The following is a 72,089-nucleotide window of genomic DNA, read 5'->3' on the forward strand; positions in this document are numbered from 1 at the left end:
TCTATTCTGCTTCCACTTAGGAGTCTGGCAAATGAAGGACAAAAAAAAAAAAAAAAAAAAAAAAGGAGAAAAAAAGTTGGTGCCTAAATTTAAGAATCAAATCCACGTCTAAGCACTTAAGTACTTAAATATGTGGTCTGATTTTCAAAAAAAATTGGAATCAAAAAAGTGCCAGCAAGGCCAAATGGGAGCCGATGACTTGGAGAATTCCATCCCTTATTTTGTTGCCTAAATAGCAATCCAGCAGTAGGTCCCAGGAGCTCATTTTAAACAAAATATTTGTATGTATGCTGGCTAGAGCTGGAGGGAATAAATCGGATCATTGATCCCCTCTGAACTGGCAAAACACTGGAATTTTTAAAAAAGCACTATTCATATTATACAGGCATTCAGAAGATGGAATATGACAGCTGGGCATTGAAAGGACACGAGAAAGGTTGTTCTTGCCCTAAAGATAAGATGTTAGAGCTGAGTAACAGGCCCTGCCGCCTTGGCAGAGAAGGCCCAGGTGCTCTCAACCTGGAGCCCACGAAAGACACTGCTCCTTGCGCTAACCTCGGCCACCCACCAGCCTGTTAGGCTCCTACCCCTAAAAATTGACTTTCTGTTATGTAGTTAGACAGCTGAAACACAGATATCAGCCAACCTAAATGAACTTTCTTCACAGAGGGCTTTTTCTTCAGCAAACTTTACATTAAAAAAAGGGCCTAAGGAAAACCAGACATAAATCTCTTGCTAGGCCTCTTCATCCAATTCCCTCCCAAAGTGATCGTATCATGTATCGATTTGCTCTCAAAGTTTGCTGCCAAATGAGCGCCTCTACATCTCTGCTTTACCAAAAAGATAGTTTGTACGTGGAAAAGCCTTGGTGTTCCTTGAAACTACTCAGATAATAGGCGTAGCTGTTTCTTTCATACCGCTAATCAGGCTCAAAATTACCTGAATATGGGAGCTTCCCAAAAGGAGTAAATTATCTGTATTAGCAAAGGCTCCTTTCTCGGTCTGGGCGGTGCCTACACTTAACTAAATCAAAGTTTACTTAAAAGCTTATTAGAGCTTTTGGCTCCAGACAGACATCACATTTCTGGGAATTTTTCATCAAAAAGCTTGGCATGGCTACAATTACAATATTGTTACATGTCACTAAATGTTATTGATATGTTTAAAACGGAAATTCTGTGTTCATTTTTATATACAATTTATCTCAATTGCAGTCAGAAAGACCAAGATATTTATAGGTTTTCAGAATTTTCATCCTCCCTTTGATTCTTTCAAACGTATTTCCAGCTTACAATAAAGCCTGCTAATAATGCCCAAGCAGTCCATACAATAATCATTCAATTAAAAAACCTAAAGGAATAACAAAGTTGATTACAGAATTAAAAGGACACAGCAGCTATTGACTTTTAATAGACCTATTAATAATTTTTCATGGTTTTCATTCTGGATTCTAACTTAAACAGAACAAACTGCAACAGCTGTCCAGGGAAAGAGATACTGGTTTACTGGGTAGTTTTCTTACGCTGCTGCCCACATCGTGGTCCATCCACATTTACATGATTTCCAAAGTCTACACTGAAACAAATATTCTCCGACAGCCAGTGACAGCTTTGAGTGTCATATCTGTATTTAATGGAATAAAAAACACAAACCAACTTGTCAGACACACCACTGTGTCAAGCTCAATTACCGAAATAAACAGAAGTAATGGTTAATTTTACTCGCTGCTCACTTTTTTGAAACTGCCTCAGTGTTGATTTTTGCAGCCTCTTCCCAGGAGAATTACATCTGCCTGGTTTAAAGTTTCACTTCCAAACACCATATCCAAAACCTAAAAGCTTGCTACAGAAAAACTGTATGAATTTGCGAAAAGATCCTTCACTCTTTAGGGAAAATTAGTCTTGACCCTAAGAGGAATCTTATTGAAGCAGGCACCATCTGTGGGACAAGTAGTGCTTCTATTGCCAATGCAAATAGGTCATGACGTGCCATGATGGAAGCCCATCAGGAACCTTTCCCATGTGAGCAGTCACTCCAAAGGTGTCTTTCTCCACTGGTAGCCCTGAGGCAGATGCCTACCTGCTAGCCAAACCGCATGAGGAACCCTAACATCAACAAGGTCACACTGAAAACAGTTAAAATACACAGGGATGAGGAGAAAAATATTTTTGCACTGCAATTTCAGATTTTTTTTAAACACAGCCTTACACCTCTCATTATTTACACAATGCAAAATACAGCATATTTTATCATCCTCTACAGTGAAGAGAACTACCGGACCTATGCGGACTCAGGCAAGCTGAAAAGGTGGCTCTTCCTCCCTCCAGCCATCCCTTTAACCTTGGATAAAGGACCTCCCATCTGGAAGTGTTTTCCTAAGTTATTTACTCCGTGCTCTTTCTCACACACACACACACACAAAAAGGCCCAGTGACTGAGAGAACTAAACTGCAGTCACCATGACACCACAAGTAACAGAACTTTACATACATTTGCATGTTGTTCAGCATGGATAAAATCCACCCTCTTACATCCTTTGTCAAGAACCCACAAATGAGCTAAGCAGATTGCAGATGTTTAACAGGACAGGTCTGTTGTCTGATGTCCTTTCAGTCCAAGGAAAAGGCTTATACGCTGACCTTCAGGTGTGCACTGGTAATGAGTGCACTGAAGCTAAGAATGTGCCAAACCTCCACAGATCCAGGATCAATCCAGCAAACTGATCCACCTGTACCCTCACCTCCGTGCCTAGCCCCAGTGAAACTGGTAGGGTACCACACTGGCACGAATCTTCTGCAAGATTCCTGCTGTGCAGAGGCCACGGGGAGAAAAGTAAAATACAGAGGACTGTCCCTAGTAGGGGCAAACACCTGCAGGCAGGTTCATGTTGCCGTGCAGCCCTACCAATGGCTGGGTGGAGACTCATGCGCTGTGTTGGGTCTCTCAGAACACGCACCTGAGCACCAGTCTTATTTAGCCCTTTTCAGTTGCAATGGTGCCTGCTCACCACAAATGCTCGCCTCTGGGATCCTAAGTGCAGATGAATGGCATTTTCTTTGCGACTTGCCATAGGAAGTCCTACTATGGTATATGGGTTGAACAGGCCTCTGTGCTGCTCTCCAGCCTTTCTTCCTTCTAGACAAGCATTAAAAGGATTGCACTGCTTTATACAGGGGATTTCCTCATCACAGAACAGAATAAATTTACCTATGAAGTGTGCTGACAAAGGTTTTCCATTTCACATCCAACAGCTGAAAAACAACTTTCTCTACTAGAGGTGGTTTTTGGGGGGGTTGGTTTTTATTTTTTTTGGTTGGGGTTTTTTGTGGGGTGGTGCCTGGGGTAGGTTTTTTTGTTGTTGATTTTTTGTTTTGTTTTGTTTGGGGGTTTGTTGTGGGTTTTTTTTTGTTTGGTTGGGTTTTTTTAAGAGACAGGTAGATTAATGACCATTTATTTCTGAAAACTAGTCTCTGGGTTGAATCCAACTTCCAGCTGGTGCCTATCAAGAGGATACAGATCTGTAGGGGTGCAGAGTCATTCCAGATAAGCCCAATGACTAATTTCAAGTACTTTATTCTCCATGTAGACTCAAGTATCTGTACTTAAGCAACAGTTAGTCCTAAAATTCTGTTCATGCACTGAGCAAGGCAAGTAATAAGCAATATTTCGAGACACATTAAGCAGTATTCATTTTCTAGACAAAACCACATTAAAGAACTGTTCTAACGCTCCTCCACTCCGGTATCAACTTGCACGAGGGTGGGAGTACTGTCCTTTCCTGGCATACCAGGGTATGTGCACATTGCATAGCGCTGTTTCACTGGAATCTGTATGGTTTAGATTTTAATGGAGTGTTGGTTTTAGAGCTGAATATATGGAAGCTCTTGAGTTACAAGAAGAAGAATTATTATTGCAAACCTGACTACAGCTACAGTTGGTGTTCTTGGAAGATGAGGGTGCAAGTAACAAGAAGCTAACAAATTCATGCCAGCAAGTCAAGTTTAATTTGCTTTCCTTTTCCCCTCCCTTTTAAAGCTGGCTGAAATACAAGTTCCACTGTAAATGCAGTGACTAGCAAACATGGATGCCATCACAAATACAACGCTGCCAAGAGGAAGTCCTCCGTTGACTAGTAACAGTGTTTCCAATAGCAACTGCAAGATATTCTGGGCACTGAACTGAAGAGATTTAGGGATATATTCTAAACAAGATGTGCTTTTTGCAGCTACAGAATATGAATTGTATAACATTTGGACAAAAGGTTTTTAAGAAGTCAACAGTAACTTGTATTACAAAGGCAGAATCAGAGGTTTCGCTGGCTCTTCAATGACCTTTACTTCAACAGATAACACTAAGCTCTCCCTATCAAGCCTATTATCAAAGTATTGCTGCACAAAAGACAGACACAAGTCATCGCTACACGGTTTGGCATTGCAAAGGTCTCAAGTTTTTGCTGTCAACTGAAACAATATGAAAACATAGCCTTTTACATTGGAAAGGGGAGACTGCATGCTTGATAATAATATTTTTGTGTAGCATTTGTCACTGTCAGAGACCAATACAAAACATAGTCAGGTTCATTTGTTAACTAAATAACCCATTCTTTGAAAAACCTATTCTTTAATGCAAGATAGTGTCAGTGACCTATTACGAAATCATTTACTAGAACTGGAAAATTACTTTTATAAAGATCACATTATATGACAGCTTCTCTTCTGCACCCTTTGCTTGCTCAGATTGCAGGGTGTTTCACACAGTTACTTTTCACACACTTACTTCCCCTGCAGACACAGGATTTTAATTTTTTTTTTTTCTTCATTTGAATACGGAAAAAACCCTGAATTTCCATTGCTGCAATTCAATAGTTCTATCAAGGACTGCCCATGCATTTTTATAAGAGTAATTTATTTTATCTTTGAAGTAAATACAAATTTGTCAAAAAATATTTGCTAGGATAATTTGTAAGCTCTACCATGTGGGAATTATGCCAAAATACAAGCACAAATCAGAGTGCTAAATAGTAATTTCAAAAAGATGCTAAGCAGTAGAGAAAACTAGAAGGTTCCAGGCAGCCAAATGAGATGAAATTTGTCATCAAATCACTGAAAACAATAAACAGAACAAACTTCCTTACAGAGAAACTGATATACTATATGCCCAAGTTTGACAGTGTTATGTTAGAAGTTGCCTCTGAATAAAACATTATATACGACACTTTCCAGCAGCACAGATGCCTGCTGCACAAGAATACTGCACTGCTGTTTTTTAATACTTTGGAGGTAAAATGTTATGCGCTGCTAAGTAATTTTAGTCTACAGTACAGCTTCCCACCATTTTTTATTTTAGAATGCAACCAAGTTATTTGAGATGTAGGTAAAATAAAAAAAGACTAATGAGGTTTTAAAACTCTAGATGGCACACTCATACAGTAAAAGACTATAAATCTGAACAGAAATACATAGGTTCACCTATGGTATTTTCTTGGTTTTCCACCTGAAACATATATAATCTATCTGCAAATACTGTTCTGAGGCCAGTTTGTGAATTACTATTATAAAAGGATCTGCACTATTTCCCCAAGTCAGAAATGGGTGATTTAATATAATACTATGCAGTATTAGCATTTTTATATTTCAACAGTACTGAACTAAGTTAATTTAAGATTCCACATACAATTAAGTCTCATGGCATAGCACCCATCCTGTCACACCATCATACTCCAACCTACTTCATGAATAATGGGAATGAGATCTTACATGTTTCTTAAAGGCACAGTCTCATGCAACAACCAGTTCAGTTCTACACATTTTCAAGCTTTGAACTCACAGGGGAAGTTTTTGTTGCTGCTTTGTTTTTAAGCAGGAGCTCAGCTTTGTTTTATTACATCAAGTCCAGGGTCATAAAAAGGACATTTTAATACATAGCCTTTAACCTACCCGTCTATATAGAGTAGGCAGTATAAAATCTGAAACTCAAATCAGCTTGAATGGTGGTAACAGTCATGAAAATGACACCGCAATATTTTTATTATAATTTGTCAAGGGTATGTTGCTACTGTTATGCCATCTTACTGAAGCCATAATAAATGAAATGATAGCTGTGCAACTGAATTGCCACAGTACACATCTGAACAACATCCAGAATGATCAGAACTGCAAAATTAATGCATTAGGGTGTTTGACTAATTATCTGAGTAAATAAACAAGTGCCTAAAAGACAAATACAAATAAATTTACAGTGCACTAGATGCTTCATGCTAACGGTGTAAAAACACTTTTATCCTCCGGTTAAGTACAAGGCAGTCAAACAAGCTATCTCATCCTTACAGTGCAGTAACACTTGGTTATGGTGGAAAAGCTAATATACCACAGCTTACACCACAGTGAAGGGGTACCCATACCATAGGTACAAAATTAGTAGAGACCAGCATGCAGCCCTGCATTCAGATGGTTTTGAAATTCACGGTGTGGAACATATGTACAACAAAGGACACACAGAAGGAATAAAAAACAGTGCATATGCATATACTGATTGGAGAACTACATAGACATGGAAGCATTTGCCCACAAAGCCACAGAGAAGAATGTCTTTGGCCTTAAGCCAGTACAAGAGCCCCTCTGAAGCAAAGTACACGGGTAAGTTGTCTCCATTTCTGCAGTACTGGATATCAACCCATTAATAAAACCATTAATATCAACTTTTTTCTCTAATAAAGTGTATTCATAATCAGTCTTCCCTGTGTGATATTTACCAGAAAGTGTACATCTGTAGCATGCTTTTACTCTTAAATATGCAAATAAGATAAAAATTTCTAACATGTTATTTGTCTACATATATAAATTCGTAATTTTCACTTGCAAGTTGAATAAATCACTGTCATTTTTTTTAATCATTTAACAAGTTTATTTCTACAAATTATGGCTTAAAAGCAGGTACTGTAGATACAAAAATCTAAGACTGATGTGCAGCACATGTCATTTCTTTATGTTGTCTTTGTGGATAAGTTACTCATTTCAGTGGGTATTCATCACATTTCTCATAGCAGCAATAAATAGGCATTTTACTTTTCATAAAACATTATTTTAGATAGCACGTTAATCAATACAAAAATCAACTTTTAACAGCACTAGAGTAACATAACCCATAGGTCATTACAGGTTGATCACGGAATTGGAAAATTTAATATTAGATCTCTATGCCAACCTAAGATTGAGTGATTTGCAGGGTCTCCAACATGTCTTCCACTGCCTTCAAAGAGTATTTAGTTTCTTTCTTACTGCGACCTGCAAACTAACCAACAACAAAAAAGGACTGTTACTTGTCATATATCAGAAATTCTGTGCATAAATCCTGTACAAATAACAGTTCTAAACATTAAGTACCAAAAAATTTACTCTAATTACTACAAACCTAAAAGCACAGCCTACTTTACTGTTTCACTAAAACTCAGCATTTTTACTAGAATACAAGCTATATCACCCTTCCTCTAATAAGTAATGAAAAATACAAGAGAACTCCTTAATTTCACTCATTTGCTCCAAATTTGAATATTCAGCACTAATAAATATTCCACTTTGAAATTTAACACTTATCTGAATAGAGATCTTCCTGTGGTTTTGTTTGCTCTGTAAACTTTAACATAATTTTTATTTCAGACTTGAATTTCTTTATGTGATCCAAATTAGATTATATTCCTAATTTAAATAGTAGCAAGACTTGGACCTGTTACTGAAGCTCATCTATTTTCTATTTTTGTTATAGTGAGACAGAGAAAGTTCTACTTATCAAAATCTACTATAAAATAATCCAGTCATCATATAATTATATTTTATGGTTCAAAGTAACTGTGAGTAATGACCTTGTATTGGATTGTAACCTACTATTACAACAGCAATTTTAGAGAGCATTTTAAATGAAGTTTGTCTTGATAACAAAGGAAGATACAGCTTAATAAATACTACTTATGGCTTTAGATTCCCTAAGACACACGCCGCCAAGTTTAGGAAAGGAAGGGGTAGAAGGGTAGGAGATGTTCATCACCCCACGCTGACCTCAAAAGGGTTTTTCTAACTGTACTGATGATTCCCATCACTAATCAGCCATATCTAACACAGTGGATTTATTGACTAGGTTGGTCTTCAGTCAAATGAAACTCTCAACCATTTTTAATACACCTGCATTAAAAAGTTTTGCATTTGGGGTTGGGAGGGGTGGTAAAAGAAATTACAGAAGCAGTAACTATAACTTGCTGCTAGTAAAATAGCCTATTCTTTACCTAAATGTTAACATCTGAACACTCAATAAATTTTCAATTTAATGTTTTTTATTTCAAATACCACTGGTGTCTTGCATAGTTAGTCCTTGATTTATAATGTGTCCCTTCTCTCTTGTAATTAACTTAATTTAGCAAACTCTTCGTGACCTGTTAAGAAAGATTAAGTCATCAAACCCAGGTAATATCACACCAGCAACAAGCTGCAGGACCTGTTAACCTGCTTTTGACCCCCAGGCTACAATCTAACATTGGGATTCCCAATCAGTAGCGAGTTCTTAAAAAAAATAGTTTTGGCACAGTAAATGAAATGCTATTTCAAATTAAATAGTTAGGAGAATGAAATGTTGCTATTGTGACAACACTTTATAGTTATGAGACATACTGAAAACACTGTATTTTCACATTTCCTATTTCCAGATGATGAACTCGTGCCATGTTTTGACTCTAGTAGTATGTATAAACCTATTCTTCAGGTCGTGCAGTTTCCATAGTGATCTGCAATAATCAACTTCAGAGGAAAATCAAAGATTTCTTAACACTCTCCCAGGTGAGAGAAGTAACTTTTGCTTGGATCTGACTTAATACAATATTCTCTTTTTGTTCACACTAAACAAGAATAGTTCCAAGCAGATACCTGGGGAGTCCAAATCCTTTCATAAAAACAAGCAAATTAAGAAAACAGAACTCAAAACCCTTGACTGAAAAATTGTTTCAATTCAAAGCATTCAGAGATTTCAATAAAAAGCACAGAAGCCTGAATATATTGTGGTCAAAAAGCACGTTTGGCAAGACACACAGAAAGCACACAGAGGAAAGCTTCAAAATAAGAAGAATTTTACTTCTCTTCAGGGACACTGAAAGCAAAACTGACATAAGACATTACTTTAAAAAACGTTACTTGCTAATTTCAAGAGTGGTTACCTTCATGATACTGACATGTACTTTAAGCTGAACAAATAAAACCAAACTCTGCGTCATAACAAACAGAAGTATACTTGGAAATGTAATCACTTCAAATTTGCCCTGACGAACAATTATTTTGTCTATTCTGCCATTACACAGCAATTTGACTGATTGAGCCGGAATCTATTTCTTAAAATCATGATTTAATTTTCTGTTTCCCAAATGGTTTGTAACAAAATCACCTCTCCAACCATAAATAACACACAGATTGCTAACACAGAAGAATTTAGCAATGCACCCAAGAAGCATGTATCTGGAAAATTACTACGAGTAGGATCACATTAAAGATTTTTGTGAGCATTAATCAAACTTGCCTGCCTCTGCTGAAATGCTTCTACCCGAGGACATGCTAAACCAATTGCCTAATTGAAGAGCACTACGTAGCCGTATTTTGTTTTGATGTTAAAGTAACTGTGACTCATGTCCTCAGTCAGAACAGATACACGTTCTTCACAGAGTCTGCACAGAAAGAATAATCCAGTTTCCCAGTGATAAGGCAAAACTAAGCTTATAATAAACTTACAATAATTCTTGAATAATGAGTACTTCTCTAACATCTGAAATAAAAGATTAAAATTAAATTTTATTTGATTTTTTTTCACTCAGTCAATTAAATTTAAGTGGCCTAGAGAATAATGACCTTTTTTTTCAGAGCGTGTGTTAGCAGCCAGGAATTCCAGCTCCATGCAGCAGCCCTAGCTACAAAACCTTTCTGTCTTCTTTTGAAAGTTTACATTTCTCCTAGATTAGGCACAGATGAGAAGTACTAATCAGCATGGCGGGTTACATATTTAACATCAAAATAAGTATAGTAACCAGATGGAGCATCAAATATCTGTGCTTTTCAGAAAGTTATTTAATTCAACTATTCTTTATCACCATATTTTCCTGTAAAGAAAATGTCGTACAGTCTAACCACCATTGGTGAAAGTAAGGTTTTCTTTTTACACCCAAAGATTGTTTTCTTTAAATGACAATAAACTAAAGAGTTCCTCTGATTTCATACAGGAATGCACAGGAAAAGTAAAAATCAAGTGCCAAAGCAAACTGCCTGGATGAGAGAATAAATCGAAAGAAGGGACCAGTAAAAATATTTCAAGTAAATTGCATATAAAATAAAAAAATGCAACTATAGCCAGTGCTGAATTTGAAAAAATAAAGGCAGTTTTCCAAAACTACTGAGAAAACTGCTGGTAATTCAAGTTCAAATCCAGACTGAAAATGGGGAAAGTTCTCACTGCAAGACAACTGCTCAAAAGTAACTTCTTGAATTAATAACTTCACATATTAAAGTCACAAACTCATATAATTTGTCTAGGCACCCAAGTCAGGATTCTAAATGCATCTTATTCTCTAGAACATGACTACAGGAAAAATTACGTTTAACAGTGTAAAAAGGTCCAACTAATAAAACAACTCAATGCCAAACTCAACAAGCTCTTAAGGCTCTTATTACACTTTACAAAGCACTTTGGATAATGCAAGGAAAGTGGGGAGGATTTATAGAGATAATATAAGTATCTAGCTTAAAACTTGGCTAGACAATCCTCCGCTAATGGAGGAATGCTGTAAGGGCTTCCACTGGCACAAGCAACCAAGGTTTCATCCTTAGGTCCAAAAGATGATAATTTCCAACCGCTCAACACGCTAAGGGAGCAACAAATCAATACTGACTCATAGGGGAAACTACCACCTACTACATCACCAAACACCATTTATTGTAGCAGTTGAATGTTGTAAGCCTCTGACATACACACCGGACTGGCCAAACCCTTCTGCAGTCATGTAACAAGCTCACTAGGGTTGGGTTGGGGCAGTCCTGTCCAGCTGTAGTCACTAGAGCTTCTTGTGGTACTTCTGTGAAGAGGAAGGGGGTGTTCACACCATTTGCTCGCCAAATCCTAGCTTGAACACTTACATTTTCTGTATAGCTAAATTCCCGCTATGATTCCAGTGAGATACGGTGTTCGTCACTTTATGTCCCAAACAGCTAAAAAGAGCAGCTGAAGTATGCAACGTATCACAAAAGTATGAAGTCACAAAGAGGTTATGACATGTGTTTCAAATATACGTTAGTTGTGTCAACATGATCTGTTCTGGTAAGTTTCAACCAAAAGTGCTTAACATAGGATACAAAAGAGCTTCAGAGAAACAGTGGAATTGTACTTTCCAGTATGTATTGGGTTTGCGTGGCAAGGTTTTGGTACTGGAGAGGCTATAGGGGGGGCTTCTGTGAGAAGCTGCTAGAAGCTTCACCTATGGCCGACAGAGCCAATGCCAGTCGGCTCCAACACGGACCCGCCACTGGCCAAGGCCGAGCCAATCGGTGACGGTGGTAGCACCTCTGTGATAACATACTTAAGAAGGGGAAAAAACCCTGCACAACTGCAGCCGGACAGAGGAGTGAGAATATGTGAGAGAAACAACTCTGCAGACACCGAGGTCAGTGAAGAAGGAGGGGGAGGAGGTGCTCCAGGTGCTGGAGCAGAGATTCCCCTGCAGCCCGTGGGGAAGACCATGGTGAGGCAGGCTGTCCTCCTGCAGCCCATGGAGGTGAACGGTGGAGCAGATATCCACCTGCAGCCCGTGGAGAACCCCACACCGGGGCAGGTGGATGTGCCTGAAGGAGGCTGCGACCTCGTTGGGAAGCCTGGGCTGGAGCAGGCTCCTGGCAGGACCTGTGGACCCACAGAGAGAGGAGCCCACGCTGGAGCAGGTTTCCTGGCAGGACTTGTGACCCCGTGGGGGACCCATGCTGGAGAAATCTGTTCCTGAAGGACTGCACCCTGTGGCAGGGACCCACGCTGCAGCAGTTCGTGAAGAACTTCAGCCCGTGGGAAGGACCCACATCGGAGAAGTTTGTGGAGGACTGGATCCCGTGGGAGGGACCCCATGCTGGAGCAGGGGAAGAGTGTGAGGAGTCCTCCCCCTGAGGAGGAAGGAGCGGCGGAGACAACATGTGAGGAACTGACTGCAACCCCCATTCTGTGTCCCCCTGTGCCGCTGGTGGGGAGGAGGTAGAGAAAATCGGGAGTGAAGTTGAGCCTGGGAAGAAGGGAGGGGCGGGGGGAAGGTGTTTTAAGATTTGGTTTTTGTTTCTCATTATCCTACTCTGATTTGATTCGTAATAAATTAATTTTCCCCAAGTTGAGTCTGCTTTGCCCGTGACAGTAATTGCTGAATGATCTCTCCCTGTCCTTAACTCAACCCACGAGCCTTTCATTGTATTTTCTCTCCCCTGTGCAGCTGAGGAGGGGGAGCGATAGAGTGGCTTTGGTGGGCACCTGGTGTCCAGCCAAGGTCAATCCACCACACAGTAAAAACAAACCAAAACCAACCAAAACCTAACCACCAACCACCCCCACCCCCCCCCGCCCTGCCCCCGAACCCCCACCCCCCCACACTCCCAATACAAGTCATATTTTGTTAGAGATACTGTGATGTTAACAGAAAGCCATGCGGAGAGACAAAAAAACAAACAAACAAACAAAAGGTAAGCTTATCTGGCTGTGTGTCAAGTAACTACAAATTGTCATAATTAAACTTTCATTATATTTAGAACCAGGAGATGCCTATTTCTAGGTCTTAATCTTGGTATGCCACCATTCCACAGCCAACACTGGTTTTACATTTCCATCCTGATGCACCCTGAAAAGGGCTGTTTCCCAGAAGTGCTAACAGGTCTCTACTGGTGCTTTGAGCTGGAAACTTCAGTCGTAATGTTCACTTAAAACATGTGTTCAAACCCCCTCTAATATAAGCAGTTCATTTTATGAAGATGTAAAACATGGAATAATGGTTTTCACTCAAAATTCACACATCTTTTAAAAACCTGTTTTGTTCTATCAATGGTGAATCCACTGTGTATTCTGTTCTTCAAGGGTTTTTTTGGTTTTGTTTTTTTTTAAATCCTGCAATACTTGGATTTTCTATCAATGTTGTGATTACAGGAATGTCAGACATACTGAAGTCAAAAGAAGTCCTGCTTATTTATGGGAAATCAGACAAAGCTGGTAATTCATACACAGCTTATTATCATGAGCACATAAACGGTTTATTAATGAAAAGCAGGGAGTCATTTAAACAGCAAAACAGAGTAAGAAACTTTAGGCACACAAGTATAAAATGCTTAATTATGTCCTCAGGGATACAATATTCTTCACTGTAAAGTACAGTCAGAAGTTACAGGGCCAATCAGGGGAAACGGAAAATACTTCGAAGTTGTAATACATCAAAAACACATCAGCCCCAAGAAGCTGCACTCTTGGCAATGAACTGAAATACAGTGTATTAAGAAAACTGCATTGGCCGTAAAAGAAAATCCTAATTTAATTCCATAATAGATGGAGCTGGTCAAAAGGCCATTTGGTAGTATTAACTGTGAAACACCAGCAGCAAGAGAAAAATTAAATATTGGGTTCTGACACTGAAATATTACAGAAAGAAAGGAGTGTTACATGTATATGAAGTCTTTGCATTTAATACCAACATTTTTGCTCAGAAAAAGTTCTGGGGAGAACTGGACAGTATGATGTTGATGTTCAGGATTACTTACCCATAAACTCTGATTGGTAAATCATTAAGAATAGCTATAAGGGAGTCAAATAGACATACTATGTTTGGGATGCACGGATTGCAGAACTTACGAGCTAAAACCTGTTTTCATTCATAGTTATAGAAAAAATATAGAGGCTTATAATACAAAAGCAAATATAGGTTTTTATGCATAACTTTTCAAATAGCTGAAAAGACTCCTAATGACTTCAGTAAGCTTTCACTGTGGCCTACAAAGTCTACATTTTCACAATTCAACAGGCATTTTTCTATAAAACTACGCAAAACCAACTTCAGTCACAATTACTAAGGTAATTATTAGGAATACCGTTAAATATGATTTTGAAAGGTCAGAATAAACTGAAGGAAAATAAAATTCTAGAATTTTCATTTGTTTTCTAGTAAAATAGAAGCAGATGACCAAGTCACTCTAAGAATTAAGACATACCAAGTTTTATTAAAATACTTAGCTGTAGAACTGAGCCTTGGAGGTCAGCATTACATGAGCATACATTCAGTTAATGTTAGTAGAAGAAAATCTGTTTAAAGCTAATAAGTAAATAATAGTAATTAATAACTGTAAAATATCAACCTTATATTAATTAAGGCTTCCAGGAAATAAAACAGAAGTAGAACGCAAAAAATACAAGCAAATTATGCTGATTACACGTTGTATCTAACCTCTTGAACAGCAGTTGATAAAAGTGCAGAAAAGAACTACAGAGCCTGTTAAAAGTATCAGAAAACAATGATGTACTAACCTGGTATGCTCTGTTTATTTGGTTAGCTGCCCAGCTGGCATATTTCATATTATCTTTTTTCATTTTTGCACTTGCTTTTGGATTGGAAGCAATATGGCTGGCAGACTGGGAATAAAAAAAATAAAAACAGTGTAACTGTAAAATATACGTGCATGAAAAACTGAGAGCATTCAGCACCTTTGCATTCAGAGCCCCACAGTGATAGCAGAAAAAGAGAAAAAATAAGAACAGTTACTGGTGAACAGCATCCAATTAAGAATTAGCTAAACTTTTTAAACAATTGTTTGTTCTAATTAAAGCTAAAGCAGACTTCAGTTCAGTTGTGTACCGAGTTAGGAACCAAACCTGGACATGATCAGTTGATCCAATTTGCTTTTCTCTAAAGTGAGAGTTATGAGTTAGTTTTTCCCATTCAATTTGTTACCAGAGACAATATAAAATACATCACTTGTATGTCCAAACTGTCATTAAAAACATGGCATTTTTCCCTGTGGCATCAGAAAACAAATTTTAAATGCAGGTAAGACTCTGTACATAAACTATGCCCATCTTCATCTGAAAAAAATGAAAAAGATTACTTAAGAACTGAACTAATCTCAGAGACTTTTCCACTTATACAAATAAATCCACTTTGCAAGGAATCATTGCTACTCCCTCCCAGAACATCTTTCTGAGTGCAAAGGTACTTGAATGCAAAGAACCACAGAACCCTACTCTCACCCATCAATGAAGAACCTCCAGAGAAGATTTTAAAAAGGAGCAGGGAAGCAAATGTCTACATGAATACTACATTTCAAACTCAAAGAACGTTCCCTTACAGCTACTTCCCTGAAACTACCTCCAGAAATGGGAGAGGAGTGGGACTGCCAAAGAAGCAGTCTCCACAAACTCAGGAACACATTCTCCGAAGCCATGCCCACATGAATTGAATTTGTGATCTAGTACAGGGTCACAGTCCTAAGACGAGGCATCATTCTCTCCGGTTTCCTGAATTCAATGAAGTACTGACCAGTTTCCTCAGCAGATACAGCTGAAAGCCTTTGTAGAGAATTTACCAGGGGTATGGACATTCTTTGGGGACTACAAACACTGGGCACGTCTGTCAATTACAAAAGCAGCAACCACAGCAAAACCAGATCCTAAAGCCTGGAAACAGCATTACAAAGAAATTAGGAGCCAAAGGGTAGATACAGAAGCAGTGATGGCAAGCTGTTCTTGCAAAAACTGCCTAGTGCAATGTGACAGCAGCCAGCCAAGCAAAACTGAAGAACTGAAACAGCGTACACAAATTTTTTGCAGTAATGAACTTGCATTATGCAAATCAGGGCTTATGCGCATGACTTTCAGGCACTGCCAAAACAAAAAGTTTCTCAAATGCTTGGGTCATATTAGCTCAAGGTTGCCCATCAGATAACAGGCTCTAAATCCACTTTACAGACTGAAAATAACAGGCAGTATGCAAGATCTGACAGAGGACAAGCCAAGATTGGCCATAATAAACCCCCAGGCCTGTTCTAGAATCAATGCAGAAGTCTATACGTATACACACCTTAAAAATCATTTAGGCCAATAAACAGATTTGCTACAAAACTTACTCCTAAAAAGCTGAATGACCTAAGGAACAGCAAGGAGCCAGCTTTTCTCCTTGAACATACACTCACCAACCCAAGAATCTCTGCAGATGGGCTAAGGCGATTAGGTCCAAGCTGCTTTGAGTCTTAAAGGTGATGCCTAACAAGTCCTTGAAAGGAAGTTCCTATTGCCTGGTATTTATAGGAAGCCTCAAAGCTATCTGCCTGATGCGTCTCTGTAAACTGCCCCCCTCCCAAGAGACAAACGGGTGGCCTAGAATTAAAAAAAAAAAAAAAAAAAAAGGAAGGAACCTTTCTGGTTTTGTCCCTAAAAAGATCTTTTAAAAGATCTAAGATCTAAAGGAAGATCTTCAATAGAGGCCTCAGTATCTTTGGAGAAACTGAAAAACTGGTGCCAGTACATGCTACTCGTAGTTACTGTAGCCATGGCCACACTCAAGCCAACAAAGCTGTGCAAGCTAAAGACTCATTTTGAAATTGAAAGTAGAGTGTTGTATTTAGAAAACAGAGTGAGAAAAAACAAAGGGGAAAAAAAAAGAAAAAAGCAGCCATCGTTCTGTGCTGGTACTCTTCAGCAGTTCCCCATCCTGTAGAGAGGAGTATGTCTTTAAATCCTTTTTCAAGAAGTTACCTTCATGTGCCAATAATTATAATTCTTTGGAAAACATGGGCAAGACTCAACAGTTAAGAGCACTTCAAGTAAGGAGTACTTACTGGCATAAAATTGTCCATATTCAGTATTTAAAAACAGTCTTAATAATCTGAGCTATTAAGTTGAACCAAAAGAAAAAAAAACAAACAGCAAATGGTAAAGGATAATATACATGCATAAAAACATATTCAAAATGGTAACATGGAAAATATACAATCCTGCTTACCATGTACAGTCCAAACAAAGCTCTCATATTTCTGTTGTTCAGCTTCAGTGCTTGCGCAAAATACTTTCTTGATAGCTCAAGGTTTTCAAGCCCCCCTTGAGTGTATTTAACCTGTAAAAATTATAAGCTCCTGAAACTTGCACATGTCATTGATACCTCAGGCATTCACTCTTGAAGCAGACATAATATGAAATTTCACTTGAGGGTTGTTTCACATGATATTTCAAATCAGGTGTCCTACCAAAGGCCAAACACTGGCTTGGGAGAAACCTGAGCTCTTTTCAATACACAAATTTTAAAATATTTAACTATAGGAGAAAAAAAGCCAGCATTAATTTAATTAATTTATTGCTACAAGAATAAAAAGTGATTATTTTGCACATATACATACTTACAACCTTGGGATAGTCTCTTATGAAAAGTAACACAAACTTTAAATCTAAAGCTAAATTCTGACTGCTATAAATCCATACTAGCTCTGTATTCCTTCAGCACAGCATTACACCAGTACACAAAACACCACAATGCCTTTCATTATCTATTCAACTGCAAAATAGCGCACAAAGTTTAGAAGATTACTCCACTGTCTATTCATTTTGCCTGTTATTAGATCAACAAAAAGAGGGATAAATACTAGAAGACATGCTTCACAGTCTTTCTACCAGAAAGCTATTTAGACTTTCAAGTTTTAATGTTAACCCAATTTAACAAAACAAATTAAATCCATTTGAAGCAGTTAACAGCATAATTTAGGAAAAAAATAATATACAGCTGAAAAAATGAGTGCAAATGGCTAAAAACCTTGAGCTAAAGTGAAGGGTCCTCTCTCCCCCCAGCGCTCTTTCAGGCAAAATTTCCTACAAGATCTGGCTCCACAATACCAGGCAATAGATCATAACCTCCTAGGAAGCATTGTTGAGGAAAAGTTTAACTTCTCATACACTTAATTTGAAAAGTGCATAAACACTTCAACAAGTATAGCTCATTTAAAACGAATTTTTATCTTCAATAATTCCTGCCCTTACTCTTATATTTAGCTTAGTCACACTGAGTAAGAAAACACAGTTTTCTTAACATGTTAAGTTCTATGAGATGTTAACATTCTCTGTGCACTCTATTGGGAAAAAATAAAGAAACCATTTTTATTCCATTTTCACCACCTCAGTAACATAAAAACAGAATATGTATTCAAACATAATTGATTTTTCTGAAAATACTTACTTCAGCATATTGCTGACAGTACAAGTGGTTGTGTGGATTAGTCATCATAAGCTCCTCTAAGCAGAAGGCTGCCTTTGCATAGCTGAGGAATATAAAACAGTGACAAAATGAAACAGAGTATACAGTTCTTTGTTTCAGTTTCTTTACAGCAGAATAAAAGAGGTCTTACTTTTCCCCCCTATAACTTCACGTGATTCACAATTAAGAAAAATTTTATTTTTAAATGATGTTTGAAACCTCGAGTTACTATTTTTACATCATATCAGTGAAGAATATACAAAATCTAATAGTCTAAGTATATATGGAACAGCTCATGGAAAGCATTTAATATACTCATTTTTTATTAATAAGTGCCATTTCTGATCAACAAGAGTGATGAGTAGAAACAGGCGTTAGGTACTCTAAGACACTGGGACTCAGACTACTAAACAGTTCATTTTTTTCTACAAGAAAATTCAGCTACCTGAGGATTCACAAACCAGGCTACAGACCAGAGCACTTACACTGTCAGTTAACTTTACCTGCTCACAGTCAACCACAGAAGTGAGATTGAAAAACCATACTAAGAACAGTTCTAAAAATCAAACAGTTCAAATCTATATATGAAAATAGCATCATACCAGACAAATGGGTAACAACTTATCATTGCAAAAGAAAAGGCTAGTACTTGTTCTTTAAATAAAAGCTTTCAGAAAGAATTAAGTAGTCAAGCTCAAAATGTAGGTTTATTTAATTATAAAAATCTTAGCTTCATAATCTTTCAACTAATAGTTTCCTGCAGAATTTGCATCTTCTACAGATATGTGATAGCACTGTTGTACAGAGTTTACATGCTAGGATTCCAAAATTCAGAGACGCAATGTTTATAATGACAGTGTGGGTACATATTTAATATCACAGTAAAAGCAATTTAGCAATTATGAGACAATACTAAACCATATAATCTGTAAAATCTTATTTCTTAAAATGAACATATTGTGGTTTTCTCCTGTGCACGTTATGATAGTCGCATATGTATTTCAAATATTAATTTGGAGGTAAAAGGATAGCCACCTCATTCTCCAAAAGCAGAAGCCACAGTCCTCATAACAGAACACAGCGTAGAATTGAGGACTATATAAACCTTGTACATCTAAGTGTGTTTATGAACAATGGTAACAGCATGGTGATTTCACAAGCAAGACTAAATTTGTGACACTGATAAAACAATTAAGCTGATTAATTGTTTCCTTTTTTTAAAATTAACTTTTAGTTGCTTTTTAGCCAGGATCCCAAATTTTTCCGCATTTAATCATCAAAATAACAATGATACTCATAAAAGTACAGTGAGCACAGTCAATTTTTTCAATGAACTGGAGAAAGTTCTACATATCATTTTTTACTGGAATTACAGACCAAGACAAATACAAGCAAAAGCAATTTCTTTCTCAGGTTTTATTACACAATTTTGTAATACGGATTATAGCAAAAAAAATAAAAACAACCAACAGTAGTGGAACACAGATGTTTGCACCACCCTATCATTCACTTTTGTACTGACAGATCTGACAAGCTTAAACATCTTTCTAACCATTTTGGAAAAAAAAAAAAAAGCTATTTTCTTGGAAAAGTGGCTGGTGAATTTCCCAAAACAAATGGAAATCTGGATATCAAAATTCTAGATTATTCCTCAAGTCAGCATTTGAAAGAGTTTAATAATTATTTTCTTTGAGAATGGAGTGGAAGGAGGCGTGATGGGGAACAATTTTTTCATCACAGTGAGAATGGCTATTTCTTCCTTGAGAATTTGATTCTTTTACTACTCTCTAGAAAGGAAGGAAGGAAACAATGTGATATAATTCAGGCTGGGCTAAAGAACTAAAGAAGGGGGGAAAAAAAAGATACGCCTTTGGGTGGAGGTTAGAATTAATGCTGTGATATTAGAAAACTTGCACTAAAGCTTTGAGCTAATCCTCTCACACTGGGATTTCCTCCTGTCACTACAGCAATAAAAAAAAGCTAACAAAAACATTAAATAACCAATAAGCAAGTTACTACAACATTCAGCATTCTTGATTGCATTGGGTTTGTACCCAGGCGACCAGATGCTTCTAACTCTGGATCCATGTTTTGCTTTGCCTTTTTTTTTTTTAAAGGTTACTAAAAGTTCTTGCAGAGGTAGGCTAAAAGAAAATCAGATTATCATTTGCCGTGATCAACTGATTTTAGAAGTAAAGAATTTAAAATCTGTAACTAGTAAAAAACATCACTTGAATGAAAAATTATGGGAAATAAGTGCTGTTCCCTGCTACACTCAAACCACTTATTTTAAAATATCGGATTTAAAAAAATGACTGAAACATACAGATAATTAAGTAAACTGATTCTGTTTTAAAATCAAATGCCTTCTTAAAGCATTTGGTAGTCAAATAAGGTTGGTAATTACTTCCTGTTGATGCTTGTTATATTGGAAATGAGACAGCATACTTTCTAACACTAGTCTTTCAAAAAAAATTGCTGAGGTCTTTGACTTACACAGAGTAGGTTTCAATTTAACAGTTTTTATGTGGACTTAGCAAAACAACTTACTCATGTTCATTGATGTAAAGTTCTGCAAGTTCATGCCAAGCTTCTTGGTCTCCAACAAATCTGTATAGAGAAGACAAGAGAGGAAAAAAGGAAAAAAAGAAAGAATGTGCAAGGGATTCTGTAAATGACCAGCATGGAAGCAAAAGCGTAAATCAAATGCAAATTCCATTTTAATTAAAAAGATTTATCAGAATAGCAAAACACAATCCGTATTCTTGTAAGACACTCACTGTTCCAGATACTCATTCAGCTCTCGGATGGCCTCAAGATTTTTCCCCTGGGCTTTTCGAATGGCAATCTTACGCTTTCTTGCTGCCTATGGGTTGACATTAATAAAGGATTAGGGTCTCATAATTCCCTGGGTTTTTGTAAAGAAAGCAATTTGACTGTGCAAATTATTATCTCAATACCAGTGGAATTCCACTGCAGAGCAACTGCTAGGTTGAAGTTTATAAACATACCCTATGACATCCCACTGAGAGATTGAAAACCTCTTCTTACAATCACATTATGTATGCTTTTCTTAGCAGGCACAAACTGTATGCATTATTTCATTCAAATAAATGACTGTCCAGATTCTGATAATTACAAAACAGCAGGGGATGCTAATCTTCAGCCATTCCAAAGACCCCCACCTCATCATTCACAAGATCCATGACTATAGAGGAGAGATGGTGACTGAGTCTTAGAGAATCTCACAGATGCATCTTGGTTGCCAATGCGTAATATGGCTTTCAGCCATTTTTAAAGACTCTTGTTGGAGTGCTGAATGCCATCTTTAATTAATGTTGAATACACACTAATTTCATAAACAAGTTTCTCATCATTCTTGGAGCACAATGTAGGCTCTTCAATGTAAAGGGAATACAAAATAGCCATTTCAATGGCAAAACTGAGCAGTACGTTGATATGTAGGTGGAAAATGTATTTCAACATAAACAATATAAAAACGAGTTATAAGAATTATAATGTATTTAAATTTTGAACTCCATAAAAGTTGTTACAGACCACCAGGAGAAAAGATACACAGAATTTTAATAGTTGATTATTCTGTACTTCAATCCAGTATTCCAGTTTCTGAAGTATGTTGGTTACAGTTCTCTAAAAGCTGTTTTCAGACCTCTAGGAGTTGTGAATCAAGATACACTTGAGGTGTAATTCAAAACAATGGACATCTTCCCAGCAGCCTGACAGACTTTGGAGCAAACAGCACTACACCTCAGCCAGCCTGAAAGTCATCAGATCAGGAATCTGACAGAATGAAAGTAAAACCAAATTCCAGCATAACATGCCTCAAAGAACAAACGCCATCAGCCTTCTCCCTTGCCTATAACCCCTGTTCTCCTGGGTGATCACAACCGCTGTAGTCAAGACACGAGAAGACAGACGGTCTGGTGTGCGTGATGTGTCTGTGTGTACACACACACACTTATATGCCATTTCTCCATGAGACAGTATTAATGAAAAAAATTAAAAAAGCACATTTTTCCACTAACAAAGTCCCACTGCTTATTCCCCTCATAGCTCTCATCCCATTTCATATCTTATAAAGAGGTTATACAGTTGGGTATCACCTTACGGAAGCCTTGACAGCACGGGAACAGACAACTCTTCAACAAAACCTTAAACCATTTTAATCTTTAAATTTCATATAGCTCTGAAATTAAGTTTCTTCATGATATACCTTCCTAAGATCACAGTCACATATACCCCAAAAGAGTTCTTGTATTTTTACAGTATTTTAAACATAACTATTCTCTTAAGTAATTTCTTATCCTTTGATCATCATTTGAACAAATTTATTGCTTCCAGAAGAAGAGGAGAGTGTAGCATTTAAGTAAACTAGTTCAAGCTACCAAAACAGTATAGCTAGAAAGGCTTTTAACACTAACTGTAGGTTTATTCTTTCCTTTGAGTTCATCCCCTTCACCTCCCACACAAACATATAACCGATGAAAATTCAATGAAAATTACTCAAGTGAGGAAAAAATATTTCACTGTTCTGTTCAAACGCAAGGCCCAGGCAGAAGGAAAATTCATCAGAACGATTAAGAGACAAATTAGGACACAGGCAGCATGGTGGGTTTACCCACAGTCATTTTGTTTTCCACTGCTTGTCAAACTGCAACCTGTGAAGTTACATTCATCATTCTACTTTTACTGGGAGACATTTGGCTAAAAGCCATAACTGACTCTGGAAATTTTAACTGCTGACCACATTTATCACTATAACAATAATACACTGTTTATTTTATTTTTGAGTTTTTAAAATAAAGATAACAGTGTAATTAAAATTATTTGTTTAAATCTAAAAAGAATAATCCCACATGCTTATCATATTGCTACTATTACGAAACAAAAAAAACAAAACAAAACAACCAAAAACCACTGCTCTCTATCACATTTTATGAAGAGGTCTCAAGGCGTTTTGTAAAGCAGGTCACTACCCTTGCAATGGTGGGAACGCCAGGGCAGTGTTAAACTCACTACCCAAGGCTGATATTATACACAGCCCAGTGACCTGCCCACTGAGCCCGAAACATGAAAGAAGGGAAAGTGGGGATAACAGCGTGCACAGCCATGTGTATCATGCAATTACAGCTTACGAAAACAGAAGCTTTTTTGCAGGTGACAGACTATCTGCTTTAAAACGTAGCTTTTGGATTAAAAATTCAGCTGTTATTTTCAAAATTTAAAGAAAAAACAATCAAGAGACTGAACAGATAAAAACTAAACTGCTTGAGAACTGAAATAATCTGTTTAATATATAAAATCAAGCAATGCATCTGACAACTTAATTTGCAATGGCAAACAGGAACAGTCCACATAAGTCACCCTCCTTTTTCATTTCTAATGCAACTCCTTCAATCGCATGCAACTAAGTCCTCCAAAAGAATCTGGAAACACATTTTCTCCACAGTTGCTTTATGTCTTAACCATTCCCAAATAATGTAAATCACTGTAACCTCAAGACATGAATTTATTAAAAGCTACAACTATTTCTAGTCACAAATATAAACTGATGTTTACCTATAACAAGCACATCATCTAATGCAATCAAATAACGAGGATAAACGGATTAAACATAATTAACATGTTCTCATGGTAGCACTTAGGAGTAAAATGAATTACATATACATTTGACAAGATTCATTTGCTTCTAAACTGCACCAAATCCCACAATATTTCTTTAAAATTACACTTTTTGTTTCTTATTTGAGAAAAGTAGAATTTAAAACTTCCTTTTTTATCCACCTTCCTTATCATCAAAAATGAAGCAGCATCTGGGCTTGAAATCTGCACTTTCTTCACCCTCAAATAAACCTTCAAAAATGCCAGGATAAGTCAGTTTATTTACAGAGGAACTCTTAGTTTACAAAAAAGAGGCTCAAACACTCAAAACAGTGCTGACATTCAAAGAATGAACAAAATGTTGTATAGTAGCATAGAATTTTTGAAAGTCTCTTTAAAACCGCTGGGAAGAAGACAATGAGGATGGGGGGGGGGGGGTGGCGCTAAGTAATTACTAACATTTTCCAATCACATAAATAAAATTATAACACACATATTCTGAATGCATTGTCAAGAGACATACACATAGGTGTTCAGTAGATCTGAAGTATTCAGATCTGTGATTCCTAGGAGTAGTAAGACAGACTGAAAAATAAAGACATTAAAACAAACCACTATTGCTTTTATCTGTATTCACAGACTACTCGCTCATCTGACTTTCTAGCTTTTCTTTGAATCATGAAAACTATCAGTTAGGTTGTTCGTTTTTTTTTTTTTTAAATAAAAACTGAAATTCAGTATGACTCCAGTAGTCAATGCTTTAAGAAAAACATATATGAAAAAGCTTGCACTAAAACCAGGACATGGACCATTTTGTGTGCTGTAAACTTCTAATTCTTATTCTGATTTATATTGTCCCTGAGCCCCTATCTAGCTCCCTGCATGCATCAGCTTCCTCCTCAGTGAGCTGGGGCTCACGCTCAGTATGCTTACTGAGCATCCTGAGGAAAGCGGCATAACTAATGACAACTTACACACACAGCATCAATTTTTCTTTATTTCCATCAAATTAAACAAAATGTTTGACTGCACAGAACCACTGCCAACACTAACAACCACTTAACCAGACAAAACCTACTTATTTTATAAGGAAAGGCAGACTCCCACCAATTCTACAGAAGCTTTACCTAGCATTTATTTCATACATCCGATTTGCTACCTTAGTATCAGCCGATATAAGAAAACCAGGCCACTTCATATGTTTTATTATGTTTCAGGGCTTTGTATAGTAAAAATCTCACATTTCAAAATACAAGCTCATTTATAAGGGACCTACTGCAAGACACTAAAAAAACTGCAGAATGCAGAGTACAAATCTGTTCAATCATTAATTTTAAGTCCACTAAGAATAGTCATGAGAAACCTATTTCTAATTACAAGATTTGAGATTATTTTGAAATCTATGAAGCATACTAAAATAGTTGTCATAATTTTGTTAACAAAGATAGAAAAATAACGTGCAAGAGTTACATTTCGGTTCTTTGCATGACAACAGTAAAATTTTTAAGAACAAGCCTGATACAAAAGTGAACTCAATCTCCTTTCTCCTTCCACCTTAAAACAAAAGGAAAAGACAAAAATTTCAGTGCTGCAACAAGATCTGCAGTGTTTGACCATACAGAACCTATGACATGGAATTTCCCCTATCAGTTTTCCAGAGTTTAAAACAAAATGCTGGAATGGTTATTGGCAGATTCTGTAAATCCAGCACTCTTAATGGAAAGATGTATGCCATCTTAAAGAAACACTTATACTGTAATCAGTATCATATGGACTAAGGTACTTCAGTATGTCACATATTTATTAAACAGTGAACCTTTCCAAGCTCTTTCTTTTAAAGACTAATAATCCCCAATCTGGCACAAGAACTAATCCTCCATTTGTCATGATTCTTTTTAATTAGCATTAAGTAGACTCAAAGTGAAGTGAGGATTTGAACATTTATCAACTACTGCATTTGATTAGTCAAACATACCAAGAAACAGTCTAAGATTGTTCTAAATTTCATGGCTACAATTAAAGTATTAGTAGTAGAATTTTCAGGGACTGACACCTCTAAGAAAGGAACAATTTCCTATCTGTATAATTGCTGCCGCATTAAACAAATTGTATTTTGCATCTTAAAAAGAAATTCTTCAATTTTTTAAATTTGTTTTTATCAAGGACTTAACATTTTAGAAAATGTGCATTTGGTCTAAGAGTTTGACACATTAAAATAGTTTCCTTCAAATTGCAATATGCAAATCAAAACAGAAGTGTAAACAACTACAACAAAGATAAAAGGAAGGGATTACACAGACGTCAAAAAATACCACAATCTGAATACAACCGCAATAATGAATGTACTCTTACCAGGCTTAAGAGTTTTTTCATAGTTAACATGGAAGACAGTTAAATCAGGCCAAATCTTGCAAATTAATCTATACAGGCACAGAGCTGCTGAGCTGAAGCAGCTCCTTTACGGGTAACGTCAAAGCATAAGTAGCAATGGTGAACACAACTTTTTACAATGTTCTAGAGGGAATCCAATAAAAATAGCCCATAAAATCTAACACCAGCACACAGCAAATTGGTAGAAGCTATAAAGGCTAAAAAAGCTAAAGCCTACAATCGGAAAACATGAAAACTGCTATATACCAAAGAAGAGTAAGAACAGTTTACGCAGAGGCAAGTAAGGCTTCCCAGATCTACTGGAGTTCGAAGGAGTCACTAGGAGTGTGGATGAATAAAGACCCATTTAAAAGTCAACTTTGACTTCAAAAATAATTTCAACAAGATCTCTCACTCTGAAGCCGAAAGCTCTGAAGGAAACTATGCTACCACAGGGTAAGAGGGAAAGGTCTTCACATGGATAAATAAATCAGCTGAAAGATATAAAATAGAGGAGAAAAGAGTTCTTGTCCACCAGTGAGTTCTCTGCACTGAATCCCAGAGTCGCCTGTACTAAAAACTACTGCTCAGCGTCTTCATAAGTGATCTAATAAGGGAATTAACAGTGATGTGCTAAAGTTAATTGATGATAATGAGTTATTTAAGTGTAAAGAACAAAAGTCAACTGCAAACTACAGCATTCACAACAGTGAATGTCAGCATGATAAAACAGCCCCTGAAATTTAATCCAGATAAAGGGTTGCATATAGGGTAAAACAATACTAATTTAATGTACACAGCAAAGCGCTCTGAATTTGCCCAGCTAGGAAGGAGAGGCTGGAGTTGCAATAAACAGTTCTATAAAATGTCAGTTCAATATTCAGAAGAGGTCTTAAACAAACCAAAACCCACAACACTGTGATGCTGGAATTATCAGAAAAAAATACAGAACAGAACACATCAGTAGCATCACTCTGACATTGTATAATTCCATAATGCTCTTGCATTTTTAATACTGACTGCAGTTCTGTCCTCTCCTTCCTCATCCAAATATAGAAAAAAAAAAAAACAGAAAGGATATTCAGAACAGCAGCAGGCACAGGGCACAGAATGGCAACAAGAACTGCTGGACAGATTAGGACTTGCCAGCTTAGAGGGAAGAAAAATGCAGAAGATCCCTAAAATCATAAGCATGAATAAAGTGAACAGAAAACAACTGTTGACAGTAACAGATGAATTAGAGGTATCAAACAAAATTGTTAGACAGAAGGATTGGGGGGGGAAGATTTGCCCAATACATGAATAAAAGATGAAATTTCATTTCTGTACGATGTTGTAGACACACGCAACCAAATTTATACAGTTCAAAAAGCAGTAAAAAAAACCCCAAAACAATTCAGAAATTTCATTAAGAGCTATTAAAAACAGTTACCACTTCTGGCACAGGAAAACCGTAACATGAAGATGAATAGAAACTGGCAGAAGAGACCGGAGCACGCTATATGACTGCCCTGTTCTTATACACTTCTCCTGGTATCTGCTATTGGTCACTGTCAGAAACTGGACAAGCAAAATGGACTTTTGGCACAGCTCCAGTACAGCTGCTCTTATGTTCTCAAATACATAATTTCAAGGGACAAAAATCTCCACCAACATTTTAAAGTGTTATACTCACAAAAGTAAAACATGGGAAAAACACTGGAATGTACTCTGCTCTCTCACTTCACTGATCATGACTGAACAAGAAGCAAAAACCTAGCAAAGGTAAATGATGCTCTAACTGTCAAAAGAAGAAAACATTTTTTTAGGATCCATGTAGTGCATCCCCAGCTTAATCATCCATCCTCCTTGGGGACTATCTGAAACAGCTGCTGCAGCTCTTCACACCTCTCACCAACTCCATCCTGTATCAGACGCAGTGCCAAGCTATCTTTTTCAACTCCCTTTAAAAGTACCACCATACAAACTTAAGTTTAGGACTAGTTGTGTCTTTCCTGGCAGTCCTAGCAACATATTTAACGAAACATAGACACATCATCTCAGAAAACTCCCTCTGTTAGTAGATACTTCATTTGGTGAGCAATTCTCCTTTTTGAAACTTAAAGCGTCCTGTAGATAAATGTACAAATCTGCAAGAAGTTAATGGGAGGTCTCTTGTCTGTTCAAAATGAATGCACAGCTGCTGCAGGAGTTTTAAAGAATTATCACTGATATAAATAGATATCCAATGCTCAGACTTCGTGCTCATTATTCTCATCTTATTTGACAGAGATAAAGAACTGGGAAAAAAAAGTTACCTATATAGTCAAGATGGTAGCAATGCACAATGATAGAAAGAGATGCTAGGAAGAATGAACTCAGATATTCATGATATATAATTGCTGCCTATTTACATGATACTAAGATTTTGCTCTGAATCTTTCTAGTATCTGGATTCCCACATGTCTTCAACCACCTCTTGTGCCTCTTCTGAAACATGTCCAGCTTGGCTAGAAAAAGAATCTCAAAATAGTACGGGAAAGTGTAACTTCATATGACCATATTGTTGACCATACACTTGTTCCTGCCCATTCCCATAAACAAAAGAGTTGTTAGTGAAGTATTTCACAAACCCTGAAAGACAACAGCTTCACCCAGAACACTATCTTGTTTCGAAAATTCTATTTTTAATTCTTTGTTCACACAATTATAATACTAGACCCATGAAGTTAATGAGATTATCCACATGCCCTAAGCTAAGCAAGCATATACAGTGTCTTGTTGTATTAAAAGCTTAGTTGAAAAAGCAGTAAGAAAAACAGCAGAATTATCCCAATAAAGACATCAGATTTTCTGCGGATTAGAATTAAGGCAGAACTTTGTGCCTTATCTTACTTTCCCTCGGTGTTGACCAAGTGCTCTGCAATCTTCTTGATGGTTGAACTGAAGAATCAGGAGAAACTGCAGATGCACTAGGATGACAGTGGAGTGGGTTAGACACCAACCTAAGTCTTGAACACATGAACAAAATTTCCTTTCTCATCATCAATCTCCTTTGCACTCCTGGACAGGCCACCTCGAGAAGGGCCCAACTGACAAAAATATTTAGCTATTTAATTAAAATAGATGGGTTTACATTCAAATTGCTCCCCAAAAGCAGAATCTTTGCCAGGGTAAAATAATGCAAAGGCATTCAGCTTAATCTGATATAGACACGTACACATAGTTTAAAAATTCCTCATTTAATATTCATTACAGAATTGTAATCAATAGCAAAATCAGAGAGCTAACTGCCTGCTTAAGAACAGAGTCCTAAATAATTCTGCAGAGCTAGGCTTTCCTCTGCTCTCCCTATGTAAAGTATCAGTACTGTTTCATCTCACATGGCTGCTGTGGGACAAATGAGAGAAAAAAACCATTCAAGATACTACTTCCATTTGTAAGGTTCTTACGCAAGAGCTCCATTCCCAGAAATGAGGACTTAAGTATCAAATAGAAAATATGGATATATCAATTCCATGCAAATCTCCTACCGAATTTTACACAAGCAATCCATCCAAAACATGATCCCTAATGTAGTATCCAGAACACTAATAAAGATACTGAGAACACTGTGGAGATCATCTTACGATACAAAAATGCCTAGAGTTTGAATGTGGCATGACATCTCATACTACAAAATTCTATCAAAGTTTAGTCGTTGTATTATCTGAATTTACATAGGATACCGCCAAACAATAACTACTTACTTCAGAAGACTACCAGTCATTTTAAGGGCGTGCAGATTCTGGCATTTTTTAAGTAGCGTGGTTGAGCATTCAGCCTTATCTCCAGAAGGTATGAAGTGTACCTGGGTTTTCTTTAGTGAAAGAACAGAAATTCCATCTTGTAAAACTACAAGTTTGGTTACTTGCAGCATTCAAATGGTGTATGCCTTCACTATTAGAGCCGAAACAGTTACTGACAGAAGTAATACACACCAGGTACTACAGAGAATAAGAAATATTTCACCAGCAGGTCTCAAAGCTATTTACTGACAGCAGAAAATACAGTACCTCAAGGCAAAATGTGATTTTTTTTTTGGGGGGGGGGAGGGGGGGGGCAAGACTTTAATGTTAATACAAATCCCTCTGTTCTGATCTCCTACCCACCCTTCAAGCCACCTGCTGCACGGCTACATCTGACCTGACCTCTCCTGTTAACTAACCACCTAACCTTCCATTACCTGTCCCTCTCTCTTTTGGTCCTCACAGTTCTGCTTCCTTCTCTGTCTATTCAGTCCTTTCTGGATGGTTTTTTCCTTCTCCTGCTCATCGCTTGGGTGCGCCTCAGAAAAGAAAGGCGTCTCCCTACTTTCTGCCCCTCTTCCACAGCCCTACAGCCATGAGGAGCAACTGCAAGGAAGTCCTGCTTAGTCTCTGTAGCCTGGAATAGATCATGCTCAATACAATCGGGATTTTAAGAAGATGTATTTAATAAAAATTCCAGCAGTCTCTACTGAGAACATTAGGCGAAGATTTTCAAATGCCTGTAACTTAGCCAGTTTGGGTGTTTTTCTCATAGTATAATAAAAGCTGCATTCTACCAAGAGCTCTTTTCCTGTTGGTATCCAAGGCTTTCCTCCAAAGCAGAGCAGCATGAGGGCTTCTCAATGAAATACATTAACAGCAAAAACAAACAAAAAAGTCCTTTCTACCAACCCTGCTAAAAAACAAAACAAAACAAAACAATGTCCCGCCTTATTTTGTTCTGAGAAACAGACTAAGCATTTTATCTGAAGATCTACAAACAACTCAGCCACTGTTTGGCACCAGTATAAAGATTTTCAATTGGATACTACATTAAATTTCAATTAATAAAAAAGTCACTACAATGGAAAATGTTATGCAGCCTTAACAACAGAGTAATCCGCCAGCTACAACTCTAATAAGCCTTCATTTCAACGAAAATGGACAAGAATGGAAAAGGTTCCCATTCCTATCCTATTAAAATGCACACAAGTTGTGCTTTTCACAAGAGTCACATTTCATTCATTAATATTAAACTCTTCAGAGAAGAGACAGACTCTTGCTCAACGCCTACATGCTTTGAAAAATGAAACACAATCTCTGAAGTGACAACATTAACATTGCTCCATTGTCAAATGAGTCATCTTTTTCAGCAAGTAAGCTCATAGTGAGATAAAACATGGAGAGATTATCACCTTTTAAAAAGAGTACTTTGAATTCTATCCTAACAAATGAAATAGAATAATTACTGTTATCTTGATTTCAGTTTTGCATGCAACAAAACCTCATCCGAAAGTGTAAATGTCCGTTATATAATTTGAGTTCAAAGTTCACTTTTCATAATGGAAAAGTCTGTTAGGTGTCTAAAATAAATAATTTTTTGAAAAAGCTTTTTCCATGCTTCTATTTTAAACTGTCAGTCAATGCAAGTATGATTTTTACATGATTCGTGTGAACAAATGTCTGTGTTTCACTTACAGCACTTGCCAAAATGTTTAATGTATATAAGCAACTCCATGTGTCAGCAAACCAGAAGAAATCGCTATAAGGTAAGGTGAGTGCCAAGACAAACTCAACAACAGTTTATTTTTTAAAATCTTGAAATATTTATTTTCCTACAGCAGCCACATGTGTGCATGGAAATAATTAACAGGTAAAAGACACAAAGAAATCTGCACGTGACAATTTATCAAAACTTTCTATTTAACTTTCACTCTTCACATGCAAGGCCTAGTCAACCTATTCTATAGTTATATAGCAAGGAACCCTTGCTTTGCATTTAACACTCCACTTCTGTTCTCAGATCTTAAGAAATCAAATAGATCATGCAGCTGTTCTAATATTTACATCTTATGCTTCTAACTATTACCATTTTATGATCTTTATGATTTTGTTAAGGAGGAAATCCAAATTAGGTAACAGTCATGCATATTACTTATTTAAATATATCATTTTGTTTTATAAAACTATCCAACAAACCACTGAGATGACGTTAGCCCTGTTGAGACAGCTGAAGAGTAGAACTGCCAAAAATGCACACTTCAAAGATCTGTGGTCCACAAAAGTCATTGTAATACGGTGCTCCATCTTCCACTGGCCTCAGCAAAAGGTCCTAAAATGTGCACCTAGGTGACCTATTCTTGTGCCTTCACTGTGGATGGGTTCCATCTTGTTTTAACACGACTCTGAAGACTTAGTGTCTCTGAAACTCTTTGGGCCCTACACTGATAAAATCCACCAACATTTACTGCAGGCAGCTATGCACCTTGTACTCAAACTTCTACTCAAAAACTCTATAGACTTTCAAAGGACAACCGCAGATCACCTACATTTGTCTCGCAGAACACAGTTCAAGTAGTACTGTTGTAGGGAGAGCGAAAAATAAGAGTGAAGAATTAAAATAGTTCTTTTCACCCTTGCACAAAAAATAGGAGTTCTATCACTGCTAAAAGACACAGACTCTAATCTACCACTGTCATATGAGTGCTTAACTTGGTATTAACGTTTTCAGATGTGTTGCCTTGAAAATAATTTTCTGGTTTGGTGGTTTTGGGTGTTTTTTGGTGGTGGTGGTGTTTTTTGTTTTTTTTTTTTAATTTGTTTTGTGGGGGGGGGTTTAATGGTTTACTTAGTTTAAGTGATGGCACTTCATCTATACCCAGCTCTGGCATACCCTAGTTATCTGTGTTTCTGTGTGTTTTCCCCTTCTGAATAGCTGACCACATTAAATAAGATGACTGAAGAAAGGTAGAGATTCAAAACGCACCAAGGAAGGTTTACACGAGACTGCCAAAACATCTGCAATAGCCTAAGTATTACACCTACGTAAAAGTTTACCCAATAAAGAGAACCAGCTCCTCAAGACCAAGTAACACAGACAAACATATGCCCTCAAACAGACAGTGATTAATAATAATTAACTGACTCTGCAACATGTGATATAAAAATTTGAAACTCCATACTTTCTGCGTATTTCTAGTTTTATCCTTGTGGGGAAAAAAAAAAGCATGAAAATATATTGCCACAAGTTTCCCTAGACTTTCATTTTGGCATCTAATAGCTCAAGGTGGCTTACACAACCAGTATTCAGAAAATGCTTAGAAGACAAGTACAGTCTGTCTCAGATTTTTTTTTTATATGATTGTCAAGCTTTATAGCATTTTGATGCAAAAACTAGTAAAGTGTCCCAGACAATAAATCAAAATAACTGCTATTCAAGCACTACCTGAGTGTATTCATGCTTAATCTTTAAGCAAGATTAAGCATTAGGAAGACAGAAGACACATGGCAGGCTATATTGGTCCTTTAAATACTGAATATTCAGGGAAAATGGAAAAGCTGAAAGGCACAATCTAATAGTTATAATCCTGTCTTCTAAATTCACTGTTCAAGCATGTATTACATCACGCCTTCTCATCATGAAACAAATCTCATTTGTTCTAATGAAGGTAACAGGTTATAGGAAACTAAAGGAAACAAATACAGTAATACAGGCACACATTTTTTCATAGTGAAACCCACAAAATGTAATCACAATTACAAACAAACCACTGCAGTTCAGAAAAATCTTTTAAACTTACTGTGTTAGTTGAATCTTCTTGTAAAATTCTATCATATAACTGGATAGCATCATCATACCTGTTCAAAGAAAATATTCACATCTATTTCTGCTAAGAGAGAACTCCTGACTTTTTGACTGTCCTTGCAATAGTTAATAACCCTCCTGCACTTTTTATACCGAATATATTTAAGCAAACTATATTCATACAAAATTCTCTTGAGTGAGTGCTAAATATGAACAGCAGTATTTTATGTCACCAAGTTAAAAAAATACATGGTAATTGCTTCATGGAATACTGTTTCAGCAGCAACTTATAGATTTTACACCCAATTTCTTACTCGCCTGTCTGTTCTCTCTTTTTCTGTACCCAATAGAGCAAATTATCACATCCCAACTCTCCCTTTCACCTCTCCCAAGAAACAGAAACCCCAAAATTTGAAAGGCCATCCAAAATAATGACTTTTCACTTCGTTGTTGTAATTTAAAACTTCATGTAAGTTTTTTCTGTTATGATTTTATGAAGTATAAGCAGCCACATACAGTAAACTGGGGGGATTCACACAAGAGTCCACCCTTAGACTATACCATAAATCTGAAAGAAAATGTTTTCCACCATCACTACATAGGTTTTCTTAATTAATTCTGCTATTTAAAGTATGCTCGAAACAGGTTACTCCAGCTGCTATAAATGCTTTAAACCTTCTGGGAAACAGATCTGTGTGTTCAGCTAGTTATGTACATGACCCAAACTGGACAAATAATTCAATTCAAAACACATTTCACTACACAGCTGTTGTGCTATCACCACATAACTAGGGCATACTTTGTGTCTTCATGTATAGTTTGACAACCAGTTTTTCAGAGGTACTGCTGATTGATTTTGATGCTACACATCCCCCTCCCACCTTGGACACCCATTTACATACTCCCACTGCTCCCTAAGCACTGCTAACATTAGCATAGCTCAACTGTCCAGTCCAGTTACCATAAGGTATGAGAACAAATGTGAAAGGAAGCACAAAAGCATAAACAAATAGAAGGTGACTGCTACAGACTTGAGCAGACGTGCTGTAAAATGCTGTATTCATGTTCTCTGTTAGTTGCTACTTTATCAAATGTATTTTACAAGACTGAACATGATGGCCATAACCCCAGCTTTACAGGGTGAAGTTCCAGAATACTATTCTTTTGATTTGCAAGTGTCTACAGGGATGTCTCAGTCTACAGGCATGTTCTTCACTGTATCCTCTTCCTGCTGGGGAAGGCAGGATCCTTCCTAGATCCTAGAAGTCACTTGGACTTTCACAAGAAGCTCACTTCTTCAATTGAAAATATGATCCCTCCAGCCTAAGTCTCCCTAGGCTTCATTTATAGTCAGTGGAGAGAGACAGGCTTCTCCAGGGCATGGCTTAGAACACCTGCAGATGGGTTCCTGTTCAAGACCACCCAGAGCTGAAGCCCCTTTATTCTCTGACTTCTGGAGAAAATCTATGAAGCTGAAACCTCAGCTTTCATTAATGCCTCTGCTCCCCTGATATTCCAATCTCAAGGATCTAACTTGACGGAGACAATTTTTATAAGCGCTTTCAGAAAACTGTGGCTCAATAGCACTTCAGTGCTGAAACAACACATAATGTTTGTGCGGCAGTCATCTCCCACAAAGATCTGTTCCCATGCAATAACATCTTCAACGTAGTCACATAAGCCTAAACAGAATTATGATCTTTTGCACTTCTGAATAGGTTTCAGGAAGGGGGGAAATCTGCTGCCATTCTCTCACTGTCTTCCTACCCTATATCAAATGAAGACAGAAAGAGAGCTAAATTTAATGGAAATTCTTCATGAATGTGCATTTGATATAAAGTGAGTGTGAAATGTGGAACATCTAGTTGCCTCGAGACTGCTCCTGTGGCTGTGGAGTCCAGTTATCCACTCTTTTCAAGCCAAGCAATGGACATTCATTGGTGGCTCATATCAAATAACATTTTCAATGTTAATTTTGCAAGAATGTAATGGATGAAGTACATCTAAATAAATAATTTTGTTTAAAAAAGCATTTAGGGTTTACTTCTAAGTTCTAATTCCTTTGTACCAAGATGTCCCAAAGGCTCCAAATCTCACCAATTCTGTATGCAGAATGTGGCATGGAACAGATTTGCAAGCATTCAAAGTCACTGGAAGCTGGAAGTCCTTCTCAACACCCAAGACAAGCGCTTTAGAACAAAATGTTATCAAAGATGTATCCAAGGAGAAAGGTGGACAATAAAGGTCAACCTCAAGCCCTGAGGTAATTTGTCTTGTAAAGCTGTAACATTTTAAGCTGTTCATGATTTTAATAATTCCTGTTAAACTTAGTATGTTATAACACTTCTATAGGATATTTCAAAAAGCTCAGTCTGATTTTTAGGTTCTGTCATTCTATTCCATATGTTTTTTGAGTTGTTTCTATAACAAACTCTATAGATTTAATCCTTATTAAGTTCTGCTGGATTTATCCACACTCAGAAAACAAGGGAAAAGAACTACATCCTGCGGTAATTAGGAGCACAGGAGAACAATGAAGGCAAAAACACGCTGGCACTGATTTTCATATGCTGCTCTAGCTCTGTGAGATGAAACGTATACCTCACAGACTTCGCCAAAAAAGTGCCTAGTGTTTTACTGTATAATGACTTATGCTGTCGAGTAAGAGATCTTTTTAATCTATGAAGTCTGATGGGAAGATTGCAAAAATATAACACTGCATAGTACATGCAAAAATGCAATAAAAATGTCTAAATATTATACTATGATCATGCACACCATTATTTTCTGTAAAGAAACTGCCCAGCATTGCTTTGCCGTATTTTTATAGTGCCTGAATCTCTTTTTAAGAAAGAGCAAGCACCTTTCCAGACAGAAAGTACATTTTTTTAAATTCAGGTTTTACCTTTCCATAGCTTCAAATCGCATTCCAGTCAATCGTTTAACTCTGTGGCTCCCAGGAAACTGCCGCCTTAGTTCCTGAAGACAAAACTATACAAATAAAACCAAAAATACTATTATGAATATAATTATCTACACAGAAGCTGGAAGGAAAACAAAAAAGTCCTTGGCTGGTAATTCAACAACCTGAAATGGCACTTCTGAGTAAAAGCAAATACCAATTTTTGAAATAAGCAATAAAATGTATTGATAAAGAAAAGCTCAGAAACTGAAACTTTGTCTGTTAGAAGACTAATTCTAAGAAATATCTTCCATATAGGTCGTTAGATCGTCAGGCCTTCTTGGAAATAGTTATTTGTCTAGAAAATTAAACTAACCTACTAAAACAGTTCTGATACTATTAAAACTTGAAGTATACTTAGTTGCCTCATAATAACACAAGACAGTAAAAAACAAAATAAAGACGGTAAGAGCTTATGTGATACTTCTTTAATAAATGGATATCTCACAATGGAACAAACTATGCTAATACTATGCTCTGTGTTTATTTTTAAAATAAAACTTTGAAATCCAAAGCAAATGTTTGTCACTGGCTTGGGTTGAGCCTCCTGGCAGAAAAGGCATAGCTTCTGACTCCTGAAATCAATGAGACACCTGGGCTGGATAAAAGGAATTCATCACAGGCAGATTCCTCCGGATGAGGAAAAAGGATGTTTGGTAGAGGGACTGAGTCACAACTTCCCCAGAGCAAACTAACTCTAACCATATCATGAATGTGGCTAGATAGCATTGCAATATTTGTAGCTGTCTCATTATGGTGGGAGGCAGGACAGTCCCCAGGCTCTCAAAAAGACCAGTGGTTTGAATCACATTAAAAGCTACAGACAGAACCCTCCTTCTCCAGGCATTTTTTTATACAGCTCAGCTTATAAACTTGTTCTTCAGCCCTAAGGTTCTAGCAGAGGCCTATCTACTTAATCTGTTCCATCTCACCACGTCCACTGGTCAAAGGAAAAATACAGAAGCAAATCAGTAAAAATTAGCAAGTTCCCTCTCTGTTTCTGTAGATAAACAGGTTGCTAGAGCACAGCAAAGAGAAATAGTCACATCTCTCTCAGGTGCAAAAAAATAGAGAAGGAAGAGAGAAAGGAAACAGTAATCAAAGAAGTAATGCTCAGCCTCAAGTAAGCACAGAATTATTTTCACCATGATCATCTTAGTTTCCAATGAACCAAGGTCTCAACAATGCAATTTCACATAGCAAGACTCAGGATTAGTAAAGAAACAGTTTACTGGCACTCTGAGCGATGTCTAGGTGAACCGTTGCTGCTCTGGACAACAAATTGTCATAAAAAACTACATGTACTTAGCAGCACATTACATGAGGTCTGAACTAATCTGTGAACATTCTTAAGAGACAGGAAAACTTATATAAAACTCCAGAAAAGCAGTTTCACTCCAGCTTTTGTACAACCTTCTAGATTTTAAAAAGAACTTTTGCAGACAATAAATTCACCCTGTGGCCCAGTGATCTGGGAATCCCAAAGGACAGTGATTTTCAGTATAAAAACATGAGCTGCTTTCCTCCAATAAAATTTTTACATGTCAAAAATTGTAGCATTTGCAATAATACTAAACTCCACAATCTGCAGATGGACTTTTACATCTAGAAAAATGCCACTGACAGTATAAAAAAAGCTGATGAAGTAGCACTCAAGTGCAGGAGTCGTACAAAATCAGAATTATTCATATTAGATCTGACTACATGATCATTATCCAACCGACTACAGCAGCCAGAAGGCCAAAATAAACTCCTGTAGATTAAGACATCAGACACAATAAAGTGGCATGAAAAGTTGTGAGACAGTCATGAACAATTCACTGCAACACTTTCAAAAACAGAAGTGCATGAATAAACTGCACTACCTATATCTTCAAAATGTTCTGGACACAGCAGCGCTGAATGTCCTCTTTTTAAATTTAACCTGTAATCCCCATAATCCCCAATGTTATTGAGGACTGGTTCTACACTATGTCAATAAGCTACTTTCGAGATTCTCTCAGAAACTCAGCAGTTACAATGGCAAATCTCATTTGTATGGGAAACTTTAATTTGCAGTTAACTTGCTTTCTGATTTTTTTAATCACATAGGTTTTTAATTTTAAAGGTCTGACAAAGGCAAAGAAATGTAAACCTGGACTTCAGCACGTAAAACACCGGTAGTGCAAGTGCCTGCCAACAGTAGCTGATTTCACTAATACAGGCGTACGAAAGAACTGGCTGATTGCAGTAGGGGCATGCATTATGCATAGTCATTTTGTGCAGGACAGAGAGTATAGCAGTAATAAAAAGAAAAAAGAAAAAGAAAAAACAGTCAGATAAATGACTCTGAAAACCATCTCAGCCTCCTCATTTGGAGCAGATGAGACCTATCCCCCTAAGCAAAATGCATCACAGCTGTCAAAAGCTCACTGCTAAAAAACTGAAGTTCCAAAGCTGTTTGTCTACTTTGGGGCTACAGCTGTAGCAAAAAACCACCTATGATGTTGACTTGTTTGAATTAACTACTTCTTTATTATAAATCAATCAAATTTAAAAAAAAATAAAAAAACCCCTAAGTTTCCCTCTAAGCTTTTAACTTCCTTTCTGAGCTGCGTATGAAATGTTGCACTCCCTCATCTCAAGCAATATTCCTTAAAGGGCACAGAAACTGAAATTTAAAATCCCTGCCAGGGTTAGTAAAAACAAATAGTGTTTCACAACTGATCTTTCAACGCTGGCTCCCTCAACAATTTTGTAAAAGTCTTCCTGAAAAGACCCTGAAAATAAAGACCAAAACTGTTTTAGATATACATCAGAAAACAGAAATACATTTATTTAAACAGTAAGTCTATTTGGTTTTGTTTAAACAGACAGCCACACTACAACAGTATTTTCTTCTGAGGAACAAAAGAAAGGGAAGTTCAGTGGGTTCACGACAAGTTCAGCGTGTTGTGCTGTGTTTTCCAGCATACTCCATTTTACCATATACATATGGGATGCAAGATAAACTTGTCTAGTTCTGCCTACTTTCAAATTGCCCTTCACCCAACTACATCCTCTAGTCTGACCTCTTGTATATCACAGACCATTAAGTTTCACCCAAATGACATCACATGAAGCTCAAAGACTTTATGGGGTATTTTGCCATCTGACAGAGAACAAGGCACTGGAAGAGTAATCCCCATGAAAGACCCGGACTCCTGAAAATATCTTTCTTTCTACTTAGAGTAAGCTCGAGCTTGCTGGCTTTCAGGGCACAAGACAAGCTCATGGCTTTTTTCACCAGCGTTTTGTGAAAGAGGGATGAAAAGATTATTAAAATTTGCCTGCAAAACACACTCGTGCCTTTTTCAGTTGCTGCCTTTAAAGGATTAGCTAAGCTTGGTTGGGTTTTTTTGTTTGTTTCGGTGTTTCTTCATTTTTAATCTAGTGAACAGGTGTTACAGTTCTAAATAAACTCATTTTATCTTAATTGTTATTTGTATAATTCAAATAAATTTGCATACAAATTGGCTAAACCCAAATATCCATTAACAATATTTTTATCAAGAATCACTGAATAATTTGGATTGCAAGGGACCTTCAGAGGTCACCTGCTCCAAATCCCCACTCAAAACAGAGCCAGCTTCCAAGTGAGTGCAGGGCCATATCCCAATCCATTTCTGAACATCTCCAAAGGAGATTCTACAGCTTCTCTGTGCCACTTGTCCCAAAGTGTTCACTAACCCCACTGTTAAAAACTTTTCCCTAATATCTAATTGGAATTTCCTTTGTTGCAGTTTACGTCTCTCACACTTGTCTTTTGCTGCACATCTACAAAAATCTGTCTCCACCTTCTTTATACCATCCCATTAGTACAGATTCAAAGATAGCAATAAAACCCCTTCTTAGCTTTCTCAAGACTTAACAAACCCAGATCTCTCAGCCTTTCCTTACACATTATGCAGTCCAGCTCCTTATTCATCTTGAAGACTTCATCAGTATGTCAATGACTTTCTTTGATGATAGCCAACATGACATATAATACGATATGCATGACAGGACATTTTACCTCAAAACATTCAAAAAACCAGTATAATTTGAGAGTTTTTCAATAAACAAACACTCTCTGTACAATTTGGCAACGTCAATATTATTCTTGACATTCAGCCCATACCAGAGTAGCTGTAAATATTTTCATGGCTATTGGAAGAGACATGATCTGTCTAAACAAAAGTTACACATTAGAGAAGGTGGGTGGAGGCAGTTTCTTCCCAGCAGTGTGTTTCTCGATAGATATTCTACAAGTCCAAGCTATGGAGTACAGAATATCCTGTAACTGTCCAAAGAACTATCTGGAAGAGATACCCAGGAAGAAAACTTAAGGTTTGAGGGAAAAGTCAACTTGAAAACTTACCAATGCCAAATCATCTCGACTGCAGTCCAGGGCAGCAATCATCACCTGTTCATATATTATCCAAACTGGACACAAAAGAGACATTAAATACAGATAATTGATTTTTTTTAAGATAATGGGAAACACCTACAATGTAAATAAGATTAATGAATTCTGTATGTGTATTTTTCCCCTTCTACTCCTGTGGATCACTACTGAAACAGGGACATTTAAAAAAACTGCTGGAATTAATTAAAAACGCATTTAAGCAATTTTATTGCTTTTAGTAACAAAGTACCTTTTGACATCTTGAAAGGCAAAAAAGCTCTAATTCTCTGCTTTTCCTAACATTATAGCTGCAGTCTTCTAAACAGATCCCCATTAGGACTTGCTCTCTGATGAGACCTGAAGAACAGCCATTTCTGCTAGAAAGAAACCAAGTTTCCCTTAACTGTTTCACTGCTGAAAGTCCTACAAATGTTGTCTTCTTCCTAGATTTGAACGATTTCTCTAAATCAGTAACAGATTACATTATCTCTGTTGTAGGCCTACTGAGGTCTTGAACATAAAGAACTTAACAGCATAGCTACACAAGTTGCAGAAAAGAGAGGATATAGTAGAGGGAAACATTTAATGTGAGTATTAGAAGTACTAAGTGTTTTGAACTCATGTAAATCCAATCAGGTGCACCCAATATTTCACAGAACTGAAACAGAAGCAAATGTCTTCCAAAATAAAAATATAAGATAAAAATAAAATATAAAATAAAAATAACAGAGGCCCTCTCATTTTTAAAAATAGTTTCTATGATACGAATTTCCAATATTTCTTGCTAAGTATACAAAAGAAGAGAAACAGGCATTAATTTGCCTGTAACCCCTCTTCCTCATTAGAACTATTTATAAGACACATATTCTATTTTTATTATATAATGTATACATTTTTTCCATGAATGTAAAAATACATACATACAGACAAAATACAGATAACATAACCATGATATAAATTATATATTATATTTAAAAAACAGAATCTAAACACAAGAATAAGATGCTTTTATAGTTTATGAAATTGCTCTCCCCATTCGATCAAACCTCTACTTCGATACTCTAACTCTAGCACAGGTTAGTGTCAGATATTAGGTAAGAGAACACTTGTAAAAGAATCAAGTATCCAGTCCAGAGGGACGTGTTTTTCTGATCTGTACTAGGGCTTTCTTGTTCAAGCTTAAAAAAAAAAAAAAAAAAAAAAAATCCAAAAAACGCCAAAGGTGGTCTTCCTCTACCTTGAAGTCCAACTCTATAGCTTTGGACTACTGATTGTCCATAAGAAAATCCGAACTTTTCATTAAAATCATTATGTGGATAATGGTATCCCCACCCCTTAGACTGAATATTCAATAAGTTATTTTTATTTTAAAAACACTAATAATGATAAAAATCTTTTTTTTCTCCCAATTACATTGGATGTCTTCTACCTGAGGAGGCAAGTTACAGAGAAACCCAAATAATCTACCCCACTGCATTCATTAGTTTCCCTTCTATATGCATTCTGAAATTAGCCATTGTAATATCCAGGTATTTTCTGAAAACACGTGAAGCAAAAAGACTAACATCCATCATATACAACTCATTCACCTTCTGTGACTACCCAAGAAAGAATTCTAGGTCTACTATAGGTGTTTGGGGTTTTTTTGGTTCTTGTTTTTTGTTTGTTTGTTTTTAAAACTGTATACAGTTGCTATTCTGATACTACTTTAAAAAAAAAAATAAACAGAATGCAAATATGTAAATAAATTTCAGATACTTCTATGCATTTGCTAAAAACCTCAGGAACATTGCAGCTAATTTACCTAATGAATCCTGAATGCCAAGTTTACAAAAGAACAAAGTACATCTATCTTGAAAGGAGGACAAACTCAGCACTGACAAGAAAGGAATGACTCAGCCTGTATTATTGAGAACAATGTTTCAGAAAGGCATCGGTAAGATCTGAGAGTAGTATCAAGCTCCTCAACAATTTCTTATTAAAATACAGTTCTCAAATTACTAGCAACATGGTAAGAAGAAAGTAAAATCAAGGTTAGTTCTCAGAGTTCTTCTAAAGCAGAGGGAACCTACGACAACTCTCTTGCAGGTGGGTGTATTAAGCCTACCCGTGCAGTCTTAAAACAAGCATGTTCCTCATGGTTACAGTGCAAGACCCCCTCACAGTGCAGTATCTTCTTCAAGCACTGAATCTCCAAACGCACTTCATGACTCACTGCTATGCATAGAGGTGTCTTCCATACGTGATACTTTGGGTAGATGATCCATGTATTTATATCCAAAAAAGCACAACATTTGCAGTGGCCAAGTTCCTTACAACAGAAAGAACTCTAGAACAGAATTAGAGCTCGGAGGGTGCAAGACAGAACCATAGCAAAGCATCGATATAAAACAAATCCTATCTGCAGAACCCCAAACTCAATACTGAAAGATTCCTCACCTGACAAGAAAGGGAGGCAAAGTGTCTTTCTAAAATGACTATGTGGATTTTAATTCCTGGAACACTGTATGAAGTCGGGTATTTGAAATTAAAGTTAACTTACTAAACTAACTGAACAAGGTAACTAACTGAACAAAATCCTATCAAATACTGTAACTTTTATTAGTAAATACAATGCACTACTGTGGCTATATAACAGCAGTTAATAAAATTAAAGAACTACAAGAGAAGTGTATTAAAGAATGTCTATATTAAATCACCTGAAATTAGGGAAAAATAAGAAAGAATGAACATCAAAATAAAAACCTGTATGAGATTAATATGCAAACCTATACAATCTTGATAGCATTTTGTTATATTTTTTTTTATTTTATGCTTATAGTGAAGAGTGCTATCGTATTGTGATGTTTCTGATCAATTCTCTTTTAGTATGAAATGTTATATCCAAGCTTCTGTCTACTGATATTAGTATAAGGTAGTTAAAATCCCCTGAAAATAATAATTTCATGAATAGTGGAAACTTAGACTTACCTTCAACTATAATATCACAAATGTAATGTTAGAATAAAAACAGAGTATCAGTTCCTGCAGTATGTATAACTTGATTAAGGACTAGCTTTCTCTGTTATAAAAAGACACTTTTCTATTTTTGCCGTGGTGTTGCAGAACAGAAAATCAGTCAAATGACAGCTAGATAACAGTTTCACGCTAAGTTTTCACATAATGGTCTTAGTACTAATCTAGCAAACTAACAGTTCTAGTAAGTAATTTTTCCATCTGTTTTCACTGCAGCCCATACTTGAAAAATAAATAAAAGCTAGGAATTCTGGCAGCCTATTAGGCTAAGAAAGTAATATATATTTCATCAACATCAGCAGATACAGAAAGGCAACACAGAAGTACAAAATAGAGGCTGAAAAGAGAAAACAAAATCAGATAATGGAAGTTTTAAAAATAATGATTGTTTACTTACTGTCATCTCCAAGTTTAGATGCATATTCATTAATTAACTCTTCTCCAACATCCACTATCTGTTCACTGTTTCGGTAGTTTTCTTCCCTCCATTTCCTCATTTTATCACGCATATCTGAGGGCAAAGGGGAGAAAAAAATAAAAAGAAAATATTGAGATTTCCAGATAGTAATGGAATTTGAATTTTATTTCTGGAAAATATGCATATGAAAAATGGGTTTAGAGAGCAATAGATGTAAAAAAAGTGACTTCTACTAATATTAGAAAACTACCAGAGAACAGATTGGTGTATCAGACCTCTGAAACCGTGTCACACAAACCGTACTCATGCTCTCATGCTCTAATATAATCAATTCAACTTTTAAGTTTGCAGTCTCTCAGGTTAGTAACATATGCAGTAAAAAAACCTTATACCTAGTTATCCAATAAATAATAGAATTTAACGGACATTACCCATGGTTAGGAAAAATAGGCTACAAGAGATTTCTCCCAAGTAGTTTCACACATTTACAAACAGTACTAAAACTGCATTTCTGCTCCAGGTGAATAAATTTTCACTTGAAGTATTAGAAAAACTACGATAACTCAATCACTGCTCACATTTATCAGTGTAAGCAAAATGCTGTGAACTTCCACTCTAAAAAGAATCTACACGCTCCTACAGAAAGGAGCCTCGAGAAAGGCAGACATGGAAGTGAAGGCTTTCTACACCAGGGAAGTGCCCAAAAGTATAAAAATTGTCACTGTTTATCTAGGTAAGATAGAAAAGACAGTTTATTTTAGCATTAGGATTTTTGTTTCAAGAGTACATTTACTATGAATCAGATCTCCAAGAGAGCAGGCATACATATGAAGTCAGCTAGAGAGCACTACCTAGCCTAGGTTTTATTTATCCTCTGGGTCAGGCAATTGCTAAGAATGTGATTTTATATACACATATACATTTATAGACATGTAGATGTTCCATATACAAGAACAAATTTTGAGGAAACTTACGGAAAATAGTTTTCATTAATAGATAGTGGCTTTACTAATATGAAGGTACCATGACAAGTGTTGCCAATATTTTTTTTAAACTTTACAACAGCTGGAAAAACAAACACAATGATAGATCTAAATGCTGTCAGTTTTTCTTGCACTTCAAAATGCATAGTTAACATAACAGACAGTAAAAATTAAGCACTGAACTTTCTTCCATCTACCTGAAGTGATCTCGGATCGCTCATAAGACTGTTACTGTGCTACATTTTGTATTTTGAAATTCAACCAAAACCACCACAGGGTTACATTTCATATGCATGGGTAAAATTAAATGGTTCTAGACACATGATGGTCCCTGGAAATTCAAAGTTAGACAGCAAGAATGTCAGAGAACACAAACATTCACAAAAGCTGACAAGCTAAATCCATAAAAATAAATAAGCTGTCTGATTTCTACCTACTCATTTACTTGGAAATTATCAATGCCTCCATTCCAGCGTGATTCCAAATGGAATAGTGTCTGAATTATGTATAACAGAACGCACGTCTACCATTCATCACCCAAATACAGCATTTACAGTGATGGAAAAAAACTGCAGGACAGAGAACAGCGTGTCAGCTGATGACCGAAAAACAAAGTAGAAATAAATGTTCTCATTCATGTGACTCTATCGAGAGGCTCGTTAGTTTTAGAAATACTGAATTTTAAGTAAAAGGTAGAAGAAAGAAAATGCTAAAAACGGCAGTAAAACTTACGCAAGGCTTTTTATAATGTTGTCAAACAATGAATTTTTTACTATGAAAGCTAACGAAAGAGTCAGCCAGTAATAATTTAACTCTTGGAAGCAAATCTACATACAGCACGTAATACAAGGCTGGGTGGTAGCAATTGGGGATTTTAGAAAAAAAAAAATTGTTAAAGAAATGTCTAGTTTTAATTACAATTACTCCTGTCACGTATATAGGCTGGTCCCGAGCAACTGACACATTTGTTTTAGTCTTACTCTTAAATTAGCAAGCTTTGCTCATGTAAATCAAAACATTACAAGTTCAAAGGAGCAGACGCACTTGCCACAATGTTTGTTGTTCCCTAAAAACATGCAAGCAGTCTACAGGAAGCCAAAAGAAATAACCTGTTTTATTTTTGTGTCTGTTAAGGCGTCAGTTAATTTGGCCTAAGCAACCAGATATGAAGTAATCCTCTTATAATTACTTACACTTCGATTGTTTAGAGGGATCATAGTTTTCAAGCCCTCGATATCTAAAAGCACCTGATGAAATGAAGGAAGTTACCCCTATTAGTAGAGACATACACTGCATACTGCAAAACATTACCTTGACGTTTAACAACTGCTACCACCAGCAGTCACTCAGGGATCCCATAACCATTATACTTCTACAGCTCATTTGAGTATTGTTCTTCTGTTACAGACACCAAATCTTCCACCGCACCTCAGCTCCAGCCACTCTCATCTTACAAAATATGAATCAAACCAAAACACCCACAAATCCACCAATTCAACAGCTGACCTAAAGGCACAGGGAGTGTAATGGCCTGGCAACTGCTCTCTGCGGGTCTCCAGACCCCTATCCTTACCCGGACGCCTAACCGGTACTGTGCAGGTGCAGGCAAAGGCAGCTCAGCTGGGCACTGCGGATGCTGCCTTTAACCGCAGCAACTCAGCTTGCAAAGTGGCCTCAACTAAAATCCCAGCATCTCACCTTTGCCTGTTGTAATCCCATAAATTCATATATAAAATACAGAGTAAACTGATCTGTCCCTTTGATGACAACTAAAAATTAGGAATACCTAAAAGCAAACAAACACAGCACGGAACACAACAAAAACACCACACCAACATTTAATTGCACACAAATTATGACAGAGGTAAAATGTTAGACTGTTTTCTATTTCCTCAAGTCTTTCCATACAAAGTAAATGTGAATTCAGTTTCTAAGTCGTAGGAAGGAACCAATTTTGTCATCTAAAGTGGACTCTAACGACTAGAGACGCTAAAGATAGAAGTGTTCACTTTTAAAATTCATTTGGGATTTTCTTTGTTATATATGATGTTCCCCGATACATACATTTGCAAGAAAATGGCCTTGCATATATACACTGTTAAATTTCATCTGATAAAGCATTTTATATTTTCAAAAATTACAAAGAATTCCTTGAAAAAAGTGTCACATGAACATGTAACAAAAACTCGTAGTACACCACTACTTAAGCAGCGCCATTTTTAACACAGAAAATGGCAATACTAATTCAACGATACAGAAAACTTAAGTAATTTAAGCAACAGTCATCATGAGCTATTCAAAATCTTCCAAAATGTTCTTTTCACTTGTTTTCAATTTATATGAAAAGAAATCTAGTTTAGAGAATATGCCATCCCTTTCTCTTTTTGGTTTTGATATCCAGTGAAGAAGAATTATCGACTGGAACAAGAATTGCCATGACAGCATTCAAAGATCTCCAGAAAGCCCGTCTATCACTTGCCAAAAGTCACTGCTTCATTCTAGCTGGGTTTGAGATGTTAACGCTATTATCCTTCTGTGCAAGGTAGAGAAATAAAAGAAACCCTAGTTTATTTTGTCCAATTCTGACAATATGTCAGATGAATTTTCTGTGAAAGCCAATTGTCATTTTATTAGTTCTTGACTATCACGACTGCTTCTTATTTGCAGATCACACTAATTTTGCACATGCAAGCTAACTTGTGTGCTATAACACCTGCTCCTAAAATGAAGTTATTCAGGTGTATTTTTCTTTTTTTTTTCTTAAGTATTTCCACTCACGGGCCAAATTAATCTTTAATGTACCACTGAAACTATGTTAAATATTTATGAACAGTCTCCATAAAGTTCTACATGGCTTAGGAGGCTCCTGTAAGAGTCTCCACATCACCAGTTACGACTGACGTGCTAAACTACTACATCATGCTTCTTTGTCAGACTTGCAATTCTTGGCTCCCTGTCACTCCACGTAGTTTCTAATTCTTGTAAATATGCAGGAAGCAGGAAAGAGAATGCCATTTTCTACAGGATAATTAGCAACAGTGGCAAAAAAAGGAGCGACATATCACCTTAGTCTCAAATAAGCTGTAAAATATATGATGCGTGTCCACATATAAGCATTTCTTTTAATACAATAGCACCCTGAAACTACGTTTGGATCATCTAAGTCCACTGATCAAGATCCTGAAGTTAAATGAGAGGTTTTCCTGCTCCACAGGTTTAAAAATACACTTTAAAGCTCAAGACACAGCTGCAGACAAAGTAAAGAAGAAATAAAGACAACATCTCCAACAGTAGAAATCAGAGTTATTTTCAGTTATCTTTCCTAACCAACTGTGCAATGCATTCACCTAACGTACAATTTAATCACTGTTTAAACTCCCACCTTTGTCCCAAAGAACCTGAGTGAAAAAGCAAAGCAAGGTACAAACTGTATTTCATCTGCCTCATGTTATTCTTCTTCCCTAACCTCCAATCACAGTTTCATCTTCGAGCAATATGTAAGTAAAAAGCATCTTGTTTAGAAAAGACTGAGTATATAAAGGACATTTTTCAGATTAATACCAACCATACACCTGCTTTCATAGAAATTAAGTGTTTTAGACAAATTCAAGATGAGCTACATTCAATTCCTAGAGCTGTGTTCAAGTTCTTCGCTAGGGACTAGGTCCCAACGCTGCTGGGATCACCTCCCTCACGAAAAGCCTCACTGCACCAGGGATCTGTTAAAGTACACATGGAGTAGAGAGAACAGCCTTTGCATGGTCCGTTGCAAGAATCTGTTCATTTTTACTTTACTTTTCATCTCTTAAAATAGAGGGAAAAAATACAGAATTTTTTAAATGTGTGCTTCTAAAGCACAGACAGCTGCTTGTACCAACACAAGTCTTCAAGGTTTTCCCCTACACTCCAAGTCTTTCATTTGGACATAAACCGGAGGATATCAACTTAGAAGTTGGTATGACAAAACACCCCAGCTAGTCCCCAAAAATTTCCTGTTTAGCACACCCCTACGCAAAACCATGCGCCTAGCACAATGCCACAAATGTCAATCAAAACTCTTGGAAACAGAACATGGAGGTTATTTCCAAGTGTAGGATGCTTACCTTACTATGAATTAGCCAAGTCCAAAAGCAGTAAGCTTAAGCATCCCATACCTAGCCTTTACATTAGAGCATAAAGACACCAACTCTGCAGTACTCTCAGCCAAAACAATCTAGGGCTAAATGTACAGAAACATATCCACAGCGCATGTTACCTCCCCTGTGAAAAATCTCATTTCTCTTTCCAATCACTGCCACCTGAGAACAACAGGAGGAAACAAAAATCCCTAAATCTCTGCTTTTTGCAACAATTTCTGTTCAAGCAAAATAAAAACTAGAAAAGTTCTTTACACAGCTGTTTTAAGAGCAACTTTTGGGAAAGCCTAACAATAACACTAGTAATGCTCCATACAACTTCCCTTCCCGTATAGTGGCCTGCCTGCTCTCTAGCCAAGCTGAGCTCCACAACCGCTATACCTTCTCACAAGAGATATAAAAGAACAGGTAACCAATCTTTTCCCAAAGTGCTAAATTAGTCTAACGACATCATGGTGATGCAACCAAATATCAGAGCAAACTACCTATAAACCGACCACCAGACACACTGGCAAGAAAGCCCTCTTCTTCATCCTTAATCATTCAGTTACAGCACTATTTTCTTCAATAACAGCTAAAATATTTTCTGAGATTAATGCAATTTGAGCTGAGAATGGAGTATTTCAAATTCCATTCTGTTTTGGAGTCCTCTAGAAAAAGGTGCAGGAAAGACAGCATGGGCGCTATTTCTGATGGGCAAGCTACTAACATCTGCTAAAATACATCCCATGCAATGTTTCTCCTCTTATCCCCATCCTAGAAAACCGAACTAATCAATAATCTATGCTCAGGGAATTATTCTATTGCTCAATTATTTCTTCACAGATTAGCAATAAATAAATAAAAAAATAAAGATCACAGAGCTTCTTTCTACATTATCTTCTCTACTGTATAATGTTTGCAATGTATTGGACCACCTAGCTAAAGGTTCCCCCTTTATGGCCAAAATTATGAAGCAGCATTAATTTATTCCTGACAGGAGACTGTAATGGGCTCAAGTACAGTATGAACTCACATTTGAACACCTACTGCTTATGACAGAAGAACCATTCAGAACGCCAGGTAAACCACAAAAAGTATTGCTATAAAAAAAAAAAAAAATCATTGTGATCAAACAGGTATGAAAGCTACAAAGACCTGGGGAGCAGGATTTTCAGAAACTTTTATGTCACTTCAGAGCTTCTGGGAGTTCCTCCACAAATGCTTATCATCAAGTTTTAGGAAAAGATCAGGTAATTTTCAGGCGTTCCAAAAGGTGAACTGAGACACAAACCGCTGACCCAGCCAAGGAGCCATTTTTTCCTGTAAGTGCTGTATTAGTATTTTGGGGCAGTTGGGAAGCAGTGGGAAGAACGCCAAACACTGTCCTCTGGGGAAACGGGGGTCCGTCCCCACAAAGCGGTGGCAGCGGCTGGAGGGCCCCCGCCGGTACCGACGCCGGGGGAGGGCATCCCAGCAGGGAAGCTCACCCCGCCGCACACCGGGGACAGACACGGGGCCCTCTCTGCTCTCCGGGCGGTTACAAGCCGGCGGGAGGGCTGGGTGAGCGCCGCCGCCCGCCCAGGGGGTAACCACAGGCCGCCAACTCCGCTTCTCAGGCAACACCGCCTCGCTCGTGTCGGCCACCCACAGCCCGAGGAGCCCGGCAACTGCCAGAACCGCCGGCCCCCTCGCCCTAATCTCCTGTGCCGCCCCCCGGCCCCATCTGGGTACCGCCACCGCCCGGCACCGGCTGCCGGGGCACAGGCGCCGGCCTGCCCCGGGCCGGCCGCGCAGCGCGGCTCCGAGGGCACCCGGCAGGTGCGGGCACCGCCGTCCCCGCCCTGCGCCCGGGGGTCGGTCGGCCCCGGCCGGGAGGCCGCCGGCTGGCGTTACCTTCCCAAGTCACGTCGTACATCTCCGACACCTTCGCCATCTTGGCGGCCGCCCGCGTGACGCGCCGCCGTGACGGCCCCGGTCGTCATTGGCGGGGAGAGCAGGCGGCGTCCCGCGGCGGGGCCGGCCCGGCGCCGCGGCCTGGCGGGGCGCGGGTCCGCCTGGCGGGGCGCGGGTACGCCTGACGCGCCCGGCCCGCCTGCGCAATCCCGCCGGGGCCGCCGCGGGGCGGCCGCCGCGGGGCTCCCGCCGCCCCCTCCCTCACAGGCGAGGCCGGCGGGAGACGGCCTAAACCGGCTGGACGCGTCCCTGAAGAACTGGGCTGGCAGGGACGGAGAGTTAAAAAGTTGGCACTTGTCCCGTCGTGGGTTTGGGGTTTTTTTAATCTGTGTTTGCTTCGGGAGTGCAGTGACCAGGAGAGATGCCTTTTCCGTGGCACCCTGTGCTTGTCCTGCCCGCGGCCGGAGAGGCCTGCCTTAGCTGAATTAAAATGCAGAGTCGCTGCTGGGTTAGCCTGAACTGGAGATGGCACTAAGGGCTGCACATTAATTTCTCTTATTTTACAATCCGCATAAACTTTCCGCATCCAGTTTGCATGGTGCAGTTTTATACCTTGAATATGCACGGCATGAGGAGGTGCCCACTTTGGTTTATTTTCAGCTTGTGAACTGCCAGTGTGTTTCATGCCCCCCGGCTCCTGGAACTGAGAATGCGCCATCAAAGGATGAACCATCCGTTTCTCTGCATTTGCACCAGCCACGCCATGTGCAGTGAACAACCACAGCGACAAATTTCTGGCGATGAGTCGGAGAAGCCCTGAGGAGGCATACAGCCGGGAGTGGGGCTAGGGGCCTGCTGCCAGGCCATGCCCACCTCTGCCTCCGGCATTTATTTTCTGACACTGGCTTCTGCTGACCACCAGTCACAGAGAAGAGTTGCTTAGTAAAGAAGGCTCCCGATTTCAATACTGTGTAGTTGTTAAGAAATAAATGTATCTCCACTGAAGATGATCAAGAAATGGCGATGGATTTTTATCTTCATGTATGCTAAAGGAACTGGTTTTTGGAAAATACCACCAGAAACTTACTTGTCTGACATTCATAGAATCATAGAATAGAATCACAGAATCATAGAATTCAACTCTGACAAGATCTCTTCTGGGAAATGCCTCAGACTCCATACTCAAAATTAATCCCCTAGCTCCATCAACAAATGTACCCTAGTATTAAGAAAACTTTCTCTATTTACTGTGTTGCTTCCTCTGAACTAGACCTTGTATAGCACAGCTGTACTTACAGCTAATTTTACAATGCCAGTGTCTATTATCTGAATACTTCCAAAAATGTTTATGTATGTATTCTTATAGTATTCCTATGGGTAGGGAACTATTACTCCTGTTTTACAGGTAAAGGAATGAATGCAGAATGGTTATGTGCCAGATCATAAAGGATTTAGCACACACCTGCTCTGCACATTACAGGGTAACACTGAAATAGCTGAGGTAAAATGAGAAATTAGCTTGCAGAGTTCAGTGCTGCTGGATTGCTGAGCTAGCTGTAATGCCTAATGTGGGACACAGACAGAACTTTTTAAGCATATAAATCCAAACTTTTGATCCTTTTAAAAGCCCCGTCAGCTGCCACCTAATGCTGAAGGAACTGAAATTTGAGAAATGTGTGTTTGAAGTGTTTGGGAGGGGTTCGGACTTTCAGTTCCCCGGACGTCTAGCTCTGTGCTTCTGCACCTGACCACAACTTTCTGTCTCAGCAGGAGGCAGGAGACGGTACCTCACAGGCGCTCAGTCCAGTTACTGTTCTCAGCGATAACTCTGATCTCTCAGCTAGCTAGATTTAGGCAGCTCCCTGGTTGTGTTGGATTGCTTCCTAAGACATGCAGCCCTCCACCTGCACTGTAAGAGGAGACTGGATCCTGAAGTTATGCACTGTAAGTGTTGCCTGCTGCCTTTTTTGGACATAGTCTTGAATGACTTGCCTAAAATCACATATGCCGCTTTCTGCCGAGCTCAAAACTGACCCTTCCACTGCATTCCTCCGCTCTTACTGTGGAAGAGAAAACCATCCACACTCACCAAGAGCCGGGAATTATTGCTACAATATCCCGTTATGCCAGATACTGTTATAGTTGGAAACAGAAATGATTTTGGTATTAATCTTTTTCTTCTTGGAAACTAAAACAGTTGTTTTGAAAGCTGTTTTATAATGCCAAGGAGCTCCATCACTTAATTCAAAGTTGAAAGTGTTGTGCTAATAAAGCTTAAAATGCTCTAAAAAGGCAATAGTAATATGAAATCTCTTTTCTGGATCTGTCATGTTCTGCTCTTGTGCCACTTCTGCAGGAACCAACCAGAAAGGTAGTGATCCAAATCTCACATAATAATGGTAAATGCAGGGTGTTTTGAGGAGACTATTTAAAAATGCAGAAAACTCACCATAAGCTTTTTGTAGGTATCACAGCTAGTTCTACATATTACCAAATGAAAATGAAAAAAAAAAATTAAGAAACATCTTTTTTCGCTCAGTTTCCTATTAAGAGACCTTTCTCTTTTATTATGAAACCCATCGGTCAGTTCAATAATAATTCATTCAGAATTACAGCTCAGAGAAGTGACACCTACCAAGGAGGAAGAACATAGTAATTTTATTTACAGCTTACCAATACAGCAAAGCATGGAAGTCTGTGTCCTGTGCACGAGATATGGGGCATATAGAGATATTTGGGCTCATCACCTAATAGGATCTAGAACCTATTTTAGTTCAGTAATGTTGGGGTTACTTTAGTAATGTAACAATGCTGGCATCCTTCACATAGGTAGGAGATAGGAGAAAACAACTCCAGGACAGTCGCGGCGCAAGGAAGAATGTACACGTGTAGGATCTATGTACGCTGTGAATGAATAAAGTGCTAATTTGTCTTTTGTGTGAAGCAAATGGTTCATTTGCTTGTTAAGATGCACTTTCCCACTGCACAAGAATATGGACAAACTTCATTTTATGTATGGAGCATTTACAGATACTATTAACTTGTGTAGCAATGGTAAAGATCGGTCCCAGAAAATAAATTAGTGGATGAAAAATACAGGAAATTCAAGAAATTTGAGTCATGTGACTTAAGGACTCTGTGCTTCAATGTAGCTGCCTTTGAGCCTGATCCTACTCGGCATTCATCTATTAACGTTGGAACTTCGGATATATTCTTACATCAAGTTTAAAATTTTCCAACATGGAAGAAAAATAGGTAAGAAAATAAATGAATAAATTTGCTTTAGGGGATTACTATAAGGAGTAATGTAGAGAGGAGAACATTTTAACATGTTTTTAAGTTTTATCACAGCATCACCACAAATAAGAAACACCAAGTAAAAATTTTGTAACATCTTGAAAAATTCGGAGGTTTTTTCCTTATCATTTTGACTAGCACAAACTATTATATATTGGAACATATGTAGCAAAGATGTAACATTCTGAATTTGTAATTCAGCATTAGTATTTACAGTCAATTTAAAATTAATTCCCTCTTTCTGACCACCAGACTAAAGGACAAGAGGAGACCATAGCTGGAGGAGTTTTTTATCCTTGAGCTATAAATCTTCCTGGCTATTGACACTCACAAATGGAGAATGCAGCCAGAATTACATCATTCAGCGTGCCATGAAAAAAGGCAAAGAGGAGACCCTTTCGGAAAGCTGGGGAAAACAAGAAATAGAAATCAACTTGATGAATTGATGTTAACAATCCTTAAGCAAGTTGAACAGCACTTCCTCTACAGCTTGATACTCGAAACTGTATCCTGGGGGCCTCCCGAGACTGATTTTAAAATGGCCATGAAGTGAACAAACACCACAGATCCAAGTTTCTGAGTTCATATGATAAGGTAATATGTGCTTCATTTTTAGCCTTTACTAGCTGAGTATATACAAGGTTGAAACTACTGTCCCAAAGACAGCTCTCTGCGTGCTTAATTAAGAATTTTTGTAGAGTCTTAACTAGATTCTGTGGGCATTAATTAAGTATAAGAATCCGTTAATAGTAATACATTGCAGAAGCTTAAATTTGGTGTTGGAAGCTGTTATTTCTTATAGCTAAAGTGAACAAATTTGCAGTAAGGAGTAGCCTTTGCTGGGGGCAGGTGGGGAGCTGAGGAGGGGGGGTCAGGCTGGGGCACAGCTCTGGGCCGGCGCAAGTGCCTTGCGTGCCTGCTCGCCTCCTTCTCCTCCTGGTGGGCAACAAGAATGGGGCCAGCCCAGCTGGGAGATGGACAGAGTCAGGCCCTGCCGCCCCAGTCCTCCTTGACAGCAGTGCTGGGCGGGGGAGGGAGCAATGTGTGCAAGTTACCGGCTAACCTAATGCCATAGTTTTCATCCGATTTCTCTTCCGCTCCCCAGGCAGCATGAATGCACCGCTCTCCTTAAGCGGGCCTGCAGGGTTCGGCAGTCTCATGCTTGCTTGTAGCAAGCAGCACCCCTCTAAGGGCAGAGCAGAAGAAATAAATGTCTTGCTGTCCTGGTTTCGGCTGGGATATAGTTAATTTTCTTCCTAGTAGCTGGTATAGAGCTGTGCTTTGGATTTAGTATGAGAATAATGTGATAACACACTGATGTTTTAGTTGTTGCTAAGTAGTGCTTACACTAGTCAAGGACTTTTCAGCTTCCCATGCTCTACCGACTGAGAAGGCTGGGGGTGCACAAGAAGCTGGGAGGGGGCACAGCCAGGACAGCTGACCCAAACTGGCCAAAGGGATACTCCATACCATGTGATGTCATGCTCAGTATATAAACTGGGGGAAAGCTGGCCGGGGGTCCGCTGCTCGGGGACTGGCTGGGCATCGGTCAGTGGGTACTGAGCAATTGCATTGTGCATCGCTTGTTTTGTATATTCTTTTATCAGTATTATTGTTTTCCTTTTCTGTCCTATTAAATTGTCTTTATCTCAACCCACAATTCTCTCCCCCATCCCACTGGGGGGGGAGTGAGCGAACGGCTGTGTGGTATTTAGCTGCCTGCCGGGTTAAACCACAACACTTGCCCACATGCCTGCCAGGACGAGTGCTTCTCTCTTGCACAAGAAATGAGGACGAGAAGTGGTGGGACCGGAGAGAGCCCCTCTCCCGGGGCAGCAGATGTGCCAGCGCTCCTGAGCCACGGGCTGTAGGGGAAGCGGATAGGGAAGAGCCAGAGGCAGGGCTCAGGGCCAGGGGTCTGCAGCTGAGCAGGTCCCATGGACTTCCTTCAAGGGTGGTGGGGGCCACCGCAGGCAGCTGTATGCCTGTAGGCCTGCAGCCGAGAGGGGTCGGGTGTTCCCTCCTGCACTCACCTCTCCAGCTCCCAGCCCAGTTACTCATCTCCTCATAGCTGCAGTACTGTGTCGTATACATTTGGGGTCTTTTTTGACTGACTTGAAATAAATTGTACTGAAGTTAAGGGAATTACAGAGCTCTCCCTAGGCTGGTCTGCTCTCAGAATGTTTTTTTAACACCCTCCTGACATCCTGACCATTTAAAAATCTCATTTCTGAACCTCGTGTCTGTCTCACAAAGAATTCTCTTGTGCTTTCCCCCAATCCTTATTTAACTTTGTTCCTTTTTCCATGTTCTCTCCTTGTGTTCAGCTACGTCTCGTTATTTTTGTGATGTTTGAGAGATGATTTTGTCAGGACAATCACTAGACTTGGAGGGGAAATGATTTCTTTGTAGGGCAGCATGTTTTATTCATGGATACAGTAGTTTGTGTTTCTACCCTTAAAAAGAAAGGTAAACTGTAGTGGAAACAGGGACTGGTTATCATACCGGCCAAGGCAAAATGATGGTGACAGCTTGTCAGTGGTAGCTAATCCATTCTCGCTTCAGCAGGGGCAGAAATTACTTCCATGCTGTTCCTTGAACAAGGTATCTCCTCATACTGAGCAAAATAAGAAGTCTGTGTATACGTGTTTCTCATCTCAGTATTAGAGATGAGAAAATCAAAATACAGGGAGCTGATGTAACTCACCTAAACTCCTAAAGCAAAACAAAGGACTTACCCCCCATTCATGCACAATCTAATTGTCCAATTTGAAAGTCCTTATTCTTGGTTTTAACCATATCGCTGTTCGGTATTCACACACATTTGTTTTATGCACTGCTCACAACGTACGCTGCCAGGTTCTGTTACAATTAGGGTAGGTTTGTGAGGTGTCAAACTTCAACGTTAATTTTTCTAGGTATTCCAGCCGTACTCCTGCCTTGACTTCTTAGAAGCTTAGTGGCAATGTATACCTTGTTATTTGTCATTTAACCCCTCATTTTCCTTACAAACTGTTCCAGGCTGCTTGGCCAACCTTTATGAGTTTCCACACTGCCAGCTAGCTGCTGTTTTACCAGTCCAGCCAATTGCTCTCACACTCCAAGTCACTGGTTAGAAAAGTAGAGTCCATATCCAAAGGATGGGGCATGTCTGGAGGAGCTACAGTGAACACCACCATTGCAGTAGTAATGCACATCAGTATTGGCAGCAGCCTCCTCAGCTGCATGTTTATTCTACCAGAGCCATGGGCACACCAAACATATGAAACAGCTCAACTGGGAATCAAAAGAAATTTGTTAGAGGGCCAAGAATGCCTTGACTACATACCCTGCTACAAAAACCTGAATTAGATACTTGCTGGTTCTCCGAACGCTAACCTACTGATTGCTTCATCCAGTTCTTCTTCAGCCTGGGACTTCTTTTCGAAGGCAGAAGCAGAGTGTAGCAGAGCAGTAGTAGAACATGGGCACTGCAATAGCAGGTATCCCTCGGCAAGCGCAGAGTGATGTGCTTTGAACCTGCCCCATGAGATGGCCTGGGGAGGTTCTCTGCAGATGCTTTTGGTAGTGCAGCCTCAGCTGCACCCCGAGTTACCAGGCAGTCTCAATTTTTGCCCTCTTTGCTTGGTTTTGGAAGAAAAATTTCAAGGAGGGGAGGAAGTTTTCTCATGGGTTGATATTGAAAACAGAGTGAAGGATGATTCTGACTTTCCTGGGGTGTCACTAGCTTTCATATGGGATAGAAACTTTAATGGATGATTTACACATCTCCCCCGCCTTGCCACATCCTTGGCAGTACGGCTGCCAAATGAGAGAAATAATGTTTTAAAAGCACAAGCCAAGCAGAAAATACCTCATAATAATATAAACTGTGATTCTAATTACCATGACATTGTTACACACTAGAACTGTTACATAAGATTTAACAAAGAATATACAATACATCATTACAATCTGCATGAGTGAGTGTTAATGGACTGCAGCTTCAGAAAAAAAAAATTAATCAAATAATCAAAACAAGGCTGTGATTTTGGCTGCAAATAATACGACTCCTTACATGGAAACTGTTCATGTTAAAAGTCAGTAGCAGAAGGGTTCATCTCACTTCACTTTAAATGCATACAGTCTAGATGTCTATATACAAGCTATTTATCTCAGGCTCAATTTGTAGTCAGTGGAGCATATTATGCATTTGTGGGGTGCATCTCGTCCTAAAGTAGGTGTCCCAGGCATAAGCTAAATCACAACCTACAGGCAACTCTTTCCATTAACTGTCAAGGGAATCGAGAGGACTAGCTCAGCTGCAGATGTCTTAATTGACAATGTCTATGTTTAGTTAGATGAATTCTCCGTAGAGGAGTATCTCCTGTCCTTGCTTGAGCCTTGCTACAGCCACTGAAAAGGGGAAAGAGAAAACAATGCTTTTAGCAAATCTCTCTCTCTTAGGGAATGAGTCATTAAAGTTCTCAACACAAAGCTCCTGAGAGTCTTCTTTCTTCTCTCCGGTGATGTTCTTCCTTTCTCTCACCATTGTAAAGAAGTGACATTTGCTTTATACATCTACTAATTGGTGACTTAAGGAAATAATCATTCCCCTTTGTTCATGTATATATTTTGCAGTCACAAGGCTTGTAAAAGAGAGTCTTTGAAGAAATTTCTTCACTGGTGTGAAGTGCCACCATGCTTTTCCAGCCGGGAACCTGTGAAATATTTATGTTCCTAACAAGATGATCAGCTTGAAAGAGAGCAACGGAGCCCTGGCTAGTGAAAGAGATCTTGTATCAGCCATAACCATGTCCCGCTTACAGGGAAATTGCTATCCACCAAGATAGGACACCAAGAAAAAATTAGTAAAAATAATTAAGTGCTGTAAATGACTGCTTGGGCAGACTGTGGAGTCTTTGTCACTGAAGGGTATTAAGAACAGATGAAATAGGAATGATTGCATTAGGGGATGGGTTTCATGTTTCTCTGACTCTCTATATTATTTGTATGAGAAAGAAGAAAACAGCTTACCTTCTGATACGACTGCAGTTGCTTTGCCTTCTAGTGTTCACCTCTGAATTACCTATCTGGGGTATGTGTAGGCGTGATAAAACCATAAAATGCAAACTGTAGCTTTGTAACATGCAAGACAGGATATAAGAGGAGAGGAGGAGAAACTATATATACTTAATTTAAAACAAAACAAAACACTGAATGAACTATTTTATTTCACACTGCCAGCACATGGGGTTTTGCGGGGTGAGCTGCCTGCTGATCAACATGAATACGGCACTGCTGCTGCAGATGGCCAGAGGATGAACCCTAATGGTCATTCCATAGGGGCTGAAGAAGCTCAGTAGCTGCAAGGCCAAGGCTGTCCCTTCTTTCACACTTGTTCACTGGAGAAAAGATGGGAAGGGAAAGTAGAAAGCAAAGGGGAAAGATGGTAGAGGGCATCACTTCTAGGGGGACCGTACTTATGCCATATACAAGATTAGGCAGCAAGGCTGCTGTAAAGAGTTGCCTGTCTTGTCCAGACCTATTGTTTCATCCCTGAGAACACAGTGTGTCCTCAGTTGTGCCGGTATAACTGTTTGCTGATTGTCAACCAGTAAATATAGGCAGGTGAAAATTAACCCAAAAAGAGCTTTAAAAAAGGAGGATCATTTGCTCCAGCTCAGGGCCAGGGATCTAGTCTCTTGGTTAAGTTAACCATATTGAAGGAGCAATACACTGTGGCCAAGGGCAGGAAAAAATGGCTAAGGATTTCCTTACAAGTGGAATGATGAATCCCTTCTGTTGTGGAACTGCAGCTGGATGGTGTGACCATTCTTCTCTTGAGCTTTAATTTTATACACATTTCAGTTTTGGAATTATTCTAAAATTATTAGTTTTTCCGAGTCTCGTTTGCACATTTGAGCATTTAAAAGAAAACACTTGTTTGCTTTTGGCACAGCTGACTGTGGACTTGTTTAGGTTTCTTTATCACATATTTTGCCAGTTTAATAAAATTCAGTGTTTGTTGAACAATTTATTGCTGTAAATGCAATTGCAATGAAACAGAAAGCCTCAAGACATTACTGAAATATTACAAATCACCAAACAATAGGTGCAAGCCTCAGAAATAGTGTTCTATGATCTCAAAATTGCAGGCAGAAAAAGCTCCAATTAAATCAATACTTAATCAGCAGAAAAATCAATGTTTTATACGCTACCAGACTTAGGATTTATCAGGGATGACATCTGCCCTACAGATCAGCATCTTCTTCAGTGCAGTATTGCAACAGTAGGAGCACTTGCAATCTGCAGAACAGCACATGAGTTAGCAGGTGACTTCTTGAAAGGATAACTATGATGTGTGGCATGAATGTGAACACAGAGTGCCATATGGGCTATATTTATTTAGTGTATATATGCAGAGGAGAAAGATGTATATGTGTTACATTTCATATAATAAAACAGGCATTGTTGCTTTTTTGTAAAACACTTTTTGTCCTCATGCTTTTCCGTGAAGGCAGAAAAAGTAAGCAGGAAAAAAATTTGAAGAATTTCAATAACAAAAGGTGCTATAAAAATGCTATCAACCATAAAGTGATCCTGAAAAATTTGTAATTATTATACACTAAAGTTCCAGTGTGACCTTCCTAATTTCCCTAGTCCCTTGAACTAGGACCTGCATTGCCTTTTGCGAGCCCTTTCCAGATTTTCAGATCAGCTAATGAGTTCATCAGTATCCAGGTATTATTCCAATAATAAAAAAAATTACCTCCAGTTTCCCATATGTTGCAAAAAGGTAAAGCAGGTCATCAGCATATGTATAGCTTTTATAGTATTGGCATTCAAGTGACTCTGGAAACCATGCCTTCTTGCCTCCAGCCTTCCCAGTGAGTAATCCACCACCATTCTGCAACGATTACGGGATGTAAGAGTATGCATTGGGTGGATGCACTTTGTTTATATTTGGCTTCTTAAGTCCTGGCAGGAGAATCTAGATGGAATTCCGCAAAATAACAGGAGGCACCTGCACCCTATTGAGAATGTTAGTGGGAGAGAATAAAGACCTCAGCTTGTCCAAGGGTCTATGCGTCTTACCTGCTCCGAACACAGATGTTGTGTATCTTGCCAGTGCCTCCCAGGCTGGTGCTCGTAAGCTTGCTCTATGGTCCTCAGGGCTCTTAAAGTACATCTTAAGGTTCACTTATTCACTGGTTCCTTTGGTGAAAGGGCAAATACTGAGTATGTTTGTACTGCCTATAACCTTAGTGCAGTTTGTAAGCCCCATTCTCTGAAAGCCAGACTCCAGGATTTATCACTCAGAGTTTAAGAACTTTTAAAATAGCATCACAAATCTGTATTAATACAAGCAAGGGTTTTTCAATAACAGATGCTAGTCTGGAGTGGCTTTCAGGTCACGATCTTCTGGCATGAGCCCTCTTATTTGTGTGCTTCGATAGCAGAGCGATGGGTAGACTTTGTAGGTTGAGGGATAGGAGATCATTTGGGACAATGTGTTTTCCAAATCTGTTATATTTTGTCACTGTGCTCCAAATCTTCTGGCCTTGAACATCCTGGAAAATTCACCAAAGTCGTTCAGCTTCTCTCTGACCATCTGCCTGCTTCACAAACATTTGGTCCACATTTTAAGAAGTTCTTCTGATGGATCTGTAGTTGTTGCTTCATACCACATGACTAGTTTTTGTCCTTTGATTTACAGCACTTCTGTGAATATTTTCTTTAAGATGATACAGTCATTTCACATCTATTGTAACAGGAACCTCGCCATGGCATTGAACCCAAAGTGAAGAATGGGTTGTGGACTTTTTCTGGTCTCACAAGGATCCTTTTGCCTGCTAGCCTACTCTTCCAAGGCTTGAAACTAACACTGCGCATACCTTTCTGTTCTACCCTTCTTCTCTCTGCCATTGCACATCTATTAATCTTTAGCAAGGGCTCCTCTGTAAGGCAGACCTGTCTTTTCTTAGTGTGGATCTTAAGTCCCATTTTTTCTGTTCTTCCAACTTTCTAAGTATCATTACGCCTTTTGTTCTTTCTGATGATCTCATAAATATCATCGTGATTTCTGCGTAAGGTGTGACCATTGACTATCTCCACCATATTTCTTCTCTTCTTCCTGATCCAGAATGTCCTTTCTTTTCCATCTTTTGTTTCTCCTTTCCATTCTCACATGAAGCAAATACGCAGTAATTCTCCTTTTTCTTCTGTGTTGTCCTTCTGGTCATGTGATGGGTTACTGTTACCACTCACAGATCAGTTTTTCAGGTCTTCTCATCAATACGTATCTGCAAATCTTGTTTTTCCTCTCCTCTTTTCCATTACATCCATCTCTCGACTTCACTGTGGACTCCAGACACATTTGTGGATCTTCTCTTCCCCGGGGTCTATCAGATGACCTGATATGGCTCAGACTACTGTTGAAGGATAACATTCAACCCACAACTGTTGTGTGCAGATAATCTTCATTATCTCTGCAATTTTCCAGATCTCCTCCACTTCTTTAGCAGCTACTGTCTTCTCCTCTCTGTCTTACTTTTACCAGTAAAAAAACCAGCACAACAACCACAAAAAACAGACCCAGCCCCCCAAACCTTTCCCTCCTTCTGCTGTCTGCCTGCTGTTGTCCTTAGTTAAAGGACTCTCAGGTATTGGCAAATTAAGTTTTAAGTTTCCTTGATTCAAAATAAATGTTTCGCTTTGGAAATAAAACATTTGACAATGGCAAACCTAAAAGTTGCAGAGCTTTTCCTTCCACAGAAACATTAACAGTGATATCCATACTGATTAAGGGTGAAAATGGACCACCGATAATCTGAATTTCCTGCCTGCTCTATGATGAGGCCCTGTCATTACAAGGAAGGGACTTCCACTCAAGTGTCCAACAGAGAGTTTGCCAGCATTAAATCCTGAGGGCAGTTGATGAATCCCCTGTGCACCTGTGGAGGAGATCATATATGCTTCCCGAATGTGGCCTGATTAGCCTCTACATTGCTTACCATGTGTGAACAGCCAGAAATCAGAGGGGTATCTATCTGCCCTCTTTACACTTCTCACCACACTTAAGTAGCCCCAGCTTTATAACAGCCCAGTTGCAATAATAACAAATTGCATGAGGTGCTGATATAATGCACTTTAGTATATACTTTTTGCAATCTACTGTAGAAATAGATGTGTATTTTTTTTCGTTTTCCGTATAGAAATTGATAAGCATGAGGAAGTATTTCCTAAATTCCCTAACAAGCTACTTTTTATTCTAAAATACATCTGCAGGCACTGCTTGGATCTTTTGTCACATCTTGCTAGCTTTTTGGTAAAGGCCAGTAGCACAGAGTTGAAGTGAATACTATGCCTTTGCAAAGCTGTATAAACATACATCCAACTTTCTTGGAAATTTAAGGGCATACTCTCTGACCAGATATTTTCACACATCTGCTACTTTTGTGTTGTAAGTAATAAAAAATTAGTTACATTAATACCATTGTGAGAAGATCGAGCAAATACACACCCAAGACCTACCTAGGTTTTAATGAGATTGTGCTGGAAGTATGAGTTAAAAATGAATTATTTTTCCTTTAAGTCAAATGATGAATTCTGTTGTCTTTTTTTAACTAAATATTTCTTGTGCATTTCTTTTTTGTTACACATTTGCTGTTCAATGGAGCTGCAATTTTTTCAAAAGGCAGCAGTGAATGTAAAAATGCCTGATGTGTCCGTAGAGATGGATAAGTAGAACACTGGTGTAGGATCTGTAAAAATTAACATCTCTGAAGGACACCAAAGTGAATTGCATATGGTCATTTTTTAAATTTCTGCTTCACTCACCTCCAGGTCTTAAATCTTAATATCTCCAGATAATTGTGAGTGGCTATGCATCCAGACTTACCACGGAACCCAAACACTTCTGTAACCACATAATCAACTGCCTTTTGTCTAACTACAACTTTTCTCAAAAGGACCAAACTATAAGGGAAGTTATAATCTCAAACTGCGCTCCAGACCTGCTTCAAACACAGCTTTGACATCAACAGCCCTTCCTTGCAAAACAACTGCTTGTCTTCCAGCTTCTGAAAGTAAGCCACAGATGGAAACTTTGACCAGAGAGGAGCACAGCTTATGTGCTGAAATTGCTTATTGTGGAAATCCAAAGAAACTGTGCATATGTCTTTAGCCTAGTTCCACAGGCAAGAGGAAAAAATGGTGAATACAGACATTTTAACAGCCCCTCTCAAGCATAAGCAACCATACTGTGTTGTCATTTACACTCATAACATCTCTTGAAGAACTGGCATCATAGAAACAGAAATGAGAGTTGATGGCTAGGTCACCTCTAACTATAATAACAGCCATCTGGAGGTTAGGAAAGAAAAATCTCCATGATACTCCTACAATGGAGTTGCCTCTACTGAGTGAATCACAAGACCTGAACTCAAACCCGGATGCCAGGGAGTGAGAGCTTTCTGGTGAAAGACCCCTTGCAGTGTGAATTAAGAGGGTTATTGAAACTTCATGTACTTCTCCGGTAATACAAAAAAACTCATGCTTGTGGGTGATGCTATTTGGACTGGATATATTCTGTATCCTGAAATTCCTGGTGAAAGAACTGCGTTTACCATAGGTGAGGTCTTGGAGGCTGTGCTCTGATGTGGTCCTCACTGGCTATGCCCATACAAGTAAATCCATACGCGCAGGACTATTCTTTGGTACTGAAGCAAACTGGCATTGAATGGTCCGCATCTCTGCAGTTAAACTCTCTTGTCCTCCAAAACATGGTGGCCGCATCCAAACAGCAATGGTCTCTGGCCTCTGCCTCTTCCTGAATTGCACCCAGGAATTACTTGGGAGATTGCTAGCTGGCCTTGGACACAGCCATCCCAGGGACTATTTTGGCAATTGAATAGTAGAGACAGTTGATTTCCTGCTTCTGGGAACACTGATTTACTAACCTAGATGTAGCTATTGGATACCATTCAGAAGAGTGAATGAGACCACCGGCACATGAAATTGAGAGATATGGTAGAGAACAAAGGAATGACAATCAGTCATGTGAGTTCAGATACTGACTGGTGAGTGGCAGTGGATTTGTGACATCCTTGCTTTTAGATGGTAATATGGATTGTCACTGTGTTATTTTAATTAATTTTTGTGAGTATTCATAGTTTTAATATTTTTTTCTGCCTGTACAAGCATGTTATAAATCTAAGGGAAAATTTTTCACTTTCAGTAAATGTTTTTTTACTCTGTGACTGATCCGACAAATATTATTTCCAGGGTATGTTCATACTCAACGGGTAGAAAAGTAGAAAAACATGTCCTTCAATGTTTAGGGGAATGAATTGGCTATGCTTGCACTCTCAGTTCTCCTAGACGCATCAAGGAGAGCTTTGATTGCAAAAGACAAGCAGAATCTGGACCAGTACATGTGTAACAAATTATTTAGTCATCAGCACTTTGCTTTGCAAATAGATGGCTGCTAAAAATAATAGTTGTTACTGTCTTCCCTTCAATTGCACAGTAGTTCTACAATGAGTACCAGAGATGCATTAGTACAGCAACTGGAAGTTTCAACCACAACATTCTTCTCAAAGGTATCACTGCTAGAAACCCCAGAGTCATTAAGTGGAAAGGAACAAGAACTTATTCCACTACGTGAACCGCAAACTATTTCTGAACTAAAAATGTGCAAAAGTTGTCAGAAAAGTAGCTACTGTGAACCACACCATACATAAAGTGTTATAACTGGATCACTTCTCGACTGAGTAGTTCAGGCTGTTGCTTGAAAAATATTTTACTTCTGAAAATCAGAATGAAAGAAAAAGTCTCTATGGATGAAGAGAATTTATCATTAGCTTCAGTATCATCTTTCATTTTACTCAGTATTTATTTTGGTTTATTTACTGACAGTTTAGGTAAAATGTTTTACAGTCTGATGACAAACTAGTAAGTATGATCTCATGAAATAGGTGATGTTCACCAGTGTATTGAAGAGATGTACAGATAATGGGTAGAATTTATTTGGTCCTGAATTTACTGGACTTGATCCTACTCAATAAATTTAATTTCTATTTCTATAAATGGCAAGAGTTTGCAATATACTGCAATATATTTTCCCAGTAAAGCAGAAGCAAGAGGCAGTATGTTAATACTGCCAAAAGTGTTAATATTAAGTCATCTAGAGCTATAGAGTGTGCTCTTTTTACCTCTCAGACAATTCGTATTCCATATTTTTGTTATGAAGAGAGAACATGGTATATTACCAGCACAGATAGTTTCTTAGGTCATCCTATGGGTCACACTTTGTTCTGCTGTGATCCTGATGCATCAAGCACAGTTTATGTACTAATAAAATGATGGAATGGTATATTTAGGCTTTTGCAGGGAGTTCACACGAAATGGTCCAACCTGTATTAAAGTGGGCAATTTTTAGATAGAATGTTTTACTGTATTCATAATTCCTGCTAGTAAACAAGAAAATAAACATTTTCATAACTGTAAAAATCAAGGAATGTCTAAATTCCTTGGAAATTACACAGTAGGGTGCTAGAGATGGTACGAGAGCTGTTTGTAACTCTTAGTTTGCAATTTGTGTGGATTTACTGCTTGTATTTTTACATGCAGTTAATGATATGAGTTCCTAGGAAATGTAACTGAAACGTTTATAATCTAGGTCAAAGTCAGTATGCATTGATATTCTACTAGTGCCTTTTTACTGTTCTCATTTTCCATCTTTATTCAATAACACGAATGCCTTTTGTTTCTGTAGGAGAGGATCTGCCCAAAATCCTTTGGAGAACCAAAAGAGTACTGATGTCCCATGGATACCAAAAGAAGTTGTACCTAAATGTCTGTAGTAATTCTAAGCAAAGATCTTAGGATTTGTGCGATACTTACTTTCATTTTACATTCCTCTCTTCAGACTATCAAAACATCTTGATTTTTTTCCTTCCCTGGTTGAGAGACATCACCTTTTATTTTTCTGAAGGTGAAAAAAAATGTGTTGAAGTAATTTTAAGCAGAGAAGAAGAGCTCTTTTGTCCTGTTAGGAAGTTCTAACTGAACTTCTTCAGTCACGGCTATGAGAAAACTTGGCTGAAGTTTGAAAACTGAGATGCCACTGCTAAATTGACTAGACAGCTATAATGGTTACATTTGACTGAAAAATCACTTCTGAAAATACTCACTGGACATCTGTCAAGAAGCACCTCCTCACTCATGATCTCACACAGGAAATGGGAAGGACATATATTATTTATCTGCCGAGTTTGATAAAGCTGAGACTGAAAAGGCAATCATATAAAGAAGACTGCAAATGCCTCGTTGCTATGTTCAGAACAAATTTCTCCCCCAGATTGTTGCCTTATTCTGAGGGAGAGGGTGGAAAATCCTGCAGGAGCTAAATGCAGTTAGTCAGATGCTGGACTACACAGTGAACATTTTAAAAGGTCGGTATGCACAAGAAGCAGTGTGGTTACAGTATCACCTCGGCCTCATTGTTCTGCCTATGTATTCTGTGAGAGCAATGTGTGCAGAACACAAGGGAACAAACACATACCACAAAATCAACACTGCAGTGGAGGGGGGAGTGGTCATGCCTTGTTTTCAGTTTCAGTGGCTCCATGTTTACAATGCACTTTGGCAATATTTCACTTGCAGGGAACAGATTTACGCAATATTTTTCTTTTTGTAAGATTTTTTGTTTCATTTTGAACTCCACAGGCCACTAATTTACTACAGAAATTCAGTATCTCAATTACTCTATGCATTTAACAGTTCCAGTTTCCAAAATTCACTAGCCAGTAATGCAACCAGTAAGTCCCAGCCCAAAAAGTGACTGTCACAGGTCACAGGTACAATACGATTGGATGACTTTGCCCTCAGCTTTAGATTCCTAAAATCTAAAATTTCTAAAATCTAAAATCTAAAAATTCCTAAATCTAATTTAGATTTTCCTATTGAAAATCTTGAATAGCTGTACCGATCTGTTTTATAATGAATAGTTTGTAAAAACCTTTGGCCCATGAAAAGCAAAGGTTTCATACACATTTTATTTTCATTGGAAATTACGAATTTGTGACTGCCCTATACTTGATGTGTATGTGCTTGGCTGAACACCGCAGCCTATCAAAGGGAAAGAGACCACTGTAGTCGATGGCAGCTTTCACAATCTTCTAGAAGGAGGCAAAGCTCTGTTGTGGGGAAACCACAAAGGTAATCCTCCATGCGTTCCACAGCTGTTGTCCTGAAGGAAATGAGTACATCTTGTGGGTATTATGAATTATAAAGATAAACCTGGACAACCACAAAAAAGCATTAAAAATTAAATGCAGCCTGACTCCTGTTTCATTTTCCTTTCGGAGGTACACAGCTCACTGTCTTGTGTCGGTGTTACCTAACCACAAATAGCCTTCTCATCTTCTGCAAGCTGCATTGCTGTCAAATGGTAGTGATGACACAGCCGCTCTGTCTAAAGATGTCAGAGGAAGAGAAAAAACAGACTACTACAAGTGACACAGCGAATATGCCTTTCCTGTTACAAATTCCACATTAAATCTAAGTAATTACTTGGCTGCAGTGATACTTAGTCTACAGGACAATGCGTTTACAGGCATTTAGGAACAGCAGTTTACAATAATGCTTGCATATGGGTTTGATATCTCATGTTGTTAAAACAAATCGGCAAGTCTAGACTGTAATTTGCTGAAGCAATTAATGGTTATTTCATGGCTTTTTTCTCTAAGTAGAGGTGAATACATTTGACTGTCCTAAGAGGAAGGATGGTAGTGCACATTCTTTTCATTTTAAGTGTAAGACTGATCTGAAACAGAAGCATTAACATGCTGATTTTCATACCACAAAAAACCTGCCCTAAACTATTTTTGCTTTATTCATATGATATTCAAATATTTTGCCAACTGCTGATTAATCATGAAAAAAGCACTGCAAGTTGGTCAACACTGCTGCAGCCATTTCTTCGCAAATGAGTAAATTGAGACTGTCAATGCAGTAAGTCGGTAGCAGAGCAGGGAGCAAGGACCCGTCTGGGAAACCCTCATTATTGTTACTGAAGTCATCAAAGCATAACAGCTGACCGTAGTTGAGGGTTCTCCTTAGCTCTTCACTCCTGGGCTCCTGCTCCAGTAGCAAGGCAAAACAAATGCTTTTCGTATTTCTGGAAACATTGCCAATACTTTTCTTCTAGGTGAGCGAGTACTTGCAGGTAATTTTCTCACGCTATTTTCCCATCTTATTGCAAGTCTCACATAGCATCAAAATTTGTATAACACAAGAAGACACCACGCTCGTTCTGCTTAGATGTGATTGCATTTCTGAAGAATGCAACATGATATACAGCCTAATAAACAGAAAACAGTCTCTCCAGAGCTAAGAAATACTTTCCCAGTGAAAGTTTGATTTCCTTGTACCATTCAGCCAGGAAAATGAGCCCCCAGTCCCACACAGCTGGTGCCTGGCTCCCTGCTGTGGCACACCCCAATGCCGAGTCCCCATGTGGATTAAACTGTTTCCAGACCAAAGACCCAGAGGGGCTCTGAGATTTGCAGTGAACCTTCACAGAGACGTCTCCCACTTTGAAGTTGCCTGTCCTCCAAAAAGGGAGCCTCCTTGAACAACGTGGACTATAGCTTCAGGGCACTCACTAGTGAATGAGTACACTTGGCACTGGCAGAAATGGATTTATACAAACTAGTCATTAGCTGACTACTAATCAGAAGAAAATTTAGGCCGTATCTTTTTCATAAAGTTTTGTAAAAAAACAGAGCAAGTTAGCCAACAGAGACCTTTTCATTTGCATGGACTGCAGTGCTTTCCAAAGCTAATCAGTTATTATAATGAAGATCCTCATGGACTTGATGGAGCTTTGTACTCTTCCACTTTCTTTTCTTCTTTATTTTTTTAATGCTTATGTAGATGTATATGAATTACATTCTAACAACATAGTGTTTAGATAATTTTTTTTGTGTACTGTGATTGTCACACTACTGACAGAAAGACTTCGAAAAACTGAACGAATTTATTTTTCCTAGCATTCATCACATTTTGAATTTACAAGGAAGTGTGTCTTTTCATTAAGAAGGTAGAATGGCCATCATCCTCTATCAGTACAAAGTGGCATAACTCCACTAATGTTAATGATTTGCTACAATACATTGTTCTCATTGAAAGTGGAGGTATGTTATGAAAAACATAACTATATACTCATTGCTTGTTGACCTTAAACTAATACCCAGACTCCTAAATGTCCATCTCACCTTTGCCATTGGCTTCTAATTTCTATGCTTTAGACAAGCATTAATATATCATTTTGCGATAGAAAATGAAATACAGTTGCTGTTTTACAGAGCACTACGTGAGGATCTCACAGCATTGTACAGAGCATGACTAATCGAGCCTCAAACCTTCCAGGGCTGGGGAGAAAGAAGTTGGATTGGACTTCTGTTCCACATAGGCTGCAGTTTGTAACAAGCCACCTCATTTCAAATTACTGCTCTTCTGATATTATTACACTTTGGGCTGTGTTTGGTTTTACTTACTTTGTGCTGCCCATATGGAGTGCAGTTTTTCTGTAACTTAATCCTAAAAACATCAGTTCTAAGAAAGGAACCTCCTTCATGTAAGAGAGATGTGCATGTTTATCAAGGTTATCAAGAATCAGACTTGAGCTTCTACACGCTGGCACTTAGAATTCTCTAAATGGGTAAAAAAGCCTGTTTTGATGATCTAAAAAGGCTGTAGAAAGACAGGCATGAAACCATGTGATTGTATTGGGGTAATCTACAAGTAATAGCTGAATATTTGTCCCTAGTTGTTCAGAGAGATGTGCCAGGTTATTAAATTAACAATCATAAGTGAAAAATGTCCTGGGGCTCACACTGGTGTTTGTAGGAGGCCTCTGCCCATGTAAGAAGTTTTTGAAATTTCCATGCGCCATTCCAGGATGTGTGTCATGGCCTCTTCTGAGAAGCATGAAGTCACTTGGCCTTTGTCCTTGTGACTTCCAGCACACCCCAGGAAAGGAGTATCCATCAGGAGCCATAGCCTGTAATGTCTTCTTCTTTAATTACCATTCTAGCTGTGCCAAACTATATTAACCCTTACTAAGCGCATATGCTGCCATGGTCCCTGAGATGCCTATGCTCAGGTAATCTTTGAAAAGGC

The 72,089-nt window shown here is 38.4% G+C and overlaps 1 protein-coding gene across 2 annotated transcripts; it reads right to left on the minus strand.

Moving 5' to 3' along the window:
• Positions 1–5,982: 5,982 nt before the first annotated feature.
• On the minus strand, positions 5,983–51,709 carry EMC2 (ER membrane protein complex subunit 2). 2 transcript variants are annotated; one of them, XM_076329232.1, is made up of 12 exons: positions 51,621–51,698; positions 50,761–50,827; positions 44,606–44,719; positions 41,167–41,231; positions 36,732–36,817; positions 33,822–33,879; positions 21,043–21,128; positions 20,813–20,872; positions 18,245–18,326; positions 17,024–17,134; positions 14,554–14,658; positions 5,983–7,290 (listed from the first exon to the last, which is right to left on the minus strand). In XM_076329232.1, the coding sequence occupies exons 3-12, from the start codon at positions 44,715–44,717 to the stop codon at positions 7,204–7,206; spliced, it is 852 nt and encodes a 283-aa protein (XP_076185347.1). In that variant the 5' UTR covers positions 44,718–44,719; positions 50,761–50,827; positions 51,621–51,698; the 3' UTR covers positions 5,983–7,203. The 2 variants fall into 2 exon arrangements, with proteins under 2 accessions (XP_076185347.1, XP_076185346.1); XM_076329231.1 differs by lacking the exon at positions 50,761–50,827 and having other exon boundaries at positions 51,621–51,709.
• Positions 51,710–72,089: the final 20,380 nt, after the last annotated feature.

Source organism: Aptenodytes patagonicus, chromosome 2 (assembly GCF_965638725.1).
Source record: "Aptenodytes patagonicus chromosome 2, bAptPat1.pri.cur, whole genome shotgun sequence".
Taxonomy (NCBI): domain Eukaryota; kingdom Metazoa; phylum Chordata; class Aves; order Sphenisciformes; family Spheniscidae; genus Aptenodytes; species Aptenodytes patagonicus.

Excerpts from the sequence above, each read along its gene's own strand:
- EMC2 (XM_076329231.1), bottom strand. The coding sequence starts at position 51,660 with ATGGCGAAGGTGTCGGAGATGTACGACGTGACTTGGGAAG. Across the intron at positions 33,880-36,731 it reads CGATTTGAAGCTATGGAAAG|GTATGATGATGCTATCCAGT; the intron begins GTAAAACCTGAA and ends TTCTTTGAACAG. Across the intron at positions 21,129-33,821 it reads AAGAAGATTCAACTAACACA|GCAGCAAGAAAGCGTAAGAT; the intron begins GTAAGTTTAAAA and ends GTCAACCCATAG.